This window comes from Jaculus jaculus, chromosome 1, assembly GCF_020740685.1.
Source record: "Jaculus jaculus isolate mJacJac1 chromosome 1, mJacJac1.mat.Y.cur, whole genome shotgun sequence".
NCBI classification, from domain to species: domain Eukaryota; kingdom Metazoa; phylum Chordata; class Mammalia; order Rodentia; family Dipodidae; genus Jaculus; species Jaculus jaculus.
In genome coordinates this window covers 177,664,958-177,737,046 of record NC_059102.1, presented here as the reverse complement: position 1 = coordinate 177,737,046, position 72,089 = coordinate 177,664,958, and positions in this window count along the sequence as shown.

Genomic DNA, 72,089 nt, shown 5'->3' with positions numbered 1-72,089 from the left:
CTGGAATTCTCTATGTAGTCTCAGGCTGGCCTCGAACTCATCTTCCTACCTCTGCCTCCCAAATGCTGGGATTGAAGGCGTGCACCACCACAATGGCGTGCACAAGAGAGAGAGAGAGAGAGGCAGACAGAATGGGTGCACCAGAGCTTCTAGCTACTGCAAATGAACTGCAGATGCATGCACCACCTTGAGCATCTGGCCTATGTGGGTCCTGGGGCATTGAACCTGGGTCCTTTTCATTGCACTTAACCACTAAGCCATCTCTCCAGCCCTAATCTCTTTCTCTCTCTTTTTAATTTTAATTTTATTTTATGAGAGAGAGAGAGAGAAAGAGAGAGAGAGAATGAGAATGGGCATGCCAGGACATTCAGACACTGCAAACAAACTCCAGAAGCATGCACCACCTTGTGCATCTGGCTTTTGTGGGTTCTGGGGAATTGAACCTGGGTCCTTTGGCTTTGTAGGTGAGTGCCTTATCTGCTAAGCCATCCCTCTAGCACTCATCTCTCTTTTTGATAAGTGCAGTTATAAAATGGCTCTGGAGGTGTCTTGGATTGGATTATAATATGATAAACTAAAACCAGGACCCCCAAGGTTGCGCATGGTGTTTAGGACATGTCCTCTTACTGTAAAGAAGATTTTTGGTGAGTTTCCTAGAAAATTATAGGTTTAGGGGCTAGAGAGATGGTTTAGCAGCTAAGGCACTTGCTTGTGAAGCATAAGGACCCAGGCTGGATTTCCTAGTATCCCCATAAGCCAGATGCACAAGGTGGCACATGTGTCTGGAGTTTATTTGCAGTGGCTGGAAGCTCTGGCACATGCATTCTCTTTCTATCTGCCTCTTCCTCTCTCTCCCCCTCCATCTCTCTCAAATAAATAAATAAAATAAACAAAATATTTTGAAGTTTGTAGGTTAATAGCTGGAAAAGAATTAAGTCCTGGAGCCAATGTTAATTCTCTTTTTCTTCTTTCTTTCCTTTTTTTTTTTTTCCTTTTTTCAGTGGCCTCTTTCTTTTTTTTTGTTTTTGTTTTTCAGTGCAGGGTCTCACTCTAGTCCAGGCTGACCTGGAATTCACTATGTAGTCCCAGGCTGACCTTGAACTCACAGTGATCCTCCTACCTCTGCCTCCTGAGTGCTGGGATTAAAGGCCTGGGCTACCAAGCCCGGCTTGATTTTTCCTTATCCATTTCTTTCCTAGTCAGCCCCTTCCAAGAAGCTTCATTTTCTTTCCCAGGAATGTAAATGGAATTACTCCCTTTTCTGGGAACCTGGAGCCTGAAGGTGCCTGGAGACTGGCATGGAACTGACCAGCTCAGCTCCCGTCCAGTAAAGGCCCATGAAATACCCTTATTAGGGTCTCCAAGTGGGCTTTCCCATTTCCAGGAAACCCCCTCCTATCTTCTGGACAGGAACTCTCTTCTTTCCTTCTTTTTTTTTTTTTTAATTTTTATTTTATTTATTTGAGAGCGACAGACACAGAGAGAAAGACAGATAGAGGGAGAGAGAGAGAATGGGCGCGCCAGGGCTTCCAGCCTCTGCAAACGAACTCCAGACGCATGCGCCCCCTTGTGCATCTGGCTAACGTGGGACCTGGGGAACCGAGCCTCGAACCGGGGTCCTCAGGCTTCACAGGCAAGCGCTTAACCGCTAAGCCATCTCTCCAGCCCTCTTCTTTCCTTCTTTTAAGCTCCATAAACTCTATAATAGAATCTGTCTAAACTTGTGGATTTATTTCATTTGTCAAAAATTCGTTACCATGGGATATATTTTATAATCATGGAAAATGTTAATAAAAATTAAAAAAAAAATTCGTAAGACAAGAACCTAGAGGCCGCTGACTCAGTTTTGTGTGGCTGTGAGCATCCACCACCCTAATTCCCTACTTATAGCTCAACCAAGAGCTGGGGAAAGCTCCGTTGCTCTGACAGTCACTCCACACTCCTGTATCACAACCACTTTATGCAGTCCTCATTAGTATCTGGGAAGGAACTGCAATCAGTGGTCTAGCCAGAGCAAGTGTTGTCCTCAGAATCCTATAGTTTATTCTTAATTTCTTTTTAATGTGCAAGGAGAGAGACAGAATATGGTCATGTCAGGACCTCCTGCCACTATAAACAAACTGCAGATGCATGCACCACTTTGTGCATGTAGCTTTATGTGGGAACTGGGGAACTGAAGCTCTGCTGTCAGGCTATGAAAGCAAAACGCCTTTCACTGCGGAGCCATCTCTCCAGCCTAGAATCCTGCAGTGGTCAGAAAACTAGGCACCATCTGTTTCTGATTTAGAGAGTTAGAGTTGCATGATCATGAGCTGTCTTAGCTACTCTCACAACAAATTGTTAAACATTAAGAAAGGAAGAAAAAGGAAAAAAAAAAAAAAAGAGTAGAGTAAAACCAAATGCACAGGATGCTGGAGTGAATGGCAGTATTGTGTCCTTAGCTGTCTCCTCCCTGGGGCTTTGCATTTTAAAAATCACATGTTGTGGTTGTCTGTGATTATCTTTCTACTTCCTGTGTCGTACCTCCCTTACTGTAAATATCCTTTCGTATAGTCATCTTTTCTCTCTTTGTGTTCTGCATGAATGTCTTTCTTGATTATTCACTAACTTTCTCCAACCTTCTACTGTCTGTTTTTCTTGACACTATTTTTAAGTCTGATGGTATTTTTATTTCTCCAACAGGATTTTTAAGAACTCAGATTCAAAATGTTCTTTTATGAGCTGTATGATCTGGGGGGAAATTACACAACTTCTCTGGGTATGCCTCTCTGAAAAAGAGGACAGTGTTATGAACCCTGTGAGAATATTATAAAGGTTAAATGAGACTTAGTATAAACAGGGAGAGGATCGGCTCTAGTGCTTGGCACACACGAAGCACTAGAGCATTTGACCGTCATCATCTTTAACGTCCATCCTTTTATACATCCTCTAATACTATGCCTCATGTTTTCTTCCTGAGACACTAATACATACTAAAGGATCAAGTTTAAACTTTGCTGGTTTTCAGGGTCCCCTCAAATGAGCCCCGACCTATCTTTGTGGCCTCATTACCTTCTGCCACGTTCCATCTACATATTACTCTCCAGCCACACAAAATTGCTGACTCTTGTCTAAATCAACCATATTCATGTCTTTGTAAGTGTTGTTTTCTGTGCCTGTAAGTCTTTCTTGCTCTTGCATGGTGAATTTCCCTGCAAAGTTGACACTCACAGCCTCAGGGCCCATGCTCCCCTTTGGCCACAGTCACTTGTCTAGGCCTTTCTGAATGTAGTTTTTCATGTTTGTATCAACCACAAAATGTTCTGTAGCAGCTATACTATGTCCCAGGCACTGGGGAGACAACCTCTAGTCTATCCTGACACTCTAGAGGGCCAGGGTCTGCCTTGTTTAGAGGAGGGCTAGATTACACAGGTTTTGGACTAGGCAGACAGGGATAGATCTTAAGGGAAGTATCTTACATAACACCCTTACCTGCCTGTGCCTGCCTATTTCTGCTTGCCCCTCCTGCCAATCAGATGTCTCTTGAGCACCCACCCTGCCCAGATGTGGGTGGATTCCTCTTCTGAGCCCAGGCCAATTGGATGGGTTATCTGGCACAGGTGTGCCCACCCCCTCTGAACACAGACTCTAAAGTATATCTTGGGCTGGAGAGAAGGCTTGGCAGTTAAGATGCTTGCCTGTGAAGCTTAAGAACCCAGGTTCAATTCCCCAGCACCCACAAAAGCCTGATGCACAAGATGGAGTATGTGTCTGGTGTTTGTTTGCAGTGGCTGGAGGCCATGGTGCTCATTCTCTCTATCTCTCTCTATCTGCCTCTCTCTCTCTCTCTCTCTCGAATAAATTAAAATATTTAAAAAAGTGACATAAAATATATCTTATTTGGGTCCACGAAAAAGGGTTCCTCTATCTGGACCTTGATCTGCACACAAAGATACGCCTGGGTCTTCCTGCCAGTAAGATTCTCTCTTTTTCCATTTCTTATTACTTTTATTTTATTACTTATTACATTTCTTATTACTATTTTTGCTTTTTTTAAAAACCCTCTTCACACATTTCTTTTTGTTATGAGAGAGAGAGAGAGAAGAGAGAGGAAGAGAAAGAGAGAGAGAATTGGCATGCCAGACCCTCAGCCACTGGTTAAGGCACTTGTCTGTGACGCCCAAGGACCCATGCCCAAGGACCCATGTTTGAATCCACAGGTCCCACACATAGCAACACACAAAAGTGATGCAAATGTGCAATGTTGCACATATACACAAGGGGGCCCGTGTGTCTGGAGTTTATTCACAGTGGCTAAGAGGCCCTGGTATGCTCATTCTCCCTCTGTCTCCTCCTCTTTCTCACTCTCTCTCTCTCTCAAAAAAAATATCATTTTCTTGGGCTGTATAGATTGCTCAGCGGTTAGGTGCTTTCCTGCGAAGGCTAAGGGCCCAGGCCCTATTCCCTAGAACCCACACGAGCCAGATGCACATAGTTGCACATGCATCTGCAGTTCCATTGCAGTGGCTGGAGGCCCTGGCCTGCCCATTCTCTTGCTCTAATAAATTTTCCCTCTAATTTCTCCCTCTCTAATAAATAAATGAATAAAAATAAAAAATTTTAAAAAATCATTTTCTTTAGTCTGGATTGCCAACTCCTTGGTGAATTAACAGACACAACCTCAGGGCTTGGGGTTCTAGGATTATTCCTAGGCATCCTAGCACCCCATTTTGGTTCCAGTGCCCCATATCAGTTTTATCTCTGGTGCTTAGCATAGAGGAAAGCAAAAACATATCTTTTTCAGTGGTCAAATTGAAAATGATAATATTACTAAACACTTCCTCATTTGCTCCATAAAAGAGATAAAAGGCACACATTTCTTTTACATGTAACATATTGTTGTACTTATTAGCAATTCCAAGGGGCTCAGAAATATTCCTGTTTTGAATGTTTTCCATCTGGAGTAGTTTAGCTAATTAAGCCAAATATTGCAGATGAGTTAGCCTGATTTATCCTCAATGGATTTTTTTTTGGCTCCAGAGGATTTATTAGACAAAGATCAAGGGTTAGTGTGATTTTTAGTAACACATAATTTTGAAAGTCTTAATTTACAAATTTTTTTTTACTTTGTGCATCTGGCATTATGTGATCACTGGGAAATGGAACCTAGATGAGCAGGTTTTCCAAGCAAGCACCTTTAACCACTAAGCTACCTCCCCAACCCTTTTAAAATTTCTAAATTTGTTAACACTTTTTTTTTTTCAAGGTAGAGTTTTGCTCTAGAATTCACTATGTCTCAGCCTAGCCTTGAACTCATAGCAATCTTTCTACTTCTGCTTCCCAAGCACTGAGATAAAAGGCCTGCACCACTACACCTGGCAATATTCTTTGTTTTTTTTTTTTTTGATGTAGGGTCTCACTCTTGCCCAGGCTAACCTAGAACTCACTGCAATCCCAGGCTGGCCTCAAATTCACAGCAATCCTTTTATCTCTGCCTCCAGCATGCTGGGATTAAAGGTCCACCATATCACATCCATTTATCCCAATTATTTAGATGATGCTGAATTACCCTACTGGAGATAGATTTAGTAATTAATCATACAAAGGAATTTAGGGCTGGAGAGTTGAAGTTAAAGGCTCTTGTTTGCAAAGCCTGATGGCCTGGGTTCGATTCCCCAGTACCTACTAAAGCCAAATGCACAAAGTGATGCATAATGTGGAATTCATTTACAATAGAAGCAGGAGGCCCTGGAGCACCCATACCCTCTTTGTTTCTCAAATTAAGAAATAAATTTCTAAGCCGGGCGTGGTGACGCACGCCTTTAATCCCAGCACTCGGGAGGCAGAGGTAGGAAGATTGCCGTGAGTTCAAGGCCACCCTGAGACTCCATAGTGAAGTCCAGGTCAGCCTGGGCTAGAGTGAGACCCTACCTCGGGGGAAAAAAAAAAAAAAAAAGGAAAAAAAAAAAATTTCTAAATCCCAGCACTTGGGTGGCAGAGATAGGAGGATTGATGTGAGTTCAAGGCTACCCTGAGACTACATAGTAGCTAAAGTGAGACCCTATCTCAAAAAAATCAAAAAGAAAAAAAAAAAAGAAATAAATTTCTAAGCTGGGCGTAGTGGCATATGCCTTTAATCCCAGAATTCAGGAGGCAGAAGTAGGAGGATCAACATGAGTTCGAGGTCATCCTGAGAATACAGAGTGAATTCTAGGTCAGCCTGGGCTAGAGTAAGACCCTACCTCAATAAAATAAAATAAGAAAAAGAAATTTCTTTAAAAAATGAAGAAAGAGAATAACTTCTTTTTCTCTTCTTTCTTTCTTTCTTTTTTTTTTTTTTTTTTGAGTTTTGAGGTAGGGTCTCACTCTAGCTCAGGCTGACTTACAATTTGCTATGGAGTCTCAGGGTGGCCTCGAACTCAAAGTGATCCTCCTACCTCTGCCTCCTGAGTGCTGGTATTAAAGGTATGCGCCACTACAACTGGCTAATTTTTTATTTTTCAAGGTAGGGTCTCACTCTAGCCCAGGCTGACGTAGAACTCGCTCTGTAGCCCCAGGGTGGTCTCAAATTCAGATATCCTTTTACCTTTGTTTCCCGAGTGCTGGGATTAAAAGCATTCACCACCATGTCCGGCTGTTAAGGTTAGATTTTTTTTCCTTTCTTTCTTTCTTTTTTCTCTTTTTTTTATTTAAATTTTTATATTAGGCTGGAGAGATGGCTTAATGATTAAGGCACTTGCCTATGAAGCCTAAGGACACAGGTTCAATTCCCCAGAATTCATGAAGCCAGATACACATGGTTGCACATGTGTCTGGAGTTTGTTTTCAGGGCTAGAGGCCCTGGCATGCTCTCTCTCTCTCTCTCTTTCTGTCTCTCTCCATAAATAAATAAAAATTTAAAAAAATCTTTTTATTAACAGGTTCCATAAGTATAGACAATAAACTATGACAATTCCCACCCACCACCCCATCTCCCTCTCCCAAATCCACACTCTATTGTTTCTTCTTTCTTTCTTTTTTATTAATTAGTTTTGTATTCAACAAATACAGTCAGTTTGGTACCGTTATTAGGCTCATCCATGACCTGCCTCCTCCCCATGGCCCCTCCTTGTTGAGGTATATGGGTCATGCATTGTGGAGTTAGCCCACAGTTATGACTAAGATGAATGTCTCTGCATATCATGACCCAACATGTGGCTCTGATGTTCTTTCCGCCCCCTCTTCTGCAAAATTTCCCTGAGCCATGTTCTATTGTTTTTTATTTCTTGCTATAGGGTTTGCTTTAGATTCTTTTCTTAAAAAATTTTTATTTATTTGTTTGAGAGAGAAAGAAAGAGGCAGAGAGAGGGAAAGAGAGAATGGGCGTGCCAGGGCTTCCAGCCACTGCAAACAAACTGCAGATGCTGCGACCTCTTGTGCATCTGGCTTATGTAGGTCCTGGGGAATTGAACTGGGGTCCTTTGGCTTTGCAGGCAAGTGCCTTAACCACTAAGCCATCTCTCCAGTCTCTAGATTCTTTTTTTAAAAAATATTTTGTTTTTATTTATTTATTTGAGAGAGAGAGAAAAAATGGGCACACCAGGGCTTCCAGCCACTGCAATCAAACTCCAGATGCATGCACCACCTTGTGCATCCGGCTTACGTGGGTCCTAGGGAATTGAACCGAGGTCTTTTAGCTTTGCAGGCAAGCGCATTATCAACTATGCCTTTTTTCCAGCCTGCTTTAGATTCTTTATAGGCGAAGACAGAGAATACAGGCTGAGGACATGGCTCAGAGGATAAAGTGCTTGCCATACAAGTGTGGGTATAGTCATTCAGATCCCCAGTGCCCATGTAAATACTGGATGGGTGTGGTGGCCTCCCTACAAGCCCAGTACTCAAGAGGCAAAGACAGAGGATCCCAGTGCAAGCTGGTCCGCTAGACTGGCTGAATCCTCAAGCTCTGGATTGAAGCAAGAGACCCTGTCTCAGTTGCCTCACTAAATAAAGTGGAGAATGATCAAGAAAGACACCGATGTCAACCTCTGGCCTCCACATGCACGTGCACATGTGTGTGCCCACACAGAAGTGCTCCCGCATTCATATATACCCACATGCACACCATAAACACACACACACACACACACACACACACACACGTGTGCCTGCACACACATGACAGAATAGGGGCTGGGGAGATGGCTGAGTGGGTAATGCACTCATTGTTCAAGCTTGAGTTTAGCCCCAGATCCCATGTAAAAAGTCAGAAGCTGTTGCAGGCTTCTGCAATCCCAGCATGCTAAGGCAGAGATGAGAGGAAGCGATGGGAGAATTTCCCAGAAGTTGTAGTGAGTGCATCAAAGAACAGCAGCAGAGCGAGATCGAGAGAGAAATCCTGCTTCAAATGAGGGGGAAAGGTGTGAACCCACCCAAAGCTGTCCTCTGCCACTCATGACACATGTACGCACACATTCACACACAAACATGGAAAATAAATATTTGTGGATAGGAAAACCAGAAAAAAAGTTCGTACTCAAAGGTAGCAGACAGTTCCATTGCTAACCAAGATCTGCCACAAATTATCCACAGTTAAAACCTGCAATGCCAGCACCAGATACAGGTGGAGACAGGAGGATTAGAAGTTGGAGGCCAGGGGCTGGAGAGATGGTTCAGTGGTTAACACATTCGTCTGAAAGGCCTAATGACCCAAGTTCGATTCCCTACTACCCATGTAAATCCAGTTGCACAAAGTATCTGGAGTTCATTAGTAGTGGCTGGAGGCCCTGATGCACCCATTCTCCCTCTCTCTCTGCAGGGTGTGTTGGTTCACACCTTTAATCCTTGAAAAGCAGAAGTAGGAGGATCACTGTGAGTTCAAGGTCAGCCTGAGACTACATAGTGAATCCCAGATCAGCCTGGGCTAGGGTGAGACCCTACCTCAAAAACAAGTTTGAGGCCAGCCTGGACTCCATGAGATCTTGTCTCAACAAACAGGGCTGGAGAAATTGCACAGTGGTTAAAGGTGCTTGCTGGCAAGGCCTGCTGGCCTGGGTTCAACTGCCCAGAACTTACATAAAGCCAGATGCAAGAAGTGGCTTGCACATCTGGATTTTGTTTGCAGTGGTTAGAGGCCCTGGTGCACTCATTCTCTCTCTCCCTCTCCCTATCTGCTTGCAAATAAATAAATAAATAATTTAAAAAAGAAACAAAATTGATTTTTAGGACATAAAGTAAAATAAAATTTTATTAAAGAAATAAAAACTGTAAATGTGATGCACTTTTAGCACCATGGTAATACTTATGGTGTGGATAAAATATAGCAATGGTGTGTGCGTTGTACCTAAGGTATGAAGCAAAGGAATCATTACTAAATAGCAAGGCAGGAGTTTAGGGAAGGTTTTTTTTTTCAAGTTGGTTGTCAGAGAAACTCTGATTTACCTGTAAGAGAGACCCCAGTATCCCAAAGGAAGTGGTTCTCAGAGGGATGAAAATGGAGCATGCAGACAGAAGGAGGAAAGTAGGCAGTGCCAAGCAGAAAGTGAAAAAGACAGGAAAAGAGGCATTTTTATTTATTCATTTTTAATATATATGTATATTTGAGAGGGAGAAAGAGGAAGGGGGGGCATGCCAGGGCCTCCAGCCACTGCAAACGAACTCCAGACCCATGTGCCCCCTTGTGCATCTGGCTTACGTGGGTCCTGGAGAGTTGAACTGGAAGCCTTTGGCTTGGCAGGCGAACACCTCCACTGCTAAGCCGTCTCTCTAGCCCAAGTGGCATTTACTGAAAGGCAAGTCCATAAGCCAACCAAATCCAGTTGAAAAGCTCCTAGCAAAGTGACTAGAATTTCTGCTAGTGAATTGAAGGAAATTTGCCATAAGGAAAAATCCACCCATCTGAAAAGCAGTCCAGTTCAGAAGGTCAGCCCAACCCCAACAAACATCACGGAACAGGAATTTGGTTTATTGAACAATTCAGATCTTAGCTCTGCTGTGGCCACCTCGTTCCTTTACAAAGTGTACCCAGTTCACACCTACTTTTGTACTGAAACTTTTACATAAAGAATCTTTGAGAAAAAAAGCCCTGGGGGCTGGAGAGATGGCTTACTGGTTAGGGCACTTCCCTGTGAAGCCTGAGGACTCAGGTTCAATTCTCCAGTACCCACATAACCAGATGCACAAGGGAGTGCATGTGTCTAGAGTTTGTTTAGAGGCCCTGGTACAGCCATTCTCTATCTGCCTCTCTCTTTCTCTCATAAGTAAATAAAATATTTAAAAGTTTAAAAAAAGTCCTGGTCAGGAACCTTAAAAAACAACACCTTCTTTCCTTTAAAAAAAATTTTTTTTGTTTGTTTTTATTTATTTGAAAGTGACGGACAGAGAGAGAGAAAGAGGCAGATAGAGAGAGAATGGGCGCGCCAGGGCCTCCGCCACTGCAAATGAACTCCAGATGCGTGCACCCCCTTGTGCATCTGGCTAACATGGGTCCTGGGGAATCGAGCCTCAAACCGGGGTCCTTAGGCTTCTCAGGCAAGCGCTTAACCGCTAAGCCATCTCTCCAGCCCTGTTTCCTTTTATATATGTATTATTTTTTATTGACAAATTCCATAATTGTAAACAATATCCCATGATAATTCCCTCCCTCCCCCCACTTACCCCTTTGAAACTCCACTCTCCATCATATCCCCTCCCCCTCTCAATCAGTCTCTTTTATTTTGATGTCATGATCTTTTCTTCCTATTATAATGGTTTTGTGTAGGTAGCGTCAGGCACTGTGAGGTCATGGATATCCAGGCCATTTTGTGTCTAGAGGAGCTCGTTGTAAGGAGTCCTGCCCTTCCTTTGGCTCTTACATTCTTTCTGTTACCTCTTCTGCAATGGACCCTGAGCCTTGGAAGGTGGGATTGAGATATTTAAGTACTTAGCACTCCTCTGTCACATCTTCTCAAGTACCATGGTGCCTTCTGAGTCATCCCTGCCATATGAAAAGAGAAGATTCTCTAACCAAAAGTGAGAGTAGCATTAATATTATGGGTATGAACATTAAGAAAAGTGCTTACTGGGCAGTTTGGTGAGCATAGTATAAACTTTTAGCCAGACAGCAGTAGATGTTACACTCCTAGGGCTCATGACTACCCCTGTTGTAGGATTTCAGTATCAGGGATGTATTCCCTCCCATGGAGCGGGCCTCCAGTCAAATCAGAGAGTGGTTGGTTTCCCCCATAACAGACATGCCACTACTGCACCTGTTGGCTCACTTGGTCTGGCTGGCCAAATTTAAGGCTTGCAGTGCCTACTGTTGAGTATATCCATTGGTGATTTCTCTCTCTCCCATTAAACTAACTGCATGCAGCATGGCTTTTTCCAGCTTTCTGTCAGCTGATCTACATGGAGGAGGTTTTCAGCTCAGTTCCAGCAGAGTTTCTCAGTGGCATTGCAGCCCAAGTCTATAGAGTCTTCAGCAATAGGGTCTTACCATCTATTCCTGGTGGGAAACCAAGGGCCTTGGCAATGGCATGTAATGTTTTGGGGGCATCAGGTACCTCCATGGTCAACAACTCACTAGAAAGTATCCCATGCCTGGCACTGAAATTTTTCTAGTAACAATCTATGGCTCCTTTGTGTTCCATTGTCCAAAAAGGTAGGTTTCCATATAACTTATTTATCCTCCTGGATTTTGATTAGCCTTCCCTCTACCTTTCCTTAATCTCTCCCCCTTACCTCAGTTAGGCCTTTTCATCCCCATTAATCTGTTCTTCTACTTACATATATATAATACCATCCTATTAGGTACCCCCCCACCCCTTTCTATTCCCTTTATATCTCCTTTCTAACTTATTGGACTATGCTATTGAGTTTTATTCCTACTCACACAGAAGTCCAGTCATTTGTAGCTAGGATCCATATATGAGAGAGAACATGTGACATTTGGTTTTTTGGGCCTGGGTTACCTTACTTAGTATAATCCTTTCCAGATGCATCCATTTTCCTGCAAATTTCATAACTTCATTTTTCTTTACCATTGAGTAGAACTCCACTGTGTAAATGTGCCACATCTTCATTAAACACTCATCAGTTGAGGAACATCTAGGCTGGTTCCATTTCCTAGCTATTGTGAATACAGTGACAATAAACATGGTTGAGCAAGCCTCTCTAAGATAGTGAGACGAGTCCTTAGGATATATGCCTAGGAGTGCTATAGCTGGGTCATATGGTAAATCTATTTTTTGGGGGGGCCACAGAGATGGTTTAGTGGTTAAGGCACTTGCCTGCAAAGCCGAAGGACCTAGGTTTGATTCCCCAGGACCCATGTAAGCCAGATGCACGAGATGGCACATGCTTCTGGAGTTCGTTTGCAGTGGCTGGATGCCCTGGCATGCCCATTCTCTCTCTCTCCTCCTCTCTTACTCTCTGCTTTTGTCTCTCTCAAATAAGTAAATAAAAATATATTAACAAAAAAATCTATTTTTAGCTGTCTCAGGAACCTCCACACTGATTTCCACATTGGCTGGACCGGATTGCATTCCCACCAACAGTGTAGAAGGGTTCCTCTTTTTCCACATCCTCGCCAGCATTTATGATCATTTGTTTTCATGATGGTAGCCAATCTGACAGGAGTGAGATGGAATCTCAACATCATTTTAATTTGCATTTTCCTGATGATTAAGGATGTAGAACAGTTTTTCAGATGCTTATATGCCATCTGTATTTCTTCTTTTGAACTCTCTATTTAGTTCCATAGCCTAGTTTTTAATTGGGTTGTTTGATTTCTTATTACTTAATTTTTTGAGTTCTTTGTATACCCTAGATATTAATCCTCTATCAGATGTATAGTTGGCAAAGATTTTCTCCCATTCTGTAGGTTGCCACTTTGCTCTGTTCACAGTGTCTTTTGCCATACAAAAGGTATGTAATTTCATTTTGTCCCAGAAGTTAATCTGTGGTTTTATTGCCTGAGAAACTGGATTATATTCAGAAAGTCTTTGCCAATACCAATATGTTGAAAGGTTTCCCCTACTTTTTCCTCTATCATTTTCAGAGTTTCAGGTCTGATATTAAGGTCTTTGATCCATTTGGACTTAATTCTTGTGCATGGAGAAAGATAAGGATCTATTTTCATCCTTCTACAGATATATATCCAGCTTTCCTAGCACTGTTTGCTGAAGTGGCTATCTTTACTCCAGTGAGTATTTTTGGCATTTTTTTGTCGAAGATCAGGTGGCTATAGCTACCCGGACTTACATGTGGGTCCTCTATTCTGTTCCGTTGATCTATATATCTGCTTTTGTGCCAGTACCATGCTGTTTTTGTTACTATGGCTCTGTAGTATAGGTTAAAATCAGGTATGGTGATACTACCAACCTTATTTTTGTTGCTCAAAATTTTCTTTATTTAGCTGCATAGCACACCCCTTTTCTGATGTTAGTGATGGCCACTTCAGTGGACTGCCGCAAACAGGGCAGTAAAAACTCCGATTACAAACTCCTTAGGGGAGAGAACAGTGTTACACTGTGATATTTTACATGAAAATATCAAACAAAAAGGCATGGTGGCATGTACAGGTAACCCCAGCCCTTGGCAGGGGAAGGGATAGGTGGTGGTGGGGCTCACATAGAAGGATCTAGGCTACCAAGTGAGACCCTGTCTCAAAAAAAACAGCATGCCTTCAAAATATTTATATTTAGGACTGGAGAGATGGCTTAGCAGTTAGGCACTTGCCTGCAAAGCCTAAGGACTCATGTTCAACTCTCCAGGTCCCAGGTAAGCCAGATGCACAGTGTGTGCACAAGAGAACTCACGTATCTCAAGTTTGATTGCAGTGACTGGAGCCCTAGTGTGCCAATTCTCTCTCTCTCTCCCTCTCTCTTGCATTTTAAAAAAAAAAGGGGGGCTGGAGAGATGGCTTAGCGGTTAGGCGCTTGCCTGTGAAGCCTAAGGACCCCGGTTCGAGGCTTGGTTCCCCAGGTCCCACGTTAGCCAGATGCACAAGGGGGCGCACGCGTCTGGAGTTCGTTTGCAGAGGCTGGAAGCCCTGGCGCGCCCATTCTCTCTCTCTCCCTCTATCTGTCTTTCTCTCTGTGTCTGTCGCTCTCAAATAAATTTAAAAAAAAGCCAGTCTGTTGGGCTTGCCTCAAAGCAAAAGCAAAAACTAAAACAAAAACAAATCCTTATGTTTCTACCTATACACCAGTGCTGCTCTCTGCCTGGATCGCAGGAGTTTATCTGTTTTTTTTTTTATTTGTTTGTTTTGTTTTGTTTTTAGTAGTCAGCAGTATTTAATGTGGAGATGCAGAGATGCGTATCTGGCAAAAGTGCTGAGAATAAGTGACTAGCGACTATTGTGTGTGTGCTCAGGCCTGAAGGAGACTTCTTTTTTTATTTTTAATTTATTTATTTAAGAGCAACAGACAGAGAGAGAGAGAGAGAGAGAGGGGCGGGGAGAATGGGCATGCCAGGGCCTCCAGCCACTGCAAACAAACTCCAGACGCATGCACTCCCTTGTGCATCTGGCTAATGTGGGTCCCGGGGAATCAAGCCTCGAACCCGGGTCCTTAGGCTTCATAGGCAAGTGCTTAACCGCTAAGCCATCTCTCCAGCCCCTGAGGAGACTTCTTCCAAGGCTCAGGGGACATCATGGAAGAGGGGCAGAAAGATGATAAGAGCTAGAAGATGGGAGAAGTGCTGTGGAGTTCTGTTTTCTGGACACCAACGTAGTCTTGACCTCATGAACTCACAGCAGCTGGGGTTTTGTGCTCAAGATTGACCCTGTCAACATTTCACCATGGCTGGGAGAGGGGCTGGGAGGCGGGGAACTAATGGCAGCTGATGGCAGCTGGCCGGGTGGGGGTGTCTGCTCTTCATTGGTATAACCACCGCATGTTGCCCATGCTCCAGTAAATAGCCTCCCACCCAGTCCAGGCAATAACTATAATTTTACGTGGTGGGTTAGCTCTTCCCCTAATAAAGTAGAAGATCCCAAAGTAGAAGGGGGCTAGCTGGGAAAAGGAGAGGTTTAGCAGCGGCAGGAGGGGACTAGGAGAAGACAATGGGGCTGCATCTGACCAAAACACATTGGATACATGTAGTAAGTTGTCAAAAATAAAGAAAAATAAAATTTAAAACAGAAAGATTTGTTTAATGCAAAATAAAACACAGTAGAGCAAAACCAGCCTGGGCCTCTGCTGATCTTGAGGAACAGAGCCGAGTCCCCAGTCAAGGTCCGCAGCCATGGCAGTAAATGCATAGAGGTGGTGCCTAGTCCAAGAAAAGTCACTGGGGTGTGCCACTGAAAAGGATATCAGGACGCAGGGCCCTTCTCTTCCTCGCTTGCTTGTTCTAGCTCAGGCTGACCTGGAATTCACTATGTAGTCAACAGGCTCTCCTCAATCTCACAGTGATCCTCTTACCTTTGCCTCCCGAGTGCTGGGACTAAAGGCATGTGCCACCACATCTGGCCTTCTTGCTTGCTTTTTTTTTTTTTTTTAATTTATTTTTATTTATTTGAGAGCGACAGACACAGAGAGAAAGACAGATAGAGGGAGAGAGAGAGAATGGGCGCGCCAGGGCTTCCAGCCTCTGCAAACGAACTCCAGACGCGTGCGCCCCCTTATGCATCTGGCTAACGTGGGACCTGGGGAACCGAGCCTCGAACCGGGGTCCTTAGGCTTTACAGGCAAGTGCTTAACTGCTAAGCCATTTCTCCAGCCCCTTGCTTGCTTTTTTATAGCTAGGAGGTGAGCAGCGTCTTCCACACGCTTCTTACCTTACCAGTGGGCCAACCAATCATGGGCTGACACATCCAAAATGGGGAGTGGAAACTCTGTGTCCTTTTAAAAAATTGCTTACCTTAGATATTTTGTTGCAGTAACACAACCATAAAACCATCAAATGAGATAAATTCAAATACACTCTTTTACTCTCTTGCCATTTATTGTTTTTCAAGGTAGGGTCACACTTTGGTCCAAGCCGACCTGGAATTAACTATGTAGTCTTAGGGTGGCCTAGAATTCATGGTGATCCTCTTACCTCTGCCTCCCGATTGATGGGGTTAAAGGCGTGCACCACCACGCCCAGCTTTTTGTTTTGTTTTTAAAGGTAGGGTCTCACTCTAGTCTAAGCTGACCTGGAATTTACTATACAGTATTAGGCTGGCTTCAAATTCACAGCAATCCTCCTACCTCTGCCTCCTGGGACTAAATACACTCTTTAAAAATGAAGGCTAGGTGCAGATGATTGGGCTTCTGTGTGAAAAGGAAAAAACTCAGTAGCAGAGGGCAGTAAGTTAAAAAGGAGATATAAAGGGAAGAGAAAGGAAGGGAGGAGGGTACTTAATAGGTTGGTATTGTATATATGTAAGTAGAATGATTGAGATGGGGAGGTAATATGATGGAGAATGGAATTTCAAAGGGGAAAGTATGTGGGGGGGAGGGAGGGAATTACCATGGGATATTTTTTATAATCATGGAAAATGTTAATAAAAATTTGAGGAAAAAAAAAAGAAGGCTAGGGGCCTGGAGAGATGGCTTAGTGGTTAAGGCATTTGCCAAAAGACCTCAGGTTGGTTCCCCAGGACCCACGCAAGCCAGATGCACAAGGTGGCACATGCATCTGGAGTTTGTTTGCAGTGGCTGGAGGCCCTGGCATGCCCGTTCTCTTCCTCTCTTTCTCTTTCTCTCTCTCTGCCCCACTCTCTCAAATAAACAAAAAAAATGTTTCAAGAAATTGAAGGCTGGGGGCTGGAGAGATGGCTTAGTGGTTAAGGTGCTTGCCTGCGAAGCCTCAGGACCCAGCTTTGATTCCCCAGTACCCACATAAACCAGTTGCACAAGGTGGCACATGTCTGAAGTTCATTTGCAGTGTCTAGAGGTCCTAGCTTTCCCATTCTCTTTCTCTCTCTCTCTGCCTCTTTCTCTCTCAAATAAATAAAATATAAAAATGGTAGCTGTTGCAGTCGGTCCGCATTGCTGGTAGAAATCACCCAACCAAGAGCAGCTTCTGGGAAAAAGAGTTTTATTTGGCTTATAGGCTCGAGGGGAAGCTCCACGATGGCAGGGGAAAACGATGGCATGAGCAGAGGGTGGACATCACCCCCTGGCCAACATAAGGTGGACCACAGCAACAGGAGGGTGTGCCAAACACTGGCATGGGGAAACTGGCTATAAAGCCCATAAGCCCGCCCCCAACAATACACTCCCTCCAGGAGGCATTAATTCCCAAGTCTCCATCAGCTGGGAACCTAGCATTCAGAACACCTAAGTTTATGGGGGACACCTGAATCAAACCACCACAGTGGCCATGGCACATGCCTTTAATTCCAGCATTCAGGAGGCAGAGGTAGGGGGATCTCCATGAGTTTGAGGCCACTTTAAGACTACACAGTAAGTTCCAGATCAGCCTGGGCTAGAGTGAGACCCTACCTCAACAAAAACAAAAAGCAAAAACAAAAACCCCAAAATAAACACACACACACACACACACACACACACACACACACACACACACACACAAACTGGTTGGGCTGGAAAAATGACTCACTGGTCAAGGTGCTTGCTTGCACAAAGTGGCACATGCATCTGGAGTTTGTAGTGTCTAAAGGTCACGGAGCACCTGTTCTCTCCCTCTCTCCCCTTTGCTCTCTCTTCTTGTAAATAAATAATTGGTTTTTTTGGTTTTGTTTTTCCAAGGTAGGGTCTTGCTCTAGCCCAGGTTGACCTGGAATTCACTATGTATTTTCAGGCTGGCCTCAAACTCACAGCGATCCTCATACCTCTGCTTCCCGAGTGTGCCATGCTTAGCAATAAATAAATTTAATAAAAGGAGCTGAGCCAGGCATGGTGCATGCCTTTAATCCCAGCATTCGGGAGGCAGAGGTAAGAGGATTGCTGTGAGTTCGTGGCCAGCCTGGAGCTACCGCCATCCAGGTCAGCCTGGGCTAGGGTGAGACCCTACCTCAAGACAAACAAAATAAAACAAAAAAAGGCAACTGCTTCATTTTATTTATTTATTAGAGAGTGTGCACCAGGGCCTCTTGCCATTGCAAAGGAACGCCAGATGCATGCCCTATTTTGTGTGTTTGACTTTATGTGGGTGCTGGGGAATTGAACCCCAGGCTCTCAGGCTTTGCAAGAAAATGCCTTTAACCACTGGGCAGTCTCCAAGCTCCAGCCTTTTTGTTTTTTCTTTTTTACTGTGTGTGTGTTCCACTTCCCATTTGGCTGTCAGTGTGCTGGGATTATAGAAGCCCATTGGATGTCTTTTTAAAAAACTTTTTATTTATTTGAGAGAGTAGGAGAGAGAGAGAGAGAGAGAGAGAGAGAGAGAGAGAGAGAGAGAATGGGCATGCCAGGGCCTTTAGCCACTGCAAACAGACTCCAGACACATGTGCCACCTTGTGCATCTGGCTTATGTGGGTCCTGGGAAACTGAACCTGGGTTCTTTGGCTTTACAGGCAAGCGCCTTAATTCCTAAGCCATTTCCCCAGTACTAAATACTTTTTTTTTTTTTTTTTTTGAGGCAAGCCCAACAGTCTGGCCTTTCTTTAATGTGAGAGAATGAAAGGAAGAGAGAATTGGTGCACCAGGGCCTCCAGCCCTTGTAATCTAACTACAGACCAGTACACCACCTCGTGTGCATGTGCGACCTTGCGCACTTGCATCACCTTGTGCATCTGGCTTATGTGGGACCTGGAGAGTTGAACATGGTCCTTAGTCTTCTCAGGCAAGTGCCTTAACCATTAAGCCATCAAAACTTTTTTTTTTTCTTTTTTAAGGTAGGGTCTTACTCTAACCCAGACTAACCTGGAATTCACTACATAGTCTCAGGGTGGCCTTGAACTCACAGCGATCTTCCTACCTCTGCCTCCCAAGTGCTGTGATTAAATGCATGTGCCACCACACCTGGTTCCATAAAAACTTTTTTTTTTTTTTTTGGTTTTTTGAGGTAGGGTCTCACTCTGGCTCAGGCTGACCTGGAATTCACTACATAGTCTCAGGGTGGCCTCGAACTCTCAGCAATCCTCCTACCTCTGCCTCCCGAGTGCTGGGATTAAAGGCGTGTGCCACCACGCCCAGCTCATAAAAACTTTTTTTTTTTTAAATTATTTATTTGAGAGCGACAGACACAGAGAGAAAGACAGATAGAGGGAGAGAGAAAGAATGGGCGCGCCAGGGCTTCCAGCCTCTGCAAACAAACTCCAGACGCGTGCGCCCCCTTGTGCATCTGGCTAACGTGGGACCTGGGGAACCGAGCCTCGAACCGGGGTCCTTAGGCTTCACAGGCAAGCGCTTAACTGCTAAGCCATCTCTCCAGCCCTCATAAAAACTTTTTATTGACACTTCTGTACATATAAACAATATGTCATGATCATAATCTCCTCCTACCATCCTTCCTTTTTCCCCTCACAAATCCTCCCTCCACTGAATCCCTTCTTCTTTCCAGCTAGTCTCCTATTTTGATGTCATTATTTAAAAAAATATATATTTTATTTATTTGTAAGAAGGGAGGGGGCAGAATTGGGCACACCAGGACCTCCAGCCACTGCAAACAAACTCCAGATGCATGCACAACTTTGGGCATCTAGCTCTATGTGGGTACTGGGGAATTGAACCTGGGTCATTAAGCTTACACACCTTAACTGCTAAGCCATCTCTCCAGCCCAGTGTCATTATTTTTTCCCTCCTATTATGCATGTCTTGTGAAGGTAGCATCAGCCACTGTGAGGTCATGGGTGGGACAGCCACTTTGTATCGGGAAGACAGTATTGCAAATCACTCCTCCTCTTTGTTTGGCTCTTCCACGCTTTCTGCCACCTCTTCCTCAATGGCTTGGTGTCTTTTTTTTTTTTTTTTTTTTTCATGAGGTCTGGGGATAGTGGGGGTGCTCTGCTTGAGCAACAAGTGCTTTATCCACCAAGCCATCTCCCCAGTCCCATCTCACACTGCCGGGGGTGGGGGGGATTTTTGCCCTAGGGTTTGGTGAGAAGCAAATGCAGGACACCCTCCACTGGACAAGTAGGACCAGCAGTAGTTTGTCCACGACACGTGCTCACCATGAGAGAATTCGCTACACTGGGCCACATGAAGTTGCACTCAGGAAAGAGTGAATTGCTAGGGGCTGCAAAAGGCAAGCTTTGTGGTAAGCCCCCTTAGCGAGGGTATGATTGGCCTGTTGGGATAATTCTGTGGGCTGGCACGGGATTGAAGACTATGCTGGGATGAGCAGGAGTTGCCCATGATCCATCTGATCGTGTGTGTGTGTGTGTGTGTGTGTGTGTGTGTGTGTGTGTGTGTTGGAGGGTGAGCTGAACCCAGGGCCTTGCTAAGCATTTTTGTTCATTTTTACTTATATAAGAGTGACAGAGAGAGAAAGAGGCAGATAGAGAGAGAGAGAGAGAGACAGACAGACAGAGAGAGAGAGAGAGAATGGGCGTGCCAGAGCCTCCAGCCACTGCAAATGAATTCCAGGCGTGTGCTCCCCCTTGTGCATCTGGCTAATGTGGGTCCTGGGGACTCGAGCCTCAAACCGGGGGCTAGATCACCTTCTTCCTGGGAGCAGAGTGAGGAAGAAATTTGCAATGATGCCCTTCCTGGTCTACTTCAGTTTTACTAGACTTCAAGGCCACACATAATATCAACTTTAGTCATGATTCCACACCAGTGACGCAGGGAAGGGATCAGACCTAGTTATGTAAGCTCCTCCTACAACAATGTAGGTCTCAGGACTTGAGTTAAGCTGATTGAACGTCTTAAAGACAAGGAAAGTATGTGTTAATTAACTAAGGATTTGGTCGGACAAGTAATGAAGCATTTTGGGCTCATTCAAGCAGTGACCAGGAGCACTCAGATACCATGTTTATAGGACCTCGGGTCTCCTTGACCCTTGTTGTAGAGACGGATGCACCTGATGGCCAGAGACTGATGTCATTAAGCTTTTTATTTGCTTTAAAAGTATTTTTATGGGCTGGAGAGATGGCTTAGCACTTAAGGCATTTGCCTGCAGAGCCAAAGGATCCCGGTTTGACTCTCCAGGACCCATGTAAACCAGATGCACAAGGGGGCACATGCATCTGGAGTTCGCTTGCAGTGGCTGGAGGCCCTTGCACTCTCTCTCTGCCTCTTTCTTTCTTTTTTTTTTTTTTTTTTTCTTTTTTGATTTTTTCAAGGTAGGGTCTCACTCTAGCTCAGGCTGACCTGAAATTCACTATGTAGTCTCAGGGTGGCCTCGAACTCTGGACGATCCTCCTACCTCTGCCTCCTGAGTGCTGGGATTAAAAACATGTGCCACCACACCCAGCTCTTCTGCCTCTTCTCTCTCACATAAATAAATTTTTAAAAAAATTTATTTATTTATTTGCAAGCAGAGAGACAGAGAGAATGGGTATGCCAGGGCCTCCAGACACTGCAAATGAACTCCAGACACACGTACCACTTTGTGCATCTGGCTTTACATGGGAAGTGGGGAATCAAACCCAGGTTCTTGGGCTTTGCAGGCAAATGCCTTAACCACTGAGCCATTTCTCCAACCCCCTTACTTGCTTTTTTGTTTATGGATTTTTGTTTTTGTGGGTCTCACTATGCCATTAGCTTTTAAGATTCTGTTCTTCTTACCAATCATTTACTACTCCTTCACTTACTCCTCTATTCAGCAGCTTTGTTCAGTACTTAATCTTCATTGGTGCAGGCCTGCTGAGCATCGGGTCCTAAGCTTAGGTGCTAGGTGTGGTGAGAAGAAAAAGGATCAAGTTGTCCTTGGTTTCATGCGGCTTCTAGTCTAGACAGAGAGACAGATGCATGGAAGTAAAGATGTGGACTTGGAAATACTTGGGAAAAGGCCCAGCAAGCTGGGCAATTGGAGACTAAAGCAGTCCTTCGGCCATATAAAAAGTAGCAGGCTAGCCAGGGCTACTGAGTGAGAATCTTATCAAACAAACCCAAAACAAATTTTAAAATAGTTCTTTGAGGAAAGTAACAAGAACCTCTTCTCTGTCTGTCCAGTGTCACCTCATGCCACATTCCTTTCATCACCCAAGTTCTAACTCCACAGATATTGCTCTTGTTCTCTCTGTCTCCCCTTGTTTTTTTCATATATATATATTTTCCCTTTATTTGTAATTCCAGTGACTTCTAACTTTTTTTTTCTTTTTTTTTGAGGTAGAATCTCACTCTGGTCCAGGCTGACCTGGAATTCACTATGGAGTCTCAGAGTGGCCTTGAACTCACGGCGATCCTCCTACCAATGCCTCCTGAGTGCTGGGATTAAAGGCGTGGGCCACCACACCTGGCTTTTCCTTTTTTTTTTTCAAGGTACGTTCTCACTCTAGCCTAGGCTGACCTGGAATTCACTATGTAGTCTCAGGCTGGCCTGGAACTCACAGTGATCCTGTTATTCTAGCTACCTTCTTAAGTATCCTTTTGTTTAAAAAGTTATCTTCTACGGAACGCAAGACTCATGAGGGCAGCCGTTGTCCGTTGCATCTGGGCTTCTTTCTGTCACTAGCATACTCACTGGCTCTTAGTGGGTGTTCAAAATGTATCTGTCCAGCGAGTGAACATGTCTGGATGGAGTCAGCCAGGCTGGGGAAGATGTCTCAGAACTCCTCATGATCCATGTCATCTCCCCAGCTCTACCTGCATCCTCTTCCAGTTCTGCATGGGTTCTGATGGGTTTTCAGACTGGGCAACATGAAAGTCCGTTGCTCTCTGCCTGTACCTCACATTTCTGCCTTCCTGCTCCAGTGCTAGCCAGTTCCTGCTACGAGGGGCCTTTCCATTGCGCGCCTGCATGCCCAGCCCCATGTGGACATAGCTTGTAGACGCAGGAGAGCTAACATCCTATGCATGGACCTTTGAACATTAGGAGGTAGGAACTATGAAATAATATGTTTTCCCTTTTGCTCTCCTCTGAACAATAGACCCATGTCATAGTCTGACTCCTCACAGACATGGCCCTGAAGATGAAGCAATCAGTTGCATCTGATATTTACTTATTTAACTTATTTGTGTATGTGTGTGAGAGAGAGAGTGAGTGAGTGAGCAAATGGTCATGCCAGGGCCTTCAGCCACTGCAAACAAACTCCAGACACTTGTGCCACCTTGTGCATCTGGCTTACCTGTGTCCTGATGAATCAAACCTTGGGCCGTTAGCTTTGCAGACAAGTGCCTTAACCACCAAGCCATTTCTCCAGCCCATCTGAATTTTTTTTTTTTTCGAGGTAGGGTCTCACTCTAGCCCAGGATGACCTGGAATTCACTGTCACTATGTCAGGGTGGCTTTGAACTCACGGTGATCCTCCTACCTCTGCCTCTGAAGTGCTGGGATTAAAGGTGTGCGCCACCATGCCTGGCCTGATATATTTAAAAAAAAATTATTTATTTGAAAGAGAGAGAGTGAGAATATGGGTGCACCAGTGCCTCTTGCCACTGCAAATGAACTCCAGATGATGCATGATATCAGGGCTGAAGAGATGGCTCAGTGTTAGGGCTTGATTCCCCAGTACCCACATAAAGCTAGATGCACAAAGTAGCCCATGCATCACCTGGAGTTCATTTGCAAAAAAATGATGTCAGGGCTGGAGAGATGGCTCAGTGGAGAAAGGCACCTGCTTGCAAAGCATGTGTATGTGGTGTGTGTGTGAGTGTGTGTGGTGTGCATGTATGCCTGTGTGTGTGTGTATGTGTGCATGCATGTGTATGTGTGCACTTGGGGGGCAGGGCAGAGGTTGATACGTGGAGTCTTCCTCCGTCACTCTTCACCTTATCCTTTGCGGCAGGGTCTTCTCACTTAACGTGCAGCTCACCAACGTGGTCAGCCATTGAGCTCTGGGGATCCTCTGCCTCCTCCTCGCTGTTGTGGGGATTATGAGGGCATGCTGCCGTGCCCTGGATTTTACGTGGGTGCTGGAGCTCTGAACTCAGGCTCCCCTGCTTGCAGGGCAGCACTGTCTTCACTGACTCGTCTCCCCAGTAATCAGCTGAGTCTGGAGACAACCACAATGAAACATGAAAAACCAACAGCAAACAAAACACTAACCCAACAGCTCTTTGCCTTGGGCTTCAGTTTTTGAGACAACAAAGTGAACACAGAAACATTTCTTCCCTTCCTCCTTCTCTCCCTCCCTCCCTTCCTTCCTCCATCCCTTCTTTCTCTCTTTCTTTTTAAAAAAGCTTTTAAAATATTTATTTGTTTGAGAGAGTGAGAAAGAGAGAGAATGAGCATTGCAAATGAACTCCAGACACATGTGCCACCTTGTGCATCTGACTTTATATGGGTACTGGGGAGTCAAACTCAGGTCCTTAGGCTTTGCAGGCAAATGCCTTAACTGCTGAGCCATCTCTCCAGTCCTCTTTCTTCTTTCCTTTTTCTTCCTTCCTTCTTTTTCTTTTCTTCTTTTTTCCTCCTCTTTCTTTCCTTCTCTCTCTCTTCTTTCTTTCCCCTTCCTTCCTTCCTTCCTTCCTTCCTTCCTTCCTTCCTTCCTTCCTTCCTTCCTTCCTTTCTTTTTTTGTAGACAGACTGCTATGTATGCAAGGCCACCTTTGAACTCAGTATGTATCTCAGGCTAGCCTCAAACTCACAATCCTCCTGCCTTAGTCTCCAAAGTGCTGGGATTACAGGTGTGAGTCGCCACACCTGGCTAGAAACTTCTTTTTTTTTTTTTAATTTTTTATTTTTATTTGAGAGCAACAGACACAGAGAGAAAGACAGATAGAGGAAGAGAGAGAGAATGGGCATGCCAGGGCTTCCAGCCTCTGCAAACGAACTCCAGACGCTGTGCGCCCCCTTGTGCATCTGGCTAACGTGGGACCTGGGGAACCGAGCCTTGAACCGGGGTCCTTAGGCTTCACAGGCAAGCGCTTAACCACACAGCTCTCCAGCCCGAAACTTCTTTAAGAATGAGATATTTGGGCCGGGTGTGGTGGCACATGCTTTTAATCTTAGCTCTTGGGAGGCAGAGGTAGGAGGATTGCCATGAGTTCGAGGCCACCCTGAGACTCCGTAGTGAATTCCAGGTCAGCCTGGGCTAGTGGGAGACCCTACCTCGAAGAACCAGAAAAAAAAGAATGAGATATTTGGGACAGAGAATAGAGCACAGTTAGTAAGCATGAGGACTTGAGCTTGACCCCAGTACCCGTGTAAAAACGTCAGATGTGCTGGAGTAAACATGTAACGCCAGCACTGGGGAGACACAGGAGGGTCCAGGGCTTGCTGGCCAAGCAGTCTAACCTAACAAGAGACCCTGTCAGATGAGCAAGAGTTAGAGAAAAGAAGTTGCCCAGAGGTAGGGGAAATGGTTTATAGGCCAAAATGCATCCTGAGAGAGGAAGGGCCAGTGCCTTGGGGAACTGTTTGGAGTAGTTGGGATGAATGGAGCAAGGGTGAGGTGGAGAGGCGGTAGGAAAAGTTCATGTAAGGCCCTCCTCATAGGAGACGGGACTTGTCCTAACTCAAAGAGAACCACTGGAGGGCTGAAACAGGGGCACAGTCATCTATAACTCTTTCTCTTTATTTGAACCCAGGGTTTTGTGCTTGTTAGATAAGCACTTTGCCAACTGAGCCACATCTCCAGTCCAGTAAGCTGTCTCTTCAGCCTCAGGTTTTATTTTTTTTTAAAATTATTTATTTATTTATTTATTCGAGAGCGACAGGCACAGAGAGAAAGATAGATAGAGAGAGAGAGAGAGAATGGGCGTGCCAGGGCTTCCAGCCTCTGCAAACGAACTCCAGACGCGTGCGCCCCCTTGTGCATCTGGCTAACGTGGGACCTGGGGAACCGAGCCTCGAACCGGGGTCCTTAGGCTTCACAGGCAAGCGCTTAACCGCTAAGCCATCTCTCCAGCCCTCAGGTTTTATTTTTAAATAAATAGATTTTTTTCAAAGCTGGGCATGGTGGTGCATGCCTTTAATCCCAGCACCTGGATCACTGTGAGCTTGAGGCCATCCTGAGAGTACATAGTGAATTCCAGGTCAGCCTGAGTGAGACCCTACCTTGAAAATTTTTTTTTTTTAATTTTGGTTTTTCGAGGTAGGGTCTCACTCTTGTCCAGGCTGACCTGGAATTCACTATGGAGTCTCAGGGTGGCCTTGAACTCATGGCAATCCTCCTACCTCTGCCTCCCGAGTGCTGGGATTAAAGGCGTACGCCACCACGCCCGGCTTGAAAAATTTTTTAATTTACTTATTTGTAAGCAGAGAGGAGAAAGAGAGAGAGGAGAAGGAGAGAATGGGCATACCAGGGCTTCCTGCCACTGCCATTGAACTCCAGATGCATGCATCACTTTGTGCATCTGGCTCTGTGTGGGGACTGTTGAATCGAGCTGAGGTTTGTAGGCTTTGCAGGCAAGAGCCTTAACTGCTGAGTCATCTCTCCAGCCCAAGAAAACTTTTTTTTTGTTTTGTTTTGTTTTTTGAGGTAGGATCTCACTGTAGCTCAGGCTGACCTGGAATTCACTATGTAGTCTCAGGGTGGCCGCAGACTCATGGTGATCCTCCTACCTCTGCCTCCTGAGTGCTGGGATTAAAGGCGTGCACTACCATGCCTGGCTTCCCAAGAAAACTTTTTAAAATTAAAAAAAAAAAATTTCAGAGAGACAGCAAGTCTGAGGGCGAGAGAGAGAGAGAGAGAGAGAGAGAGAGAGAGAGAGAGAGAGAGAGAGAAAATTGGTGTACCAGGGCCTTAGCCCCTGCACTTGAACTCCAGCAGACACTTGCACCTTGCACCATCTAGTGGACATGTGTGACCTTGCACTTGCATCATCTTTGCGTGTCTGCCTTATGTGGGATCTAGAGAGAGATGGAACTTGGGTCCTCAGGGTTCACAGACAAGTGAAGAAAAGCCCAAGAAAATTAAAAAAAAATTATTTTGGGGGCTGGATAGATGGCTTAGCCATTAAGGTGCTTGTCTGCGAAGCCTAATGCTCACTAGGTGATGCAAGCATCTGGAGTTCAATTTCAGTGGCTGAGGCCCTGGTGTGACAATTCTCTCCTCCCTCCGTCCCTCTCTCTCTCTCTCTAAAATAAAAAGTAATTTAAAAATTTTTGGTTTTCCAAGGTAGGGTCTCACTCTAGCCCAGGTTAACCTGGAATTCACTATGTAGTCTCAGGATGACCTTGAATTCACAGCAATCCTCCTACCTCTGCCTCCCAAGTGCTGGGATCAAAGGTGTGCACCACCATGCCCACCTACCAAGCAATGCACTTAAATTTTTTTGTTTATTTTTAGTTATTTATTTGAAAGTGACAGAGAGAGAGAGAGATGCAGAGGGGGAGGGAGAGAGAGAGAGAGAGAATGGGCACACCAGGGCCTCCAGCTACTGTAAACGAACACCAGATGAATGTGCCATCTTGTGCATCTGGCTTACATGGGTCTTGGGGAATCAAACTTGTGTCCTTTGGCTTTGCTGGCAAGCATCTTAACTGCTAAGATATCTCTCCAGCCCAAAGTTCCTTTTGTTGTTGTTGTTGTTTTGGCTTTTCTTGGTGGTACTGGGGATTAAACCCAGGACCTCATGAATGCTAGGCTAATAGTCTGCCACTGAGCTATATCCCCAGGCCCATATCATTTTGTTTTTCCTAGAACAACCTTGCTTGATTCAATGAACCTCTAGTTCTCTTTCTTAACCAGGCAGTATGACAAACTTCTAGGGAAAACTCTGCCAAAGATGAAAATTGCAAAGCAAAAGAATTAAATCAGTGATTTTGCCCTAGGCTGGCATGAACTGTGACCCCAGCTTGCCATACTTACTTTTTAATTCTAAAATAACAGAGATAACGTACACAATGGAGTTTCTAGCTTGCCACTTTCCCCTTATCTTTTTTCCCCTTGTGAGTCTAAGACATCATGTTCTTTCATACAATCCCTAAAGAAAAAAAAGCCCTTTGGCCACTCCAGTTCCCTGCTGTCCCTGGAGAAGAACAGCCTCTATCTGATATTTCAGCTGGAAGGCAGGGTGGCAGAGTCTTTCCAATGGGGTGGTGACTTCCTCCCTACTTTCAGGACACACCCCTTCCCAAAAATACGCCCTCCTGAGCCAGCAGCACAAAAGGAGCAGAGCCAGCTTTGGGCGTCAGCACATGCCCACATCCCTTCCTTTTCCTTCTACACCCATGGCCTGGGAATGGCACCGAGGTGGGGACGCCACCCCATCAGTCTCTGTAGGGGCTGGGAGTGGCCTTTCTCTCATCTCTTGCCCTCTTGCTTCATCTTCCAAATCAAATGTCAACAGTGGTCTTCCTGCACCCACAATCTCATCAGCATTGCATCCCATCTGGTTGATAACTGGCTAGGGCTTTTTGGTCCCCAGCAAAGGTTTTCAAACTCTGTGCACGGTTGGCTGCAAAAAATCTCATTAAGATGCAGATGCTAGAGAGAACTTAGGGTCTATATGTATCAGTCTAGTTTCTATCACTTGCAAGCGACAGAAACTCATCTCAAAGTAGTTTATGGTGAGAAAAAGCAACCCATTCTTCCCTTTTCCTGGGACGTTCAGGGGATTTTCAATCATACCTGTGAGATTTTGTATATTTCTTTTGTTTTACGTTTAGGAGACAGAGTCATGTTGCCCATGCTGGCCTCAAAATCACTAAGTAGCTGAGGATGACCTTGAATTTCTCATTTTTTCTGCTGATTCCATGTCTCAAGTGCCAGGATTACAGGCCTGTACCACCACACCTAAGTATGCTGTGTCAGGGGTGAGACCCAGAGCTTCATGCATGCTGGGCAAACACTCTACCAGCTGGGCTAGGTGCCCATCCCACTGTAGGATTTTTAAATTTTATATTAAATTAATTTATTTTGATTTTGTTTTTTGTTTTGTCTCACTCTAGCCAAGGCTGACCTGGAATTCACTGTGTAGTATCAGGCTGACCTCAAACTCACAGCAATCCTCCTACCTCGGCCTCCCAAGTGCTGGGATTAAAGGCGTGCACCACCATGCCCAGTAGGATTTTTTTTAATTAACTTTTTATTGATGACCTCCATACCTATATACCATATACCATGATCATAATATAATCCCCTCCTATCATCTTTCCTTTCTCCCCTCCTGAGTCTCCCTTCCACAAAATCCATTTTTTTTTTTTTTTTTGAGGTAGAGTCTCACCCTATCCTAGGCTAACCTGGAATTCACTGTGTAGTCTCAGGCTGGCCTGGAACTCATAGCAATCCTCCTACCTCAGCCTTCTGAGTTCTGGGATATTAAAGGCATGTCTGGCTGGACAAATCCCTTTTTTTCTTTTCAACTAGTCTCTCTTCTATTATTATTATTGTTGTTTTGGATTTTTGAAGTAGGGCCTCACTGTAGCCCAGGCTGACCTGGAATTCATTAGATAGTCTCAGGGCGGCCTCAAACTCATGGCGATCCTCCTACCACTGCCTCCCAAGTACTGGGATTAAAGGTGTGCGCCACCACGCCCGGCTTGCTCTCTTCTATTTTGATGTCATCATTTTCCCCTCCTCCTGTGTAGGTCTTGTGTAAGTTGCATCAGCCACTGGGAGGGCATGAATGCCATGACCACACTTTGTGTGTCTGGAAGACAGTATTGCAAAACACTCTTCCTCTTTCTTTGGCTCTTACGACGTCTCTTCTGCAATGAGCCTTGGAGGTGTGATAAAGATGCCTCACTTAGTGCTGAGCACTCCATTGTCACTTCTCAGCACTTTGATGAGTTTTGAGTCTCCCTAGTGGTCACCACCATCTGAAAAGAGCAGCTTCTCTAACCAACGTAATAATACCATATGGACATAAAAATAGGTATCAAGAGGGCAGTTCAGTAAGCGTTACATATCTGTTTAGCCAGACAACAGTAGTAGTTTTCCCTTTAGGGCTTATGACTTCCCCATAGGCTTTTGATTAGGTTTTCAGTACCAGGTATGAATTCCCTCTTGTGGAGCAGGCCTCAGCCACTGTGGAATTTTAATTTATGGAGGTGTCTGAGTGATGACTCGGAGGGACTAATGCCATTGAAAGCATATATTATTTGCTTTTCCAGAGAGAACGGGTGTGCATGCTGTATAGGGTCACACTGAGAAGCTCAGGCCTGGTCAGGAAGCAGGAGGGAGGGAGGGCAGGGCATAGACCACAGTCTCTGCTGGGGTTTCAGCAGCAAAGGCTAAGCATGGTAAGGTAAGTAGTTTAGGATGGGCTAGTTTGGAAATTTCAGGGGGTTCTGGGACACACAGGTTGGTATGTAGCCTTGGGTTGACTTAGGGCAAGGAACATATTGACTAGTGCTAGTTCAAGGAGATGGTCTCGGAGGATGGGCACTGGATTGCCAGAGAGATGGGGACAACTGTGACTGGCGAATGAATACCCAATGGGGAAATGTAGATTCTAAGAAAACCGAGTTAAAATGAGCATCAGCTTCCTCTGTGGGAGCAGATCCTGGGCTGCTGTGCCAATCAGGCAGCCCCTGGCCATCACTGGTCCTCTGTGTCAGCGTCTAACACTCTTGGCTCTTTGTGCATCCCTTGCCTGTCTGACTGAAGTGGGGTGTCTTCAGGGGTAGGACTTGTATGATCCCCATATAATGAAGATTATTCGTGGTGGCTATATTGTTCCTTCCTCCTGACCCTCCTCCTTTTCATCTCTCTAGAAATGAAGGGCCTACTACATGTTAGGCAGGCATGTTACCATAAGGAACTTGCCATCATTTTACTCTGTATTCTTTTCTTTTTTCTTTCTTTCTTTTTTTTTTTTTTGGTTTCTTGAGGTAGGGTCTCGCTCTAGTCCAGGCTGACTTGGAATGCACTTTGTACTCTCAAGGTGTCCTCAAATTCATGGCAATTTTCCTACTTCTGCCTCCCAGATGCTGGGATTAAATGCATGCGCCACCACACCTAGCTTACAAATATTTTAATATTACATATAATAAAGAGCTTTCCCCCATTTTAAAAAAATTCCAGTGCTGGGGATTGAACCTAGTGCCTCATGCTTGCTAGACAAGTATTGTACCACTGAGTCACACCCCAAGCCAGAATTAATGATTCTTGTCCAAAAGAGCTTTAATGATCTGTTTGGCTTTATGTGGGCACTAGGGAAATGAACCTGGGCTGCCAGACTTCCTAAGCAAAAGCAAGTACTTTAACCACTGAGCCATCTCTCTAGCCCCAGACTTAATGACTCTTAAGAAAGCAAACCACAGACTTTACCTACTGAGATGGCCCAGTAGGTAAAGTGTTTGACACACAGCAGGAAGACCTGAGCTCAGATTTCCAGCACCTATATGATCCAACTGGTGTGGCAGTCTGCTTGTTATCCCAGTGCTGGGGTACAGAGATGTGCTGCCTGGGGCAAGCTGGCTAACTAGACTAGGAGAGTTGGGGAGCTCTGGATTTGATTGAGAGACTCTGTTTCAATAAAACAGAGGGAAAGATTAAGGAAAGCACTGGACTTCAACTTTTGACCTTCACATGCATGCGCACATGTACATGCACACCTGGAAACACACATGTATGACCCCCAACGTGAACATGCATATACACACACCACACATACAAACATAAAAAAAAGAAAAGAAGGCCGGGCGTGGTGGCGCATGCCTTTAATCCCAGCACTTGGGAGGAAGAGGTAGGGGGATCACTTGAGTTCAAGGCCACCCCTGAGACTACATAGTGAATTCCAAGTCAGCCTGGGCTAGAATGAGACCCTATCTCAACCCCCGCCCCCGCAAAAAAAAAAAAAAAAAAAAGAGGGCTACGGAGATGATTCAGTGGTTAAAGGTACTTGCTTGCAAAGCTTGCTTGCCAGGGTTTGTTTCCCCAACACCCACATAAATTCAGATGCAAAAAGTGGCACATATGTTTGGCGTAACAAGAGACCCTGCACACACACACACACACACACACACACACACACACACACACAAATAAATGAATAAAGTTTTAAAAGAAAAAGAAAAAAAGATGATGACAATGCCATTATGATTCTAAAATAAATAGTCCTTTTTTTCCTGTCTGCATCTCCCAAGTGCTGGGGTTCTGGGCATGCAGCCCCATGCCCACCTAGGTGCAGTGCTGGGATGGAGCAGGGGTTTATATATACATGCATCTCCAGTCCTCCAAATCAATTTCATGTTGCCATCAAATCCGTATTTCCTTGCTTGTTTTTCTAATTCATATCTATGCCCAGTTTTATTCTCTGCTGGGAATTGAACCCCGGTGTGATGGTTTGAATTAGATGTTCCCAATAAGCTCATGTGTTTTTAAAAATATATTTATTTGAGAAGCAGAAAGAGAGGGGAGAGAGAGAGAGAGGGAGGGAGAGAATGGGTGCCTCCAGCCACTGCAAACAAACTCCAGATGCATGCGCCACCTTGTGCATCTGGCTTACGTGGGTCCTGGAGAGTTGAACCGGGGTACTTTGGCTTTGCAGGCAAGCGCCTTAACTACTAAGCCATCCCTCCAGCCTGCTCATGTGTGTTCAGTACTGTGTTCCCAGCTGATAGAAATTTGGGAGGTGGCGCCCTTGTTGGAGAAAGTGTGTTAGGGATTTTCCAGCCGCTCCCCCTTACCAGAGTTTGGCTCGCTCTCCCCTGCTGCTGCTTTGCACCTGCTGTGGCCGAGGTGATGCCGTCTTCCGCTTATGTCGTGCTTCCCGCTGCCATCGTGGAGCTTCCTCTCGAGACTACGAGACGCAATACAAACTTTTCTCCCATCAACTGCTCTTGGTCAGGTGTTTTGTCCCAGCAACAAGAAGGTAACAGTAGGCTTTGTGCAGGCTAAGCAAGCACTCTCGCCTACTGAGCCATTCCTTGTCTTCATGCAGCTGTTCTGATGGCATGAGATAGAGCCTCAAAGCAGTTGTACTTTACATTGTTCTGAGAACTATGCCTTTTCTTTTTCTTTCTTTCTTTTTTTTTTTTTTTGGCTATTTGTGTTTCTTTTGAAAATGTTCAGTTAACTAGCCCATTCATTGATTTAATGATTCCTGGTTTGGGTGGTTTTTTTTTTTTTTTGCAGTTCTTCATATATCCTAGATACTAATTTAATGTTAGATGACAAGTATTTTTTTGTATCCTGTAGGCTGTCTCACTCTAGCCCAGGCTGACCTTGAACTCAGTGATCCTCCCATCTTTGCCTCCTTGGTAATTGTTTTATTTGCTATATAGAATCTTCTTAATTGTGAATAAGAACATTCACCAATTCTTGGTATTATTTCCTGTGCTATTGGGGTTCTTCTCAGAAAATCTTTGCCTATACCTGTATCTTGAAGTTTTTTTTTTTGTTTTTATTTTTGTTTTTCGAGGTAGGGTCTTCCTCTAGCTCAGGCTGACCTGGAATTCACTGTGTAGTCTCGGGGTGCCCTCAAACTCATGGCGATCCTCCTACCTCTGCCTCCCAAATATTGGGATTAAAGGCATGCACCACCATGCCCAGCTTGAAGTGTTTTATATATGTTTTCCTCTAGCAGTTTCAAAATTTCAGGTCTTGCATTGATTGAGGTCTTTGATCTCTGGGTCTTCTCTTCCATTCCATTGGTTTACATATCTGTGTTTTTTTTTTTTTTCCTGTTGTTTGTTTTTGGTTTTGGTTTTTTGAGGTAGGGTTTCTCTCTAGCTCAGGCTGACCTGGAATTCACTAGTCTCAGGGTGGCCTCAAACTCACGGCAGTCCTCCTACCTCTGCTTTCTGAATGCTAGGATTAAAGGCATGTACCACCACGCCTGGCTCTATGGTTTGTTTTTTTTTTTAAATATTTTAATGTATTTATTTATTTATTTTGACAGTGAGAGTGAGAGAGAGACAGAGAGAATGGGCATGCCAGGGCCTTCAGCCACTGCAAAGAAATTCCAGACGAGTGTGCCACCTTGTGCATCTGGATAACGTGGGTCCTGGGGAATTGAACCTGGGTCCTTGGGCTTTGCAGGCAAATGCCTTAAGCACTAAGCCATCCCACCAGCCCTGTTTTTTAAAAAATATTTTATTTATATATACAGAGAGAGAGAGAGAGAGAGAGAGAGAGAGAATGGGTATGCCAGAGCCTCTAACCTCTGCAAATGAACTTCAGATGCATGTGCTACCTTGTGCATCTGGCTTTATGTGGGTACTGGGGAATCAAACCTGGGTCCTTAGGCTTTTCAAGCAAGTGCCTTAACTGCTGAGTCATCTCTCCAGCCTATGTAGGTTGTGTGTGTGTGTGTGTGTGTGTGTGTGTGTGTGTGTGCCAGGACTATGCATATTCTCAAATCCCTCCTAGGACCCGATGAATTCACATCTGTATTTCTCATGATCCTGAGATGCTTCTGTGCACACTAGCATCTAAGAAGCTCATCCTCCCCTACAAGCCTGTAAAGGCTTTGAGTTGAGGCAAAACACCACTGGCTTTGGTGTTACCAGGTTCTCTCCAGTTCTTTTTCTTTCAAGGCAGGGTCTCACTCTAGGTCAGGATGATTTGAAACTCACTCCGTAGCCCAGGCTGACCTATAACTCATGGTGATGTGCCTACCTCTGTCTCCCAAGTGCTGGGAAGAAAGGTGTATGCCACCATGCCCAGCTTCTCTCCAGTTTTTTTTTTTTTTTTCAAGGTAGGGTCTCACTCTACCCCAAGCTGACCTGGAATTCACTCTGTATTCTCAGGGTGGCCTTAAACTCATGGTGACCCTCCTACCTCTGTCTCCTGAGTGCTGGGATTAAAGGTGTGCACCACCACACCTGGCTTCTGTCCAGTTTTGAAGCACTTTCACATTTCCTTGGTTAAGGGTGTGTGCACTGCCCATTTCATGAAAGGATTTGTTAGTCTCATTGTAAAACCTCAGGATCTTTAGTGTACCTTCACATTATCCCCAAATGTGGGCAAACCCTACTGCTTGGAATCATACAAGCAGCATTTTTTAAATTTGCAAGTAGAGAAAGACAAAGAGAAAGAGAATGGGTGGACTGGGCATAGTGGTGCACGTCTTTAATCCCAGTACTTGGGAGGCAGGGGTAGGAGGATCGCCATGAGTTCAAGACCACCCTGAGAGTACATAGTGAATTCCAGGTCAGCCTGGGCTACAGTGAGACCCTACCTCAAACAACAACAACAACAACAACAACAAATTATGAGAGAGAGAACAAGACAGATCAAGAATTGGTGTGCCAGGGCCTCTAGCCACTGCAATGAACTCCAAACGTGTGTGCCACCTTGTGCACATGTGCAACCTTGCGTGCTTACATCACCTGTGGGTCTGGCTTATGTGGGACCTGCAGATTTGAACATGGGTCCTTAGGCTTTGAAAGCAAGTGCCTTAACCACTAAGCCATCTCTCCAGCCCCACAAGTAGCACTTTTGAATACTTGAGTAAGAATGTATCCTGGTGAGGGAGAAAGCACATTAAACCACAAGTCCTGGCCCAGATTCCACTATGAATGAGCTAGGTGACCTTGAAGAGCTGCCGAACAGAACATTACTGGATTGGACAGTGTGGTGAGAAGACATGAAGCACTGGACCCATCTGTGGGGAGCATATATTTAGATAGCACCTTCCTTGTGAGAGAAACAAAGGTGGTTAAGTCACATGATCTCGGGGGCAGACATTCAGAGCACCGGGCTCTTCTGAAGAGCCGATTTTGGGTTGGAGGCCACCTCTGCGCTCCAGGGGCACAGTGTCAGAGATACGAGTCACACCAGGATGGGCAGAGCGAGGGCTTAGGTTCTTAAGGAATCTTCAAAGTTCCTTTAAAGATTAAAAACTCATGATCCTGTAGCATCCTACCATGAGCAAAGAATCACAGGCTGCTAACACCATTCTGTGCGGCTCTCTGCTTTTAGAATCGAGGGCAGATATTCTATTCTTAAAGGCGTACATTTACGTGAGTATTAAATGTTTCCATTGCCTCTCAGAAAAGTATGTTAGGGGATGGATTTGTTAACAAGACTAATTTAATAATTTTAAATTATAAACATATATAAAACATCAGGCCGTGTCCCATAAATACATGTAATTATTTTTCAATTAAAAATAGCCTGGTGCCAGGCGTGGTGGCACACACCTTTAATCCCAGCCTTCGGGAGGCAGAGGTAGTAGGCTCATTGTGAGTTCGAGGCCACCCTGAGACTACATAGTTAATTCCAGGTCAGCCTGAGCCAGAGTGAGACCCTACCTCGAAAACCAAAACAAAACAGAAACAAACAAACAACAACAAAAATGGCCTGGGCTAAAGTGAAACCTTACCTCGAAGAACCAAAATAAATAAATAAAATTGAAGGGGTTTGGGGTGATGACTCAGTGGTCAAAAGCATTTGCTACATAAGTATAGTGACCTGAGATTGAATCCACATAAGGCTGGATGCGGCAGAGAGCATCTGTAATCCTGGCTCTCCTACTGCAAGATGGAGGTGTGTACAAGAGAACCCCCAAAGCTTGTGGTCCAGCTAGCCTGGCATTTGCAGCAGTAAGCAACAAAGAGACCCTCCCTCAAACAAAAGACAAGAACTGACAGCCAGGCTTGTTCTTTGACCAACACACACACACACACACACACACACACACACACACACACACACGGAGATAATAAATTTTAAAATAATTTAGAATTTTTCTAAAATGTTTACTCTTGGTGCTGGGAATCAAGCTCAGAGCCTCGAATTACTAGGTAATTACTTTACTGCTGAGCTGCAACCCCTGCCTAAGGTATTTTCTTCTGCATGTGACTTGATTGCTTTCATGTGCTTTATGGTCAGTAAGTGAATCAGACATCACCATCTTCCTATCAGGCGTGACTGCTGAAGCCTCCGGCCTCTGGTGCGTCTTCCTTTTCTTCTCTTACTCACTGCTTTCCTTAGAGGAAGGGAGCTAAAGCTTTACATAGGCCCTCTGCATGTAACACAGTCCTTGTCTAAGTGCCACGCCTAACAGATTGTGCCACTGGAGCCATAGTAACCACATTGCTCAAAGTTCAAAGTTGAATATTGTTGTGACTCAATAAGCAGTCCTGATTCAGCATTTGGAAAATCAACAGTTCAAGGTTGGGGAGATGGCTCCATAGTTAGTGGCATTTGCATCACAAGTCTGACCAGAATTCAGCTCCCCAGCACCCATGTAAAGCTGTGAGGCATACACCTGTAATAGTACAGAGTGAGGTCCAGGTCACCCTGGGCTACAGGGAAACCCTATCTTGGAAAGCCAATAAATAAATAAAATAGGATAAAAGTAATGTGCTTTCAGTAGGGGGAAAAAAACAACCAATGGAAAGGTTCCGAGGCAACCAAGAATATGGCAAAGAATTAAGCCCATTAAATCGTGGCCAGTATGCAGAAGACAAAGTGAATGCAGGAGAGGATACTAAGGCAAAATGTTGCAGTTTGAAGCTGGAGAGATGGCTTAGCAGTTAAAGAACTTGCCTGTAAAGCCTAAGGACCCAGGTTCAATTCCCTGGTACCCATGTAAGCCAGATGCACAAGGTGGTGCATGCATTTGGAGTTCGTATGCAGTGGCTGGAGGCCCTGACACACCCATTCTCTCTCTGAAATAAATAAATCAAGTATTTTAAAAATATGTTACAGTTGCAGAAAGAAAAGAAAATCTAACAGACAGTTAAAGCCTCTACTTTGTATGAATTTCACAGAGTATAAATAGCTTACAGGTACTTTAGGAATGACGCCTGCTTAGAGGAGATGCCATATCAAGTGTCCTGTGGTGCTAGGTGAAGTGGCTCACATCTGCGGTCCCAGCACTCAGGAGGCTGAGGTGCGAGGATCATGAGCTTGGGCCTGGCCTGGCCTCCATGGGAGAAAGGAAGGAAGAAGGAGAGAAAGAAAGAAAAAGAACAGAATCCATGGGCATTACAGCTCAGTGGTAGAGTCTAGCATGTGCGAGGCCTTGGGATTTTTCCTTAGCATTGAAAAGAAAGGAAAGCCAGGCATGCTGGCGCCCGCCTTTAATCCCAGCACTTGGGAGGCAGAGGTAGGAGGATTTTCATGAGTTCAAGACCACCCTGAAGACTACAGAGTGAATTCCAGGTCAGCCTGAGCTAGAGTGAGACCCTATCTCACAAAAACAAAACAAAACGAAGAGAAAAAGAAAAGGAATGAAGAAACAAGAAAAATAATCCATTGGCACCATCCCAAACTAGGCTCAGATTTCTCTCCTTTTCTAGTATGTTCATGCACCCCTTTGAGCAGCACTGCCCCATCTTTCTCTGAAGAAGTGAGATCTGTAGGGCTGAGGAAACTGATCAGTGGTTAAACAAAGGCACTTGCTTGCAAAGTCTGCCAGCCGAGGTTCAATCCCCCAGTACCCACATAAAGCTAGATAAGATGCCCAAAGCAGTGTATACGTATGGAGTTCTTTTGTAGCTCTGGCCTCTCTCTTGCTCTCACTCTCTCTTCTCTCCTTGCAAATACTAAAAGAAAGATACAAAGAAATGGGGCTGGAGAGATGGCTTAGCAGTTAAGGCGTTTGCCTGCGAAGACAAAGGACTCAGGTTCAATTCCCCAGAACCCACGTAAGCCAGATGCACAAGGGGGCACATGTGTCTGGAGTTCATTTGCAGTGGCTGAAGGCCCTGGCGTGCCCATTCTCTCTCTATCCATCTCTCTTCTCTCTATCTCTCTGCTTGAAAATAAAATAAAATAAAAAGAAACTACTATCTCAGCGCTGGCAGTTCCCAGTATTGCATCTATGTGTTCTGGCTGGTTCCAGAAACAGATGCATCCTTCTGGTGCCAACACAGATAATTGGGGTTTCCCTTTCTCTCCCTCCCTCCCTCCTTCCCTCCTTCTTTCTTTCATTTTTTTCTTTCTTTCATTCCCTCTTTCTTTCTTCTTTCTCTGTCTTATTTTACCAATCTTGATTACACAATCTTGGTCATAACCAACATAGAGGAAAAAAGTAATTAAAGTATTAGTGCTGTTATTATTTCCTGGTAGGAACTGCCACATTCCTTACTTGTATCTCCCTAGGCTTGGTGAGGGGGGCGGTGGTGGGGGAGGGGTAGGAAATCTCCAAACCACCTCATCTTAGCTAAAGCCAATATTAATTGTCTTTACTCCTGTTTGTATTGGAGATCTCTTTGAGGCTTTAACGAAAAAGATAAGCCTTCTACTCAGAAAAATTCATATTTTCTCATACCCACAAAATGTAACACAATTTTAGGGCTGGAGAGATGGCTTAGCGGTTAAGCGCTTGCCTGTGAAGCCTAAGGACCCCGGTTCGAGGCTCGGTTCCCCAGGTCCCACGTTAGCCAGATGCAAAAGGGGGCGCACGCATCTGGAGTTCGTTTGCAGAGGCTGGAAGCCCTGGCGTGCCCATTCTCTCTCTCTCCCTCTATCTGTCTTTCTCTCTGTGTCTGTCACTCTCAAATAAATAAATAAATAATTAAAAAAAAATGTAACACAATTTTAATAGTTCATGAACCTCTTGAGGCCTGTGATTGCTCTTAAGGAATCCAGAGAGTCCAGTTAAGGAGCTCTGAGCTTCACTGTCAAGCCTAAAATAAAAGAGCTGGGTGGTGCCGTGTGACTGCTAATCATAGCAATGCATCTTGGGAAGTCAGACTAAACCAGAATTGCATTTACTATGTAAGTGTTTACACCAATGCTACAGCCCAGCCTTGACTCAGTAGCTGAATCTCAGCACTTGCAGCCTTCCCAGTCTTCAGAAAACCTCGACATGAGTGAGGGTCCTGGGGAGAGGAAGAGTAGAAAAGCCCCCTAGACTTTTCATTTTCTGAAGTTAAGTCCCTGGCCTTGGTGTTACAATAGATCTAATCTTATTTTGCATTATGTTGTTTTATTTTATTTTGTTTACAGTGCCGGGATGGACCCTGAGGTCCATATGCTAGGTAGACACTCTGCCACTGAATTGTGTCTCCAGTGACCGGCTTTGTTTGCCCAGTTGGCACCTGTATGATCTGGCCCGGCCACTTGAGCATCTGCACCGGGGGTAACAGTTCCTGTCTCTCAGGCCTGTTGTGAGGACTGGTGAGGCTTACCAGACATCTAGCTTGTTGACGGTCTTGACAAATGGACACTGAATGCAACTCAACCCCGCCCCAGCAGAATAATTTCATCTTGGAGGTACTGAATGCTGAAAGAAATCCCCCAAAGGCCACATACCAAAGCTTGTTTGCCAGCTTGGGAAGGGTGGTAGAAAGCTTAAGATGCAAAGACCACTCACTGGAAATCTTCTGTTACTAGGGGGATGTCCTTGAAAGGAATAGTGAGACACCAGCCCCTTCTCCCTTTCTTTTCAATATTTTGGCCATGGGTTGAGTGCCTTTCCTCCCAGACCCAAAGCAAGAAGCCAACTGACCATGGACTGAACATCCAGGCAGTTTAATGGAAGTTTCTTAAATGAATGAATCGGGAGGGTGGGGGAGCGGGGAGGAAGGAAGGACATAATGGTACAAACCTGTAATCCTAGCATTTAGGAGGCTGATGTAGGAGGATTACCATGAGCTCAAGGCCAATCTGGGCTTCAGAGTGAAACCATTTCTCAAAACAAAACAAAACAGCTAGTTGTGGTAAGGCCCACCTTTAATCCCAGCACTTGGGAGGCAGAGGTACTAGGATTGCCATGAGTTCAAGGCCACCCTGAGACTACATAGTGAATTCCAGGTCAGCCTGGGCTAGAGTGAGACCCTACCTCAGAAAAACCAAAAACCACCACCACCAACAACAACAAAAACCAACAAAAAAAAAAAAAAACATACCTCAACATGAATGACCCTCAGACACTGGGTCACATAAGATGACAGTAGCTTTTGTCTCTATCACCTGAAATGGGAGGTACAATTTCAGAAATCAGTGCAGTTCTGGGTTATGGCTGAGGTGATGAGTTAGCTGTTTGGTTGTACTGATTCTTGATTGATTCATGTGTGAACTTTCTTTTTTGGGGGGGTAACCATTTTTATTTGGCTCTAGTGGGTGAAGTCATCAGGTATTACAACAGAACTTCTAAAACTGTAAAAAAAGATTATTCTAAACAAAAGATAAGGGCTGGAGAGATGGTGTTGCAGTCCGGTTCGCATTGCTGGTAGAAATCACCCAACCAAGAACAGCTTCTGGGAAAAAGAGATTTATTTTGGCAAGAGATTTATTTATAACAGGCTCGAGGGGAAGCTCCACGATGGCAGGGGAAAACGATGGCATGAGCAGAGGGTGGACATCACCCCCTGGCCAACATAAGGTGGACTACAGCAACAGGAGGGTGTGCCAAACACTGGCATGGGGAAACGGAAACTGGCTATAAAGCCCATAAGCCCGCTTCCAACCATACACTCCCTCCAGGAGGCGTTAATTCCCAAATCTCCATCAGCTGGGAACCTAGCATTCAGAACACCTAAGTTTATGGGGACACCTGAATCAAACCACCACAGATGGCTTAGCAGTTAAGTGCTTGCCTGTGAAGCCTAAGGACCCCAGTTCAAGGCTCAATTCCCCAGGACCCACGTTAGCCAGATGCACAAGGGGGCGCACACATCTGGAGTTCATTTGCAGTGGCTAAAAGCCCTGGCGCGCCCACTCTCCTCTCTTTCTCTCTGTGCCTCCTTTCTCTGTCTGTTGCTCTCAAATAAATAAATTAAAAAAAAACAAAAAAATTTAATAATAAAAAAGATAAAAATTATTACTATCATGCAGAAATAAACGAGTTTCTGCAATGTAGTGGTTTGAACTTTCTTCTTCTTCTTTTTGTTCCAGGGGGAAAGGTAAGAGGAGGGGATGATTTTCACAGTGGCAGGAGATCCTCCTCATTCATCTCTGTGGATATTGACATGTACCTATACTGTGGAACATGGCAGGAGGAAGTAAGCCATACCTAATTATGCCAACTTGGTTAGTCAGGTTAATCTGATTGAGACATCAGGGCTTTTGGAAGTCAGAGGAAGTTTAGATTCTTCTGTGTGCTTTAAAAATATTTTAAAAATTAACTTATTTGTGTATGTGTGTGTGTGTGTGTGTGTTACCAGGGTCTCTTGATACTGTAAACAAACCCAAGATACTTGTACCACTTTTGCATTACATGGGTACTGGGGAATTAAACTCTGGTTGGCAGACTTTGCAAGCCCCTTCCTCTGCACTTTATAAGTAAATAAAAATAGAACAAAATTTCAAAGCAGTGTTATATAATTTGTGACATTTAAAATTTGTCCATTTAAAAATATATATATATATTTGATTTTTGAGGTAGGGTCTCAGCCTATCCTAGGCTGACCTGGCACTCATTCTGTAGTCCCAGGCTGGCCTCGAATTCACACTGATCTGCCTACATCTGCCTCCTGAGTGCTGAGATTAAAGACGTGTACCACCATGCCTGGCCTAAAATAGATGTATTTACCACAGAAGTCAAACTGTGATTTTGTATGGGTTGGAGAGATGGCTTAGTGGTTAAGGCACTTACCTGTGAAACCTAAGGTCCCAGGTTGACTCCCAAGTACCCACATAAGCCAGATGCACAAGTTGGTTTATGCGTCTGGAGTTTGTTTGCAGTGGTGAGAAGGCCTGGCTCATCTATTCTCTCTCTCTGTCTCTCGGCCTCTTTATCTCAAATAAATAAATAAAAATTTTTAAAGATTTTTATTTATTTATTTGAGACAGAGAGAGAGGTGGGGGAGAGAGAGAGAGACAGAGAGACAGAGAGAGACAGAATACCAGGGCCTCTAGTCACTGCAAACAAACTCCAGTCATATGCACCACCATGTGCATGTGGCTTACATGGACCTGGAGAATTGAACCTGGGTCCTTAGGCTTTGCAGGCATGAGCCTTAACCACTAAGCCATCTCTTCAGCCCTAAAATATTTTTTTTTAATTTTTATTTATTTATTTATTTGAGAGCGACAGACACAGAGAGAAAGACAGATAGAGGGAGAGAGAGAGAATGGGCGCACCAGGGCTTCCAGCCTCTGCAAACGAACTCCAGATGCGTGCGCCCCCTTGTGCATCTGGCTAACGTGGGACCTGAGAATCCAAGCCTCGAACCGGGGTCCTTAGGCTTCACAGGCAAGCGCTTAACCGCTAAGCCATCTCTCCAGCCCTAAAATATTTTTAAAGTATGATCTTGGGGCTGGAGAGATGGCTTAGTGGTTAAAGCTCTTGCTTGCTAAGCCAAAGGACCCAGGTTCAATTCCCCAGTATCCACATAAGCCAGCTGTACAAGGTGGCACATGCATCTAGAGTTTGTTTTCAGTGGCTGGAAGCCCTGGAACACCCAATCTTTCCCCCACCATCTCTCTCAAATAAATAAATGAATAAAATATGTTTTTTTTTAAAGTGTGATTTTGGGCTGGGCGTGGTGGCACACATCTTTAATCCCAGCACTTGGGAGGCAGAGGTAGGAAGATCACCATGAGTTCGAGGCCAGCCTGAGACTACATATTGAATTCCAGGTCAGCCTGGGCTAGAGTGAAGCCCTACCTTGAACTCTTCGGCCCCCAAAAAAGTGATTTGGGGACTGGAGAGATGGCTTAGCAGTTCAGGTACTTGCCTACAAAGCCAAGGAACCCAGGTTTGATTCCCCAGGACCCATGTAAGTCAGTTGCATGCATCTGGAGTTCATTTGCAGTGGCTGGAGGCCCTGACACGTCCATTCTCTTTCTCTTTCTCTTTCTCTCCCTTTCTCTCTGCTTCTTTCTCCCCCTCAAATTAAAAAAACCATTTTTGCCAGGCGTGGTGGCGCACGCCTTTAATCCAAGCACACGGGAGGCAGAGGTGGGAGGATCGCCGTGAGTTCGAGGCCACCCTGAGACTACATAGTGAATTCCAGGTCAGCCTGATCTAGAGCGAGACCCTACCTCCAAAAACAAAAAACAAAAACAAAGAAAAATATTTTTAAAATATGATTTTGTAATGTTGCTGTGTTCTGAATATTGGGAATCCCCCATGTTTGTATGATGGCACCTAATTCATAATGCAATAATATTAAAATGTGGGGCCTCTTGGGAAGTGACTAATTCAGAGGGTTTGGCTCTCTTGAGTGGAATTAGTGATCTGAGCAAAGAGGGCCCTCACCAGACACCAAATCTGCTAACACATTGGTCGTGTCCTGTCTGTACTCCAGAACTGTGAACAATAAATCCTGTTGTTTACAAATTTTCCTTGCCAAGGTGTTTCACTCACGGTGGGCTGAAACTTGTACTATTCACAAACAATTGCACACGTTCTAAAGCCACAGCCATCAAGCCTGAAGCGGATGCTAGGTGCTGTGGTCCTGTGTGAAGGTCAATCCCACCAGCAGCGTGTAGGCGGAAGTCTGCAGGTGATGGGGAAAGTCTGGGCTTGACGCCTGTGCTGCCCAGGCCGGAGGGAACTCGGGACTTACTCCGACACGTGCCCTGGGTGAACAGGCGGCCGCAGGGAGGCTGTCAACGAAGGAGCAAAATTCTGAGAGCTTCCCGAGGACAGGAGCAGTGAGATTGCGAGGCCTGGACACCCGGGCGGCCGCAGAGGTGGAGATCGCTGGGATTCCCTGGGGACCGCAGAGGAAGGAAGGCTTGCTGCAAATGCAGGCACAGGATTGTTCTTCACGAGTCATTTCAGATTGGGCTCTCGGCCTCCTTCTCCTCCTGTCCGGTTGGATGTTACTTACGGCCAGTGGAATGTGCCGTGGCTATAGGATGGGGTCAGTGAGGGCAGTTTCCGGCAAATCAAGCTCTTATTTATGCACATTCTTTCCTCTTCTGCAAATGAAGTCATGTGCTCCTCGGGGCCCCTCTCTAAGTCACACCGGAAGAGGTGGGGACATAGCAATCTTGAGGTCAAGCATATGGAGGAGAGCCCTAGGCTAGGCCGACCATGCGGAACTGTAATCTTTGATGGCCCCAGATTGAACCCTGATCCTGGTCTCAGATTGAGCTACGACTCTGGCCAAAGATAGTAGTAATCAAGGAGAAAGCATGTTAGGTTTATATTGTGAACCAGGGGTCAGCAAACTTTTTATATAAAGGACCAGAAATAACATTTTAAATAATTTTTTAAATATTTATTTAAAAATGAGAGACAGGGCTGGAGAGATGGCTTAGCGCTTGCCTGTGAAGCCTAAGGACCCCGGTTCGAGGCTCGGTTCCCCAGGTCCCACGTTAGCCAGGTGCACAAGGGGGCGCACGAGTCTGGAGTTCGTTTGCTGAGGCTGGAAGCCCTGGCGCTCCCATTCTCTCTCTCTCCCTCTGTCTTTCTCTCTGTGTCTGTCGCTCTCAAATAAATAAATAAAAAAAAAAATTAAAAAAAAATGAGAGACAGAGAGATAGCAAGAGAGATAATGGGTGCACTAGGGCCTCTAACTACCGCAAATGAACTCCAGACACATGTACCACCTTGTGTATCTGACTTGCGAGTGTACTGGAGAATCAAACCTGGGTCCTTAGGCTTGGCAGGCAATCGCCTTAACCACTAACCCATCTCTCCAGTCTCCAGTGTGTTAATAGGGGAATGACATTTTATAGTGAGGTGATATTTAAAAAATATCTCTTAGCTGGGTGTGGTGGCACTCGCCTTTAATCCCAGCACTCCGGAGGCAGAGGTAGGAGGATCGCCATGAGTTCAAGGACACCCTGATACTACATAGTGAATTCCAGGTCAGCCTAGGCTAGCGTGAGACTGTGGGTGATTTGATTCAGGTGTCCCCCATAAACTTAGGTGTTCTGAATGCTAGGTTTCCAGCTGATGGAGATTTGGGAATTTACACTTCCTGGAGGCAGTGTATTATTAGGGGCAGGCTTATGGGTATTATAGCCAGTGAACCCTTGCCTGTATTTGGCACACTTTCCTGTTGCTATGGTCCACCTTATGTTGGCCAGGGGGTAATGTCCACCCTCTGCTCATGCCAACATTTCCTCTTGCCATTATGGAGCTTCCCCTTAAGTCTGTAAGCCAAAATAAACCTTTGTTTCCCATAAGCTGCTCTTGGTCAGTGATTTCTGCTAGCAATGGGAACCTGACTGCAACAGAGACCCTACCTCAAAAAACAAAAATCTCTTGAGCCAGGCGTGGTGGCACATGCCTTTAATCCCAGCACTTGGGAGGCAGAGGTAGGAGTGAGTTTGAGGCCACCCTGAGACTCCAAAGTGAATTCCAGGTCAGCCTGGGCTAGAGTGAGACCCCACCTCAAAAAAAAAAAAAAAAAAAAACCCAAGCCGGGCGTGGTGGCGCATGCCTTTAATCTCAGCACTTGGGAGGCAGAGGTAGGAGGATCGCTGTGAGTTCAAGGCCACCCTGAGACTACAGAGTTAATTCCAGGTCAGCCTGGACCAGAGTGAGACCCTACCTCAAAAAACCAAAAAAAAAAAAAAACAAACAAAACAACAACAACAACTCTTTATTCATTTATTTGAGAGAGACAGATATAGAAACAGATGAGTATGGACATGTCAGGGCCTCTTGCTATTGTCAACAGATTCCAGTTGCATGCACCACTTTGTGCATCTGGCTTTATGTGGGTACAGGGGACTTGAACCTAGGCCGTCAGGCTCTGGAAGCAAGCACTTTTTAACTGCTGAGCCATGAGATGATTATTTTATTTTATTTTTTTAAAATTATTTTATTTATTTATTTGAAAGAAAGAGGCAGAGAGATAGAGACAGACAGACAGAGATAGAGAGAATGGGTGTATCAGGTCCTCCAGCCACTGCAAACAAACTCCAGATGCATGCGCACCCTTGTGCATCTGGCTTACGTGGGTCCTGGAGAATTGAACCTGGGTCCTTAGACTTCGCAGACAAGCACCTTAACTGCTGAGCCATTTCTCCAGCCCCGAGATGATTATTTTAAAAGGACATGGACCATTTACTATTTGGATTTTAGCCCCAGACAGAGTCTCTTGCTGCTGCAAATGAACTTCAAGATGAGTTGGGATTACAAATGCATGCTCCACTTTTCATCTGGCTTTACGTGGGCTCTGGGGAATTGAACTTCAGACAAAAGGTTTTGCAAGAAAACATATTTAAGCCATCTCTCCAGCCCCTGAATAATTTTTTTCAAATTTTTATTAACAACTTCCATGATTATAAAAAATATCCCATGGTAATGCCCTCCCTCCCCCCACTTTCCCCTGTGAAACTCCATTCTCCATCATATCCACTCCCCATCTCAATCAGTCTCTCTTTTATTTTGATGTCATCATCTTTTCCTCCTCTTATGATGGTCTTGTGTAAGTAGTGTCAGGCACTGTGAGGTCATGGATATCCAGGCCATTTTGTGTCTGGGGGGAGCACGTTGTAAGGAGTCCCATACTTCCTTTGGCTCTTACATTCTTTCTGCCACCTCTTCCGCAATAGACCCTGAGCCTTGGAAGATGTGATAGAGATATTACAGTACTGAGCACTCTGGTCACTTCTTTCCAGCACCATGATACCATCCAATGCTATACCATGCCACAGGCTTGGATTCAGGATGGGTAAATAGCAAACGTTAGGTCAGTCAGAGATAATGAGAGCTACCAGAAAGCAGATGCTGTCTTCTGTGATGAGCTCAAACATGGAAGCACAGAACCTTAGGAACCACTGGTAGCCATCTTTCAGGGAATGGCTTCTGAGAACAGTCCTCACTTAGGAGGTATAGCTTGGAGGCAGGAGAAGGAGGGCGGAGAAATTGGGCCTGGGCACATGCTTTTGGGAAGGTGAAGGGAGACAGGGCAATAGTCAAGGTGCTCTCTGATGGGAGCATTGGAACAGGGTGTTAATGATGGAAAGGCACATTAGAAAGAGATCATTTAGGCTCTTAGATGGAGGAAAAGAAGTTTTTTTTTTTTAAAAAATTATTATTCTATAGGCTATAGGAAGCTACTGCAAACATTGAAGGGCTCTTGTAGAAAAATTAATCCTCAATGTGTGCAAATTGAGTTGAATTGGCAAGAAACGAGGGTGAGGTAGGGGATTGCTGCTGTGATCACCCAAAGGCCTAACCAAGAGCAGTGGCAGTGGGTTGGAAAGCGGGAAAGAAATACAATAAAAACCCCACAGATGGAGGGTTTTATTTTATCTTATTTTTTGGCACGTGTGTGGCAGGCATGTTTGTGTGCTCATGTGTGTGGGTGCGTGTGTTTGCGTGCGGAGACCAGAGATTGGCATTGGGTGTGTCTCTTCACTTTTTTCACTGCGATAGTCTCTCACTGGAATTCAGACCTCGCCGGGTTGGTTAGCCATGCTTGCCAGCTTGCTCTGGACATCCCCTTTCTCTCCTTCCCAAGTGCTGGCATTATAGGTGGGCTGCCACAGCCACCTGGCATTTACTTGGGTGCTTGGGATCCAAGCTTAGGTCCTCATGATTGCTTGTCAAACACCTTACCATCTCCCTAGCCCCTTATTTTATTTTTTTGTTCTTCAAGGTAGGGTCTTTCTGTAGCCCAAGCTGACCTGGAATTCACTATGTAGTCTCAGGATGGCCTCGAACTCATGGTGAGCCTCCTACCTCTGTCTCCTGAGTGCTGGGATTAAAGGCGTGTGCTACCACGCCTGGCTCCCTCATGTTATTTTATTTTGGTTTTTCAAGGTAGGGTCTCACTCCAGCTCAGGTTGACCTGGGATTCACTACATAGGCTCAGGATGGCCTCAAACTCACAGCGATCCTCCTACCTCTGCGTCCCAAGGGCTGAGATTAGAGGTGTGCACCACCACGCCCGGCTCCTCATTTTATTTTTTGAGGCAGAGTCTCATGTAGCTGGCCTCAGTCCCACTGTCCTAGTTGCCGCCTCTCCCTGTTCTCTCAGGACCTGGAGTTAGCGAGGACTCCTGCCGTCTCCTTGCCGGGCTGTCCTCTCCACTTTTGACACTTGTCAAACTGCCCAGCTTGAACGTGCCATCTGCTTCCTGCTGGAACGTGACTCATATGCCCAGTGAGATTTAATGACTTGCCTGAGGAGGAGCTTGAACTTCTGATTCTCCTTTCTCCATCTCCCAAGTGCTAGGATTACAGGTGTGCACCACTATATTCCACTCATGTGGTCCTGGGGATCGAACCCAGGGCTTCAGGCTGGCTAGGCAAGCGCTTTACCAAGTAAGCTACGTCTTCAGTCCACTTATCTTTTTTTTTTTTGTTTGTTTGTTTTGAGGCAGTCTATTATTAGTCCAGGTTAACCTGGAACTCACTCTGTGACCCAGGCCGACTTTGAACTCATGACAATTCGGAGGTCTCCTGAGTGCTGGGATTTAAGGCATGAACCACCACGCCCGGCTCATCTCTTCTTTTATAAGCACATGATTTGTGTCACCCGTCAGGAATGAGGTAGAGCGAGAAAGGGGATTTGGGTACTCTTGCCTCTCCAAGATTACTCAGCCCTTTGATTTCTCCCCCGGGAGCACCACTGCCCGTCAGTCAGCTAGCAGGAACAGGAAGAAATGAGATTGCTCTAGGGTGTTCACTTTATGCAATTTATTATGTCTAAAGATAAGGTCTGAAGAGACCTCCGCACTGTATTACACTGCTTATAGTGACTGAAAGCAGGACATGTGCTTAACATTTGAGACATGCACCTGACTCACTTTGGTTAGAAGAGAAATACAAAACATAAACTATGTTTTATGAAATATAATAATGCAAAGGGTTGTTCCCTTTGTGGTTGCTTGCCCAATGCCTTGCGTATGAGACTCATAGGGGATGTGATGTTAGTTATTTAAATTAGTTAGTTAGTTAAATTTGGGGCTGCTGGCAGGGGGGGGGCGGGGGAGGAATGGCCTCACTTTTTTTGTTTTTTTTATTTCTTTGAGATAGAGGGCCTCCCCATGTTGCCCAAGCTGATCTCAGACTCCTGGACTCAAGGAATCCTTCCCTCTCCCAAGGGTTGAGATTACGTGCTTGCTCTGGCACACCTGACAGGTCCTCACTTCTGACTCAGCTCCCTGGGAGAGGGCTGGGATGGGAGTCTCTCCTGGAGCAGAACACTAAGCTCCGATAGGAAGCTGGAAAAAAGAGCTGCGGTCCGTGAGAGGGTGGGTTCCAAAGAGACATCCTCTCGGCTAACACCTTCCTTTAATTGTGAGAAGCACGAAAGGCCAGGGTGCTGGATACCTGCCAGTTGCCCCTCCAGGCTTGCCCTCCGCCCCTTTCCACCCTGCCTTGGAGCTCTGGAGGCCGGCTCGTGTGAGCTATACCAATGACTGCCATATAGCTAGGCCAAGGGCAACCCCCTAGGAGGCGAGAAGCAACAGGAGAGGGAGGTAAGGTTATTTACTCCACTTGCTGTCTGGCAGGAAACCCCGGGTAGGCTGTTCGCCTCCTCTGTGGGCATGGTTCCTGCATGGGAACCCTTTCTCTATGGCCACATCTCTGTCCTAGTCACTGCCTCCCCGGTCCTCTCAAGGTCTGGGGGTAGCCAGGCTCTTGTTGGTCTTCCTGAGGTGCTGCCTGCTCCATTTACTGCATGCACCTTTGTAAACAGCCCCATTAGTACCCTGTAATCAAATCTCCCAGCTTGAACGTGCCATCTGCTTCCTGCTGGAACCCGGGCTGATATGCCCAGCGTGGTTTAATGACTTGCCGGAGGTCAGGAGAGGATTTGATTACATACCAGTGCTAGTTATAAACAGATAAAATGGTAACTGTATTCTACAGTTCACAAGGTACTTTCATGACCACAGTCTCAGGGTGCAGAAAAGGCAGGAAGCTTTCCACTCAGAGGCTACAAAATTGAATTTTCAACAAGAGAAGGAATTGGCCACAGCTGGTGAGCACCCATGCCATCTGCTGACCTAGGGAATGGGCTGTGCCCATCATACCAGGTCAGGGCTGAACCTCTAACTTGTTTTCATGTATATGTATGTATGTGTGTATGTGCATATATGAATGTTCATATGTGTGTTTGGGGTGCTTGTGCCTGTATGTATGCAAGTGTGTGGAGGCCAGAGCTCAATGCCAAGAGTCCTCTGCAGCTACTCTCAATGCTCTCAACCTTTTTAAAAAAATTTATTTGCATGTAGATAGAGACAGACAGAGACTGAATGAGAGGGAGAGAGAGCGAAAGAGCACACCAGGGCCTCTAGCCCTGTAAAGGAACTCCATATGCATGTACCACTTTGTGCATCTGGCTTTATGTGGTTACTGGGGAATCGAACTCAGGTAGTTAGGCTTTGCAGGCAAGCACCTTAATGGTAGAGCCATCTCTCCAGCCCTCAGCCTTCCCCCCCCCCCCCCGAGGTAGGATATCACTCTGGCCCAGGCTGACCTGGAATTCACTATGTTGTCTCAGGGTTGCTTCAAACTCATAGCAAGCCTCTTACCTCTGCCTCCTGAGTGCTGCGATTAAAGGTGTGCGCCACCATACCTAGCTGCCTTATTTTTTAAAAAGTAATTTTTTTGATTTATTTGAGACAGAGAGAGGCAGACACAGTGAGAATGAGACTGGGGTGGGGGGTGCCAGGTTCTTCTGCCACTGCAAATGAACTCCAGGTGCATGTGCCACTGGGAAATTGAACCTGGGCCATCAGGGTCTGCAAGCAAGTGCCTTTAACCACTGAGCCATCTCTCTAGCCCCTCCACTTATTTTTTGAGACAAGGTCTCTCACTGAATCTAAAGCTCAATTCTAGACTAGGCCAGTGAGCCCTGGTGATCCACCTGTCTCTACCTTTCTAGAACTGGGCTTACAGGTATTTTACTAGAACACCCAGCATTTCTGTGGGTTCTGGGGAATCCAAACTCAGGTCTGAAGGACTCTCCTCTGGCCCAGAAAAGAAAAACAGGGCATCCTTGAATTCATGACCTATGAACAAACATTGACTTAAGCCATCCATAAATCACAGAGCAACAATCAATCCATATCCTGACCCACAAACAACCCCTAACTGCTGAAAGGCTGAAAGTACATTGAAACTTTTGGGGCGTGACACCTCAGAAATCATGTTCCCCGAATCACTTCTCAGAAAATACCTTCAACAGCCCCTAGACTCCCACCCACACCTGCCCCTTTGATCTGTATGTTTACAAGCTTCACCTCAGCTCTGGTGAGACGCAGAGAGCCTCGAGCCTGTACAGAGGTCTCTGCCCCTTGCTGTTTATCGTGTTTGCAATGAATGGTTTCCTTCACAGTTCAAGTCCCTTGTCTTTTTCTTCAACTTTCCTTACAAGATCCTCATATTAGTGCGGCAAGCACCAAGTCATCTCCAAGCCCCTGACCTCTAACTCCTCACTCCATATCAAGAAAACAAACATACTCAGAAGTCCATTGCCCAGGCCTTGTCACTGCTGCTACGTAGTCCACCCAACACTGTAAGGTGAGCAGTGTCCACCCTGTTTTGTAGATGCGAGAAACTCAGAAGGCTAAATGTCCCACTGAGTCATACAGCCAAGAGTATATTTCACTGGACCTCAGGTCAGCCTGTCTGTTCTTTCTGCTCCCCCACATCGTCTCTGTGGACAGGGAAGGGTTATGGATGGCTGAAGGTACCACAGTCTGCAGTTTCAGGACATCCAGTGCATTCTCTCCCATGAAACCAGACCCAGCCTGGCCTTCACACTAACTCTGGGGTCTCAGCCTGGTTTTCCTGTTGGGCATCTAATGGACTAAAGCTGGGCATGGTGGTGCATGCCTTTAATCCCAGCACTTGGGAGGCAGAGGTAGGAGGATTGCCGTGAGTTCAAGGCCACCCTGAGACTACATAGTGAATTTCAGGTCAGCCTGAGCTGGAGTGAAACATTATCTCGAAAAACCAAAAGAAAAAGAAAAGAAAATGGAGTGTGGCTGATTACAAGAGATGAGGCCAGGCGAGGCAGAGCCTTTGTCCAAAGAGTCCCGAGCAAATGCATTTGAGGTCTGTTTTGTGGCTAGTGAGGGGATGGGCAAGGGTGTTAAGGGAATTCCTTGGTTTTGACAAGCACTCCACTTTATAGGGCAAGAGGAGTCTTTTGATCTGTCATCTCATCAAAAAAAATTACCCCAGGCCCATTAACTTTCTGGACAGAAAAGCAGAGCACTGGGATTGCCTACTTTCTGTGTGGCCTTAAGAATTCAGTTTCTCAGCCAGGTGTGGTGGCACATGCCTTTCATCCCAGCACTTGGGAGGCAGAGGTAGGAGGATTGCCGTGAGTCCGAGGCCACCCTGAGACTACATAGTGAATTCCAGGTCAGCTTGGACCAGAGTGAGACCCTACCTTGAAAAAAAAAAAAAAAAAACAAACCTAAAAAAAGAAAGAAAGAAAAGAATTCAGTTCCTCAGTTTGGGCTTCCATGTCCTCATTGAGATTTGGAGGTGACAGGTGCATTCAAGATTCTGCTATCTCTCTTTCCAATCTGCAATTAATGAGTGCAGATGACTAGAGAAAGTTTTCCAAGAGTTTTACAAAAGCACACATCCTTACTGTTGGCTGAACATTGGCTTGTATTGTTGGTGGATTTGCATCAGCCAGTTCACAGGTTTCCTATTTATTCACATTTGTAAACAACATGGCCTGTAGATCTTGTTTGCGAAGCACTTTTGTCCCTGCTCAGACCCTTGAGTGGTGCTCTGCAGTCACATGCGAAGAATCAATTCCCTCCTCCCTCCACCCCCACAACTGAGAAAAAGAGGAGCCTGGGTCCTTAGGTGATCTGTCTATATATACATTTGTTGTTGTTGTTTGTTTTTCAAGGTAGGGTCTCACTCCAGCCCAGGCTGACCTGGAATTCACTATGTAGTCTCAGGGTGGCCTCGAACTCACAGCGATCCTCCTATCTCTGCCTCCCGGAGTGCTGGGATGAAAGGCGTGCACCACCACGCCCCATGATCCCTTCCCTGTCTATATTTGAACAGGCCCTCCAGCCTCCCCGTGCACTGGACTCTGGTTGCCAAGAGAAACCGTTGCTGTGCTTGGCAAAGCTCTCCATGTAAAGGCTCAGCTCTTTAGGGCTAGAGGTGCAGCTCACTTGGTAGAATGTTTGCCTGGCACAAGGGAAGCCCTGGGTTTGATTCCCAGGCCCACATAAACCACGGGTAGTGACAAGCGCCTGGAATCCCTGCAACCAGGAGAAAGAGGAAGGAGAAATCCAAGGTCATTCACGGCTATATAGCAAGTTTGAGGCCAGTAAGTCTGAGACCCTGTCTCAAAAGAAAAAGATAAATAAAGCAACCGCTTTAGGCTTAAACAGAAACTCTAAGCCCCCCGCATAGAGGGAGCAGGTCAGGGCTCTGATGAGGTGCACTGGAGCCTGCCTTTAAATCCAACAGTGAGGGCTGGAGAGATGGCTTAGTGGTTAAGGTGCTTGCCTGCAAAACCTGAGGACCCATGTTTGATCTCTCTCCAGATCCCACGTCAGCCAGATGCACAAAGGTGAGGCAAGTGTAAGGTCATACGTGCCTACTAGGTGGTGCAGCCATATTGCAGTGGCTGAGGTCCTGGTGTGTCAGTTCTCTCTCTCTCTCTCTCTCTAAAAAAAAAAAAAGAAATCCAACAGTGAGTGGGTATCTTGTTCTTGCTGTCCATTGAGGGTTAGGAGCCACCATGCTTTCTGTTTTGGGAGGACTCTTGGCCAGAGTGCCTAGGTTCTCCACTTCACCCAGGTGGTGATGTGACCACTGTAGAGCAGAGACATGGGTGGAGGGATGCTGTACCTAGGGGATAAGAAAGTGGGTTCCCGGGGTGCCAGAACAGACCACGGGATGGGAGAGGAATCTGAGACAAATGGGCAAATCTATTGGATGTTTGCTGTGTGGGAAGATTTGCCTCCTATTAGGGGTCATTTTAGAAGTTGGTCTTCTTCAAAGCATGCTAATAGACAGCTGCTTCCAGATAGGCATTAAACCTGTGCTTCCTACGGCCAGTTACAAAGATGGGGTGGGGCTGGAGAGACGGCTTAGCGGTTAAGGTGTTTGCCTGCAAAGCCAAAGGACCCAGGTTTGGCTCCTCAGGGCCCACGTAAGCCAGGTGCACAAGGGGGTGCACACATCTGCAGTTTGTTTGCAGTGGCTAGAGAACTTGGCACACCCATTCTCCCTCTTTCTCTTTCTCTTTCTCCTTGTTTCTCTGTCTATTTCTGTGTGTGTGTCTCTCTTTCAACTAAATAAATAAAAATAAAATATTTTAAAAAGAGGGGGAGCTAACTGGAGGTGGTGGCAAATGCCTTTAATCCCAGCACTCAGGGGACAGAGGTAGGAGGATCACTGAGAGTTCGAGGCCACCCTGAGACTAGTGAATTTAGTGAGTAGTGAATTACAGGTCAGCCTGAGCTAGAGTGAGACCCTACCTCAAAGAAAACAGAAAAAAAAAAAAAGAGGGGGAACCGCTGGGCCGTGGTGGCGCATGCCTTTAATCCCCGCACTTGGGAGGCAGAGGCAGGAGGATCGCCATGAGTTCGAGGCCACTCCAAGAATACAGAGTGAATTACAGGTCAGCCTGAGCTAGAGTGAGACCCTACCTCAGTATATAAAAGAAAAGAGGGGGAGCGGAGGAGGTGGACCAGTGGATAAAGCACTCATTGCCCATGCTGGAGCACCTGAGTTAGACACTCTAGGTCCAGCTGAGGAGCTTCTGTCACCCCAGCATGCTGACGGTGAGGTGGGAGACAGAGACAGAAACAGGGAGCTCATGGAGAGCCCAGGGTGAGAAACGCCGCTTCACCTGCAGCGGACGGGCAGGACCCAGCCGAGGGTTGTCCTCTGACCCCCACATGTGTTCCTGGGCAGGCATGCTTCTGCCCTCACACACCCCCACACAAATGAACAACAAAATAAAAGTAAAGGGCTGGAGAGATGGCTTAGCGGTTAAGCGCTTGCCTGTGAAGCCTAAGGACCCCGGTTCGAGGCTCAGTTCCCCAGGTCCCACGTTAGCCAGATGCACAAGGGGGCGCACGCGTCTGGAGTTCGTTTGCAGAGGCTGGAAGCCCTGGCGCGTCCATTCTCTCTCTCCCTCTATCTGTCTTTCTCTCTGTGTCTGTCGCTCTCAAATAAATAAATAAATAAAATTAAAAAAAAAAAAACAAAACTCTGAGGTGTAGGACACTGATCTAGCTCAAGCTGGCCTATGACTGAGGATGACCTTGAGCTTCTGATCCTCTTGTCAAGTGCTGGGGTTTCAGATGTGTGCCCCCATGCCTGGTTTTATGTCATGTGGAGACTGAGCCCAGGGCCTCATGCCCTGTGCATCCTGCACAAGCACTCTACTAACTGAACTATAGACCCAGCCTTTGTCTTTTTCTCTCTTTTTTTTTTGACACAGGGTCTCCCTATATAGCTTAGGTGACAGGCCTTGAACTTACTCTGTTGCCCATGCTGAAGTAGAACTCATGATTCTCCTGCCTCAGCCTCCTGAGTGTTGATATTACAGGCATGCCCATAATATCTAGATTATTCAGTGCTAGGGATTGACCACAGGGCCTCATGCATACCATACGCTAGGCAAATACTCTACCAACTGAGAGAGAGAAAGAGGCAGAGAGAGGGAGAAGGAAGGGGAGAGAGAGAGAGAGAGAGAGAATGGGCACACCAGGGCATCCAACCACTGTAAACGAACTTATATGCATATCCCACCTTGTGCTTATGTGGGTCCTAGGGAATTGAACCTGGGTCCTTTGGCTTTGCAGGCAAGCACCTTAACCGCTAGGTCATCTCTCCAGTCCCTAACATCCATTTCTTAAAAACATTTTTATTTATTTATTTGGGGGGGGGGAAGAGGCATGCCATGACTTCCAGCCTCTGCAAACTCAAGATGCATACACCACCTTGTGCATTGGGCTTGCGTGGGTCCTAGAACTGGGGTCCTTTGACTTTGCAGGCAAGTGCCTTAAGCACAAAGCCATCTGCCCAGCCCCTTGGCTAAGTATCAGGCATAACTCCCTCCATGGAGCAGGCCTCAAACACACTGATTCTATTTTGTGTGCTCTCAAGCTAGACATTAAGTTGAGACAAATGGGAAATATGTTCCTGTGCTTATAAACAAGCACTTAGTCACCCTGATTCCACACCCATGCTAATTAGGAGCTTAAGTTTATTGAGAGTGTGCTAGCAAGTTTACAGTCACTACTTCCTTCAGTTTCTGCAGTAACCCATGAATGACATGGTATTATTCGAGGTTCTTCAGATAAAAAAACAAAACAAAACAAAACAAAAAACCCAGAAAACCCACTGAGGCTTAAAGAAGTAGCCTAACTCAATTTCACAGTAAGCAGGAGAGCGAGGGTGAGAGTTTGGTTCTGTTTAGTGGGAAGCCCTGTCTGTGAATCCACTAGATGTAAAAATTTGGTGGGAAATATCAGCGACACGACCCCTCTCCGCATGATCCACTGTGTCAGGTCAGTCCATCGAGGACGGAGCTGAGTGGCTGCAGTACTGACCAGACACCCCGCGCTGTGGCCCTCTCCTCCCGACTCGCTGCTGCCGGAGGGCTGGGTGTGTGCCTCAGAGCCATCCATGATTCCTGGTCTACTGCCTGTGGTTTACAAAGTGCCACTGATTTAGAGGAATCAAAGAGAAAAAATTAAAGATTTTTCTTCTTTTTTAAAAAATTTTATTTATTTATTTATTTGAGAGTGACAGACACAGAGAGAAAGACAGATAGAGGGAGAGAGAGAATGGGTGCACCAGGGCTTCCAGCCTCTGCAAACGAACTCCAGACGCGTGCGCCCCCTTGTGCATCTGGCTAACGTGGGACCTGGAGAACCGAGCCTCGAACCGGGGTCCTTAGGCTTCACAGGCAAGCGCTTAACCGCTAAGCCATCTCTCCAGCCCAAGATTTTTCTTCTTTTGTTCTTGTTTGTTTGTTTCTTTGTTTTTCTTTCTTTTCTTTTTTTTTTTTTTTGGTTTTTCGAGGTAGGGTCTCACTCTGGTCCAGGCTGACCTGGAATTAACTCTGTCATCTCAGGGTGGCCTTGAACTCATGGCGATCCTCCTATCTCTGCCTCCCGAGTGCTGGGATTAAAGGTGTGCACCACCACGCCTGGCTCTTGTTTCTTTGTTTTTAGAGATAGAGTCTCACACTAGTCCAGGCTGACCTTGAACTCACAGCCTCCTGCCTCCACTGTGATTAAAGGTGTGTGCTACCACACCCAGATTTATTCTAATTTTTAAAAATAATTTATTTGAGAGAGAGAGAAAAAAAAGATGGGGGGAGAGAGAATGGGCGTGCCAAGGCCTCCAGCCACTACAAATGAACTCCAAACTCTGGCTTTACGTGGGTCATGGGGAATCACACCTGGGTCCTTTGGCTTTGCAGGCAAGTGCCTTAACTGCTAAGCCATCCCTCCAGCCCCCAGACTCTCCATTTTACTTTAATTGTATGACAAAGACTGTGTAAAACCTCTTTGGGGCCTCACATCTCTAATAATAGGCCGTAGTTCTGGGCATTGTCACAGGTGATGCCTCTCATATCACACCTCAGAAGTGCAGGCAGCTTTCTCAGCCCTGCCATAGAATGATATGGCCTGCTACAAAGTGCCTCAATCCCCACATTAAATGACTTCTTTTGATTCTGGTTTAAATTCCTGATCCTCTGGTCACCTGGGCAACCCAGGGGAATCACATGACCTCAAAGGTCATTGAGAGGTTCAGATGAGACAATGGGTGTGAAAGTGCTCCTTAAGGAAGGTCAGCACACCCCTTTCCCTGTGCATGTGTGTTTGCTCTGAACCTTGGGGCTGGGGATGTGGCTTAGTTGGCACAGTGCTTGTCTGGCATGCACAAAGCCCTGGGTTCAATCACCAGCGCCACATAAACCATGCACAATCCTAGCACTCCGGAAGGAGGATTCCTTGAGTTCGAGGACACCCTGAAACTACATAGGGAATTCCAGGTCAGCTTGGGCCAGTGAGACCCTACCTTGGAAAAAAACAAAACAAAAGAAGGCGGAGGCAGGAGCACTAGGAGCTCAGGGTCACCCTCATATTGTGGTCAGCTGGGATGAGCTTCCAATTAGGAAGAGGGAGGGATTATTTCAGTTTACAAACCCAGGGGAAATTCCATCAATGGTGGAAGAAGGCTGCCTCCCTTTCATAAACCCAGGCCTAGAGGAATGAAAAAAACAAACAGGCTGGGTGTAGTAGCACATGCCTTTAATTCCAGCCTGAGACCAATTCCTGGTTAGCCTGGGTTAGAGCAAGACCCTACCTCAAAAACAAAACAAAACAAATCCCCCAAACAACAACAACAGGGGAGGAAAAAAACAAAACAAAACAACAAAAACAGCCAGCAGACATCCAAAGCAAACATGAAGCCCAGAGCTTAAATGGCTCTTTCCATATCTTTGGGCTGGAATTCAGATCTACCCCCAATGACAGCTCTTCTCCCCCTCCCCGCCCCAGCAGGAATCTGCCTGCTAGGGGATGAAGCTGCAAACTCAGTTTTTACTTATTTATTTTAGAGAGAGGGAGAGAGAGGGAGAATTGGTGTGCCAGGGCCTCAGCCACTGAAATAGAACTTCAGACTCTTGGGCCACCTAGTGGCCATTTGTAGCTTTGCACTTGCCTCACCTTTGTTGGTCTGGCTTATAAGGGGTCTGGAGAGTTGAACATGGCTTCTTAGGCTTCACAGGCAAGTACCTTAACTGCTAAGCCATCTCTCCAGCCCACAAAGTCAATTTTAGTAAAACATCTCAGTCTATGGGCCACACATTTAAACTACTACACATATAGAGCTTGAGGTCAGCCTGGAACTCATGAGACCCTGTGAAAAAGAAATAAATGGATAAAACTTTAAAAAAAATTTTTGGGCTGGAGGGATGGCTTAGTGGTTAAAGCATTTGCCTGCAAAGCCAAAGGACCCAGGTTCGATTCTCCAGGACTCACATTAGCCAGATGCACAAGGAGGTGCACATGTCTGGAGTTTGTAGTGGCTGGAGGACTTGGCATACCCATTCCCTCTCTCTCTCTCTCTCCCTCTTTCTCTGTCAAATAAATTTTAAAAAATTAAGTATATATATATTATTTAGGGCAGGAGAGATGGCTCAGCTGTTAAGGTGCTTGTTTTCAAAGTCTAATGACCTGAGTTCGATTCCTCAGTATCCTCATAAAGCTAGATATACAACGTGGCACATATATCTAGAATTTGTTTGTAGTGGCTAGATGCCCTGGTACGTCCATTCTCTCTAGCCACTGTAAACAAACTCCAGATGCATGTGCTACCTTGTGCATTTGGCTTATGTGGGTCCTGGAGAATCGAAGCTGGGTCCTTTGGCTTCACAGTTAAATGCCTTAACTATAAAGCCACCTCTCCAGTCCAATAACAATTTTTATTCTGCAGGACAAGGACATGTGACTTAGGTGATGAACTGAGACACTTGGGAGGATGGAAAGCAGAGGTCACTGAGGATTCCAGATAATGCAGGGAAAATCTATCCTGGATTCTCAGTCTAGGGACGAAGGACCCAGCAGCACGCAGTAAAGGAGCTGGAAGCCAGGCTCTATCCTCTGTGACCATGTTGTCGCTCCTACAGGGCCTTTGGACACAAGCCTCCCTCTGTCTTCTCCAGTGGGTGTTGGGATAGAATGTCCATTCATGTCAGTCATCACAAGTTAATATTCAGTGTGGGTCTTTCCTTCTCCCTTCCTTCCTTCCTTCCTTCCTTTCTTTTTTTCTTTATCTCTTCCTTTCTTCTTTTTGTGAGCAATCAACCTGTTTTATTTATTATGTAAACCATCATGAAAACCAAGCTCCATATTATGTATGCTAATAGAGGGAATAGGTAACAAATTTCATGTGAGGATGTGGGCAGACCAGATGGTGCTGGTGGCACTTTGATGACTGGTGCTGGAGAAGCTCATGCCAGACTTGCTCCCTACCCCAGGAGAAGGACTGCGAGATGCTGGGCAGGGGGGCGGGGTGGAGCCTGAAGGAGGGTGGCTGTCTTGCTCTCAGCAAATCAGCATGGGTCTCTTGAACTCAGCCTCTACATCTAAAAACATGTTTTCTAATTCAGTAAATGTTACCTGCAGCCTTCCAGGCTCCCATGACCTTCAATATCTTTCTCTTTCTCTTTCATGCCCTACACCCCGTTATCTAATCCCGTCGGTCCCCCTCTAAAGCATAGTTCAGTTTCGCTCCATTCCCATACTACTGCCAATCTGAGACTCTGTCCTAATTTAGTAACTTACAAATAACCATTTGGGGTCTGTTTCCCCTCCACTCTACTGTCCATGTGTAAACTTTCCAAATGCAAAACTGATGTCACTTTTCTTATAGCTCTTCAAGGACTGATGGATACATTTGGAATGACATCTGGAGTTCCTGGTGTGACCAACGGAGAGAGCACCTACCCAGCCTCCCGTCACTGCATGCTCACCATGTGTTGCAGTCAGGTTCTCATTGCTGGCAGAAATCACCTGAGCAAGAGCAGCATGTGGGAAGAAAGGTTTATTTTGGCTTACTGACTCAAGGGAAAACTCCATGATGGCAGGGGAAAATGATGGCATGAGCAGAGGGTGGACATCACCCCCTGGCCAACATCAGGTGGACAACAGGAACAAGAGAGTGTGCCAAACACTGGCAAGGAGGAGACTGGCTATAATACCCATAAGCATGCCCCCAACATTACACTGCCTCCAGGGGAGGTGTTAATTCCCAAATCTCCATCAGCTGGGCACCTAGCATTCAGACCATCTAAGTTTATGGGCGACACCTGAATCAAACCACACCATTGCTCTTGACACTCCAGCCATTGGCCTCTGTCAGCTCATGAACAAGGCAAGTTCCTACATATTCCACCATCCTAATGTATTTTTTCAGGCAATTCCCCTTCTGATTCCCCCTCCACACTCCTGTTCATCTTGCAGGTCTCCGCAGAAGAAAGTCACATTTTCAGAGAAGTCTTCCATGATAATGACCCTCTCCAAGTAGCTCCTCTACCCTTCTCTAGTTTTCTCTTCTCCCTTCCTCCTTTCTTCTTTTTCTCTCTTTCTCATTGGTTTCCGTATGTGGTATGTGTGTGCATGTATTATTGGGTGTCTTCAGTAGTTTTCCATATTTTTCTTTTGAAGTAGGGCCTAGGGTCTCACTCTAGCCCAGCCTGATCTAGAACTCACTCTGTAGTACCAGGCTGGTCTTGAACTCACAGTAATCCTCCTACTTCTGTGCGGGGCTCCTTCCCACTCAGGTAGTGCCGAGGGAAGGACCAGGCCTGCTGGTTCCCCCTAGGGGTTGAGGGGATGATGAGCACCAGACGAACCAGAAACCTCTCCTGGCCACCGGAGAAAAACCACACTGAGTCGGGAGTCTTTTCGATATGGGAACTCACAGAAACAACTTGCTTTATTACTCTGAGCAGTTGCCTTTATCACGTTGGGGACGAAGGCGGGGATTTTAGGATGGAGGAGGAGGTAAGGGCCAATAGTAAACTGTAACTATTGAAATGGTAATTACAATTACCACATGGAAGTGGCAGGCCAGAAGCCATTAGGCATCTTGCTGAGCCCTAGCTGGCCAGAGACAGGTCGCCAAACTTTAGCTAGGCTCAGGAAGTTCCACTAGGTCTCACTCCTGGGCCTTTCAGAGCCCAACACTTCTGCCTTCCAAGTGCTGGGACTAAAGGTGTGCCCCACCATATCCAGCTTATTGTTGTTGTTTTTGAGGTAGGGTCTCACTCTAGCTCAGGCCGACCTGGAATTCACTATGTAGTCTCAGGGTGGCCTCAAACTCACAGTGATCCTCCTACCTCTGCCTTCTGAGTGCTGGGATTAAAGGTGTGTGACACCATGCCCAGCTACTTTCCACCTAGTTTTTGAGGCAAGATCTTTCTTTTTTTTTTTTTCAGCTTTTTAAAAAAATTTAAAAAAAATTTTTATTAGCATTTTCCATGATTATAAAAAAATATCTCATGGTAATTCCCTCCCTCCCCTCCCCCCTACCGAGGCAAGATCTTTCACTGAACCTAGAGTTTACTGATTTGGCTAGACTAGCCAACCAGCAAACCCTAGGAATCTTCCTGGTTTTGCCTCCCCATAGCTGGGATTACAGGTATGTACCACCAGAACTGGTACTTAGGTGGGTTTTGGAGATCTGAACTCAAGTCCTCATGGTTTCAAGGCAAGCACTTTACCCACAGAACTATCTCCCCAGCCCCACTTACTCTTTCTTGGTGGTCTTTATGTTCCTTCCATGAAACTTGCTGTGATTCATATTTTCTGGCGTGTTCATTTAGTTGCTGCTGATTGCCCAGTCCCACTACACTATGAGTTCAATGAGGCAGGAAAAGCATTTTCTTATTGTATTTTCAGTACCTATGAATTCGACAAATATTTCTTTTTCTCCCCCTCTCCTTTTAACCTTTTAAAATTTTTGTTATTTATTTGTTAGAGAGAGAGAGAGGGAGGGAGAATGGGCATACCAGAGGTCTACAGCCACTGAAAACAAACTCCAGATGCATGTACCACCATGTGCATGTGCATCTGGCTTACATGGGACCTGGAGAATTGAACCTGGATCCTTAGGCTTCACAGGCATGTATCTTAACCACTAAGCTATCTCTCCAGCTCCCCCCTCCTTTTTTAATTTTTTGACAGACAGAGAGAGAGAGAGAGAGAGAGAGAGAGAGAGAATTAGTGCTCCAGGGCCTTAACCACTGAATTTGAACTCCAGATGCTTGTGCCACCTAGTGGTTATGTGTGACCTTACACTTGCCTCACCTTTGTGTGTCTGTCTTACGTGGGATCTGGAGAGTCAGTTGAACGTGGGTCCTTAGGCTTTGCAGGCAAGCACCTTAATCCCTAAGCAATCTCTCCAGCCTTCCCCCTCTCCTTTTGATGAAGTTTGCCTAGATGGCCCATGCTGGGCCTGAACTTCTGAGTGAAGTAGCCTGAGCCTCTCTAGTCTGGGACCATAGGTGTTCACCGCTGTACTCAGCTATCCACAAGATATATACTTTGTTTTTGTCAAGGTAGGATTTCACTGTTGTCCAGACCTACCTGGAATTCACTATGTAGTCCCAGGCTGACCTCAAACTCACAGAGATCCTCCTACCTCTGCCTCCAGAGTGCTGGGATTAAACATTGTACCCCCACACATAGCAGCACAATTTTTTTCTTTTTTCTTTTGGTTGTTTGAGGTCTAGTCTTGTTTTAGCCCAGGCTGACCTAGAATTCACTATGTAGTCTCAGACTGGCCTCAAAGTCACAATGAGTCCTCCTACCCCAGCCTCCAAGTGCTTGGATTAAAGGTATGCCCCAGCACAGCACAATTTTTTAATTAATTTTTTATTGACAACTTCCATAATTATACACAATAACCCATGGTAATTTCCTCCACCCCCCACTTTCCCCTCTGCAACTCCACTCTCTATCATACCCCTCCCCCTTTCAAGCAGTCTCTCTTTTATCTTTTTTTTTTTTTAATTTTATTTATTTATATGAGAGTGTCAGAATGAGAAAGAAGCAGATAGAGATAGAGAAGAGAGAATGGGTGTGCCAGGGCCTCCAGCCACTGCCAACGAACTCCAGACATGTACACTCCCTTGTGCATCTGGCTAATGTGGGTCCTGGGGAATTGAGCCTCGAACTGGGGTCCTTAGGCTTCACAGGCAAGCGCCTCACCACTAAGCCATCTCTCCAGCCCCTCTCTTTTATTTTGATGTCATCATCTTTTCTTCCTATTACGATGGTCTTGTGTAGGTAGTGTCAGGCACTGTGAGGTCATGGATATTCAGGCCATTTTGTGTCTGGAGGAGCACGTTATAAGGAGTCCTACCTTCCTTTGGCTCTTACATTCTTTCTACCTCTTCTGCAATGGAATCTGAGCCTTGAAAGGTGTGCTAGAGATGTTTCAGTGCTGAACCCTCCTCTGTCATTTCTCAGCACTATGGTGCCTTTTGAGTCTTTATAGAGGTCACTGTCACCTGAAAAAAAAAAAACAAAAGTGAGAGTAGCATTAATATATGGGTATGAACATTAAGAAAAGTGCTTACCAGGCAGTTTGGTGAGCATAGTATATACATTTTGCCAGACAGCATCAGATGTTACACCCTAGGGCTCATGACTACTCCTGTTATAGGTTTTCACTATCAAGCATGTATTCTCTCCCATGGAGCCTACCTCCAGTCTAGTTATAGAGTGGTTGGTTTCCCCCATAACAGACATGCCACTATTATACCCATTGGCTCATTTGGCCTGGCTGGCTAAATTTAAGGCTTACAGTGTCCACTGTTGTGTATCTCCACTGGTGATTTCTCTCTCTCCCATTGAACTGCATGCAGCATAGCTTTTTCTGGGCTTGGGTTACCTCACATAGTATAATCCTTTCCAGATCCATCCATTTTCCTGTAAATTTCATTTTCTTTTACTGCTGAGTAGAACTCCATTGTTTAAATGTGCCACATCTTTTGGACAATGGAACACTTAGGAGCTGTAGATCATTGCTAGAAAATTTTCAGTGTCAGGGATGGGATGCCTTCCAGTGAGTTGTTGGTCAGGGAGGTCCCTGATGCCCCCAAAACATTATAGGCCATTGTCGAGGCCCTTGGTTTCCCACCAGGAATCAATGGTAAGACCCTAGTGCTGAAGATTCCACATACTTGAGCTGCAAGGCCACTGAGAAATCCTGCTGGAACTGAGCTGATAACCTCCTCCATGTAGACCAGCTGACAGAAAGCTAGAAGAAGCCATTCTACATGCAGTTTAATGGGAGAGAGAGATACCACCAGTGAACATACTCAACAGTGGATACTGCAAGCCTTATATTTGGCCAGCCAGGCCAAATGAGCCAACAGGTCAATAGTGGCACGTCTGTCATGGTGGAAACCAACTGCCCTCCAATTGGACTGGAGGCCCGCTCCAAGGGAGGGAATACATCCCTGATACTGAAAACTTAAAACAGGGGTAGTCATGAGCCCTAGGGGTGTAACATCTGCTGATGTCTGGATAAGTATATATACAATGCTTATCAAACTGCCCAGTAAGCACTTCTCTTAAAATTCATATCCTTATATTAACACTGCTCTCACTTTGGATAGAGAATCTTCTCTTTTCAGATGGAAGTGTCCTTGGGGCAACTCAGAAGGTATCATGGTGCTGGAAAGAAGTAACTAGAATACTGAGTAACATCTCGATCACACCTTCCAAGGCTCAGGGTCTAATGTGGAAGAGGTGGCAGAAAGAAAGTAAGAACCAAAGGAAGGGTTGGACTCCTTACAACGTGCTCCCTCCAGACATAAAATTGGCCTCGATATCCCTGACCTCATAGTGCCTGACACTACCTACACAAGACCATCATAAGAGGAGGGAAGGATCATGGCATCCAAATAGAGGAGAGACTTATTGAGATGGGGAGTGGATGTGATGGAGAATGGAATTTCAAAGGGGAAAAGGCGGGGGGGGGGGTATTACCATGGGATTTTTTTTTTAATTTTAAAATTTTTATTAACATTTTCCATGATTATAAAAAAACCATGGGATATTTTTTATAATCATGGAAAATGTTTAATAAAATTGAGAAAATAAAATGAAATAAATGTGCCACATCTTCATTGTCCCCTTATCAGGTGAGGGACATCTAGGCTGGTTCCATTTCCTAGCCATTGTGAATAGAGTGGCAATAAACACGGTTGAGCAAGTATCTCTAAGCTAGTGAGGCTAGTCCTTAGGCTATATGCCTAGGAGTTAGTATAGCTGGGTTACATGTAAATCTATTTTTAGCTGTCTATGGAACCTCCACACTGATTTGCACAATGGCTGGACCAGATTGCATTCCCACCAACAGTGTAGAAAAATTCCTCTTTTTCCACATCCTCGCCAGCATTTATTGTTATTTGTTTTCACAATGGCAGCCATTCTGACAGGAGTGAGATGGAATCTCAAAGTAGTTTTAATTTGTATTTACTTGATGGCACACATATTTTTGGAATCAAAGAACACTTACAAAAGTTAAAATTCTTAACAGATATTAAAATTCTTCAGATATCCTTAAACTGTAGGCCATGGATCTGGGGAGATGCTCAGGGGTAAACTGAATCATGGTGTTAGAGTTACCTTTGTGTTGCTTAGACAAAACACCTGGTCAAAAGTAGTTGGTGCAGCCAGGCACGGTGGTGCACACCTTTAATTCCAGCATTCAGGAGGCAGAGGTAGGAGGATGGATGTGATTCTAGGCCAGCATGGAACTACAGAATGAATTCCAGGTCAGCCCGGGCTAGAGTGAGACCCTACTGCTAAACAAAACAAAACAAAACAAAACAAAACAAAACAAAACAAAACAAAACAAAACAAAACAAAACAAAACAAAACAAAACAAAACAAAACAAAACAAAGCAGGTGATGGGAGGAAAGGCTGTTATTTTGGCTTACAGTCTCAAGGGGAAGCTCTTTAATGGCAGGAAAAAAAGCATGGCATGAGTGGGTGCTGGACGTCACCTCTGCCACAGTAGATGGAAAACAGCAGCAGTAGAGTGGGCCAAGTTCTGGCAAGAAGTAAATGGTTATAATATCCTAAAACCACCCCCAGCAACACACCTCCTCCAAAAATAAATAAATAAATAAATAAATAAATATCTCCCAAATTACCATTAGCTGGGAGCCAAGCATTCAAAATAAATGAGTTTATGGGGAACATTTGATTTGAACCACCACATCCTGTCTTTGACCCCCATAAACTGATGACCATCCATAATGTAAAATGCGATGCATTCAGTCCAACTTTAAAAGTCCCTATAGTTTTTATCAATCCCAACACTATTCCCAAACCCCATGGTACAAGGTCTCTTAACTGTGAACATATAAAACCAAAACCACATCATGGCACAGAGTAAACATTTACACTGCAAAAGATGGCACTGTACAAAGCAAGGAAAGATTTAACAAATGCAAGATCTAAAACAGGCAGGGAAAACATCAAATCTTGTAGCTCCAAGTATGAGACCTGTAACCAGTGCCAAAATCTCTGGGATTCCAAAAACTGCCACTCCAGCTTGGCTACCCACAGCCTGGGGAAAACTCCATCCCAAATCAGAAGCTCTCCTTGGCAGCCATCTCATAGTCCTGGCATGTCCAAAAAATCATGGGGTCTCACTGCAACCTATGGTCCATCCTCATGACTCCTTTGGGCCTCCACACAGGGATTCCAATAACCCTGCCTCACATCTCCCATGGCCACTTCCAAACAACATCTCCCATGGCCACTTCCAAACAACAAACCACGTTGCAAATCCAATAACCCCTTCTGTGGTAGTTTGAATGGATGTCCCCCAATAGATATGGGATTTTATTAAAGCTTGTAATTTGTATCTCCAGTCATCTGCTTGGTAGAGGTGTCACTGTGGGTGGATCCTAGAGTCCAGCCCTAAAGTGTGAGGGTGGATTTGGAGTTCCAGTCTAAAGATATGAAGAGTGCTTGAGCTCTGCCATTATAGAATTTCTAAAATGTGCCTGCTTGTACTGGTCGTGGTTGCTTTTCTCTCTGTGTGTGGATTTCTTTCTGTGTGTGGGTAAGCTGTGAACCATGGGGCTGGGGGATGTCCAGTGGGTAAACTGTGAGCCATGGGACTAGGAGATGCTTAATGGATAAACTGAACCATGGGGCTAAGGGATGTTCTGTGGGTAGAGTTCTTGCCTCACAAGCAGGAAGACATGAGTTTGGATCACCAGCATCTGTGTAAAAGGTGGGCGTGGTGGAACTCACCTGTAATCTCAGAGTTTGGGAAGTGGAGACAGAAGGTCCCTAGGGCTTTCTGGATAGTTATCTAGCCAAATCAGTGAGCTCCAGGTTCAATTTAAGACTGATTTCAAAAAAATAAGGTGGAGGGCCTGGAGAGATGACTTAGCAGTCAAGATGCTTGACTGCAAAGCCTAAGGAGCTAGGTTTGATTCCCTAGTACCCATGTAGGCCAGATGTACAACTGGCACATGTGTCTAGGGTTCCTTTGCAGTGGCTAGAGGCCCTTGTTTGCCCATTCTCTTTCTCTCTGTCTCTTGCTCTCTCTCAAATAAGTAAATAAAATAAAATAAATATAAGGTGGAGGCTGGGTGCTGAAATACACACCTTTAATCCCAGCACTCAGGAGGCAGAGATAAGATCACCATGAGTTAGAGGCCACCCTGAGGCTACATAGTGAATGGTCAGTCTGGGCTAGAGCAAGGCCATATCTTGAAACTGCTGCTCCCCCTCCCCCACCAAAAACAAAGATCCTGAGAATTTTAACCAGCAGAGCATGAATCAAGTGCAGAGTCCTTCTCTGCCTGGGTCATACACTCATGACACTGGCTCAGCTCACTGCCCCTGGAGGTGTGCCAGGAGATCTTGACTGGCGCATCCAGCTGCCCTTGCTGTTTGTGGACACTACAACTTCCCAGAGACTTTTGCCATCAGCCTCAGAGAGCTACTCAAGACAGCAGGATATACTAAGTGCACGGAAGGATGCTGCCACTGTAAAATTTCCTTCAGATGTGATGGGTTCCAACTAAGTTAGTGGATTCAGAGCTGAGCCAAGTTTACCTCGGAGCTGAAGGAAGCAGGAAAGTTTTTGTTTTTTTGTCAAACTCACTAGAAGGTAAACATGACGCCACTAACATTCTTTCCTTCTGTTTATAGAACACATTGGCCAGGAGGGACCTTCTGTTGCCACCACAGGCTGCTGTTTACCTGTCCTTCACACACCTCTAGAAGGCAAGTAAAGACAGCAACCGGCGGCCCAGCCGGGCACTGGCTTTTGTTGAAGGGGGGACAGAGGCAGGGAGGGGAAGAGAGCAGCCTGGCCCAGGGTGGTGACTGCCTGGGAAGGGGAGGATCATTGGCTTACATTTCCTGTAGGCCACCACCGGAAACTCTGAGCTACTTTTGCCAACTCATTCAACTTAGCTATATTTACAAACGAGTTGTCGATATAATTGTGCATTTAATTAATGTTTGAAAATATAATACATTTTATAGTTCAAAATTCATTGGTTATATAAAAGTTTATGGTTTAAAATTTTTTTCTAGGTGGTGCATGATGGAGCATACCTTGAAACATTTTGTTGTTGTTTATTCTTATTTATTTGAGTGTGACAGAGAGAGAAAGAGGCAGATAGAGAGAATGAGTGCGCCAGTGCCTCCAGCCACTGCAAACGAACTCCAGACTCTTGTGCCCCCTTGTGCATCTGGCTAACGTGGGTCCTGGGTGAAAGGAGCCTCGATCCAGGGTCCTTAGGCTTCACAGGCAAGTGCTTAACCACTAAGCCATCTCTCCAGCTCATTGGAGTGCACCTTTAATCCCAGCATTTGGGAGGCAGAAGTAGGAGGCTTGTCCTGAGTTGGAGGCCACCCTGAGACTACATAGTGAATTTCAAGTCAGCCTGGGCTACAGTGAGACCCTACCTCAGAAAACCATTTTTTAAAATTTAATTTAATTTAATTTTTTATCTTTTCACAATTGTTATTAACATTTTCCAAGATTATAAAAAATATCCCATGGTAATACCCTCACCCCCACCCCCACACTTTCCCCTTTGAAATTCCATTCTCCATCATATCCCCTCCCCATCTCAATCATTTTACTTACATATATACAATACCAACCTATTAAGTACCCTCCTCTCTTCCTTTCTCTTCCCTTTATATCTCCTTTTTAACTTACTGGCCTCTACTACTATGTATTTTCCTTCTCATGCAGAAGCCCAATCATCTGTAGCTAGGATCCACATATGAGGGAGATCATGTGGCGCTTGGCTTTCTGGGCCTGGGTTACCTCACTTGGTATAATCCTTTCCAGATCCATCCATTTTTATGAAAATTTCATAACTTCATTTTTCTTTACTGCTGAGTAGAACTCCATTATATAAATGTGCCACATCTTCATTATCCACTCATCAGTTGAGGGACATCTAGGCTGGCTCCATTTCCCAGCTATTATAAATTGAGCAGCAATAAACATGGTTGAACACATACTTCTAAGGAAATGAGATGAGTCCTTCGGATATATGCCTAGGAGTGCTATAGCTGGATCATATGGTAGATCAATCTTTAGCTATTTTAGGAACCTCCACACTGATTTCCACAATGGCTGGACCAGATTGCATTCCCACCAGCAGTGTAGAAGGGTTCCTTTTTTTCCACATCCCCGCCAACATTTATGGTCATTTGTTTTCATGATGGTGGCCAATCTGACAAGAGTGAGATGGAATCTCAATGTAGTTTTAATCTGCATTTCCTTGATGACTAGTGACGTAGAACATTTTTAGATGCTTATATGCCATTCGTATTTCTTCCTTTGAGAACGCTCTATTTAGCTCCATAGCCCGTGTTTTGATTGGCTTGTTTGATTCCTTATTATTTAACTTTTTGAGTTCTTTGTATATCCTAGATATTAATCCTCTGTCAGATATATAGCTGGTGAGGATTTTTTCCCATTCTGTAGGTTGCCTCTTTGCTTTTTTCACTGTGTCCTTTGCAGTGCAAAATCTTTGTAATTTCATGAGGTCCCAATGATTAATCTGTGGTTTTATTGCCTGAGCAATTGGGGTTGTATTCAGAAAGTCTTTGCCAAGACCAATATGTTGAAGGGTTTCCCCAACTTTTTCCTCTAGCAGTTTCAGAGTTTCAGGTCTGATGTTAAGGTCTTTAATCCATTTGGACTTAATTCTTGTGCATGGGGAGAGAGAATCATTTTCATCCTTCTACATATATATATTCAGTTTTCCCAACACCATTTGCTGAAGAGGCTGTCTTTTCTCCAATGAGTATTTTTGGCATTTTTATCAAATATCAGGTGGCTATAGCTACTTGGGCTTACATCTGGGTCCTCTATTCTGTTCCACTGATCTACATGTCTGTTTTTGTGCCAGTACCATGCTGTTTTTGTTGCTATGGCTCTGTAGTATAGGTTATTAAAATCAGGTATGGTGATACCACCAGCCTTATTTTTGTTGCTCAGTATTATTCTAGATATTCAAGGTTTTTTGTGATTCCAAATGAATTTTTGGATTGTTTTTTCTATTTCCATGAAGAATGTCTTTAGAATTTTGATAGGGATTACATTAAATGTGTAGATTGCTTTAGGTAAGATTGCCATTTTCACAATATTGATTCTTCCAATCCAGGAACAAGGGGATGTTTTCCCACTTTCTAGTGTTTATTGCAATTTCTCGCTTGAGAGTTGTTTTTTTTTTTTTTAAATTTTCGTTTGTTTATTTTTATTTATTTATTTGAGAGCAACAGAGAGAGAGAGAGAGAGAGAGGAGAGTGGGTGTGCCAGGGCTTCTAGCCACTGCAAATGAGCTCCAGATGCGTGGGCCCCCTTGTGCATTTGGCTAATGTGGGTCCTGGGGAATCAAGCCTTGAACCAGGGTCCTTAGGCTTCACAGACAAACGCTTAACTGCTAAGCCATCTCTCCAGCCCAAAATATTTTTTGTTCATTTTTTATTTATTTATTTGAGAGCAACAGACAT